The 72,089-nt window shown below is 35.6% G+C and overlaps 3 protein-coding genes across 3 annotated transcripts; 1 reads left to right on the top strand and 2 right to left on the bottom strand.

Annotated features, from left to right (window-relative positions):
• Nucleotides 1–20,860: 20,860 nt before the first annotated feature.
• Nucleotides 20,861–21,775, top strand: LOC124934965. The gene has a single exon (XM_047475445.1). The coding sequence runs from the start codon at nt 20,861–20,863 to the stop codon at nt 21,773–21,775; it is 915 nt and encodes a 304-aa protein (XP_047331401.1).
• A 3,928-nt stretch (nt 21,776–25,703) lies between these two features.
• Nucleotides 25,704–26,437, bottom strand: LOC124933873. The gene is made up of 3 exons (XM_047474315.1): nt 26,249–26,437; nt 25,941–26,182; nt 25,704–25,853 (listed from the first exon to the last, which is right to left on the bottom strand). The coding sequence occupies exons 1-3, from the start codon at nt 26,409–26,411 to the stop codon at nt 25,818–25,820; spliced, it is 441 nt and encodes a 146-aa protein (XP_047330271.1). The 5' UTR covers nt 26,412–26,437; the 3' UTR covers nt 25,704–25,817.
• A 5,321-nt stretch (nt 26,438–31,758) lies between these two features.
• Nucleotides 31,759–32,895, bottom strand: LOC124934964 (F-box protein At5g07610-like). Its single transcript, XM_047475444.1, has one exon. It carries the CDS (start codon nt 32,893–32,895, stop codon nt 31,759–31,761), a length of 1,137 nt encoding a protein of 378 aa, XP_047331400.1.
• Between the last annotated feature and the right edge of the window lie 39,194 nt (nt 32,896–72,089).

The following is a 72,089-nucleotide window of genomic DNA, read 5'->3' as shown; positions in this document are numbered from 1 at the left end:
TCCCATCAGTGGATTTCTCATCAAGAACATCAGCTTCCAACACAAGCCCATCATTATTCTTCTCCTCCACTAGCCCATCCTACAAAAAAAACAAAATGATTGAATTAGACCATATGCGAGAAATATACCATATGCTCAAAATATAAAATACATACCTCAATATCCTCAATCTTCTTCTCCTCAATTTCATATTTTTCTTTCTCCACAATCCCATCATTGTCTTTCTCCACAAGCAAATCAACATTATCATATTTCACCAATTACTTAATCAACACATTCACCTTCTCCAAATCTTCCTCACCCATGTCTTCCTCATTCACCTCTAAATCTTCCTCATTATCCTCCAAATCTTCCTCAACCCTGTCTTCCTAATTCACCTCCAAATCTTCCTCATCCTTGTCTACCTGGACATTCACCTTCTTTTTCTCCACAAGCACATCCACATCCACATATTCTTCATTAAATCTTCTCCTTCTTTGTTTCTCCCCTAGTGTGGATGATAATATGTCAAACTATTGTTGTAGTTGATTTAACATCTCTTTTATGAGATTTATTTCAGTTCTCATTTCAGTTTTTAGTTTATTTATCTCCTTTGTAAGTTCATCCAATCTACATCTATCCTGGGGAGTTGTTGCTGTTGGAGTCATGGGAGAGGATTCATCATCTTTTCTACTCATGGCTATCGACAGAATAAGAGCTGCTGGTGCTGGGGTAGGGTTGCGGGTTCTTCTACTCGTGGAAGATTTTGCTTTGGTAGGAGTAATTTATCTTTTCTTCCTCATATCAGGTTTAAGAGGAACTACATCTTCAATATCTCCAAATTTCCTCTTTTTGTAATAATTTTCAAAAAAGACATCATAAACATTACCTCCCATATCTTCAAAGTCTTCCCCAGCATATAAGATCTTCTCGTCTTCAGACAATTCCATCTTCTTGACAATCTTGCCTTGTAGGGCAGTGTGAAGATCAGAGGCAGAGCTCTTCCTACTGGATTTGTACTGTATTATTCTTGGGCAGACGGGCTCTTGCGCTTGAAGCATCGTATTCCTAGCAAGTTTGGGGACAAACGTTTGGATAAGCTCATAGGTCCACACTTGTAAGGCTAGTGTGAACCCATATACGATATAAGAAATATCGGCATTCTTGTCTTTGTTCTTCTTCCTCATGGCTTTTTTTTTATCCCTATATAGCAACCTATAGCGAGCAAAGTCCTTGTTCAAACCCTTTATAGTTGCTCTAAAGGACAACATTCCCCATGGAAATTTGAGGAAAGTGTCGATGTCCTCGACCATGTTGAGGAGTTTGATATTTATTATCCTCTTTGAGTCAAGGGCGAAAAGATATTGGCAAACCAGGTATATTAGCCCCAATTTCCATGCATCTTCCTTATTAGAGAATGACATGAATTTTGAATGAAGGTTAGCTGTTCTAACAAGTTGATTACATTTAAAATATTTAACAAACAAAGGTGGACATTCTTCAACTTCATTGAAAATGGTTTTCACCGCAGGGAATCTCCCAAAATTGAGGCATGTGACCAATGCAAATTCCTTCATCCTGAAGCACAGCTCCTCTCCATTCACGAGGAACTTCATCTCCATAGAATTTGAGCTTCCTAAGAACCGCAGTAATGTGGATCCTTTGAATAAGAATCGGAATTGGGTTTGCTCTACCCTTTCCATTAGATTCATTGAATCAAACTTGGTGGCAATGTTTGAGATATTAGTTTTCCATGATACCCTCCCAGCAAATTCAGGAATTATGGTGGACTCCATCTACAAAACAAGGAACAACATTGGAGTAAGCAACTCCAGAAAATTATAATTACCTAAACTAGAACATAATAACTCAAGTAAGAAACATCAAAGAATACACAAAAATTCTATATGTTTGCATTCATTGTTTCACTTTAATCAGGCATTTGTTACAATCTTTGTCACATTCATGATTTCATTTGCAAATCTCATTAGCAAATCGTCCGTCAAAGTACAATGCTCGTGAAAACAACATATAAGTGCAATGCTCGTGAAAGAATAAACAAGAAATGCATGCATGCAGAATAAGAATACTAATATAATACTCGTGAGTGAAGAACACTGAATAAACAATAACATCGTATACACACATAAACGAATAAAACATGCATGAACCATAAAAGCTAATGATACATCAATATCCATCAATATAAACGGCAGAATATATGATCGAATAGAACATTACAGATTAAACATAAACCCTAAACTTACCTGAATATATGATCGAAGAGACAGACAAATGACGAACGATGATCTTGAACGAGATTGAACGAGGTTGATCGATGATGTTGAACGAGGTTGGAATGGAAAGTCGAGAGACGAAGATGGAAGTCGAAGTGGAAAGTAAGAGAGTTGATCGATATACATGAATGGTTTTTTTTAAATTAGGGAAAAAATAAGTATATACGATGAAAGACGAGAAATTGCACTCACGCGTTTTCATCTAAAACGCGTGAGTTCATATACGCGTTTTAGATGAAACGCGTGAGTGGCATTTCTCGACTTTCCATTTATGGCAAAATGCCACTCACATGTTTCATCTAAAACGTGTATATGAATAAACGCGTGAGTGACATTTCCCGTAATTGAGCGATAAATCAGGCACGCGAGGAGCATTACAGATTTTTCGCAGGGTAAAAGGACCATTTTTGCAAATAATATAAAGCGGGATCGATTTATGTATTTAAGTCGTTTAGTAGGGCCATTTCATCACATTAAAATTCAATTCTATTATTTTTCATTATAGGTAAATCATTAATATATATATATATATATATATATTAATTAATCAATTAATTCGTTTCTTATTTAAATACTAACTTAAACAAATTATGTGTAAATCTCTAACTGCATTTCTATTTTTGTTTTCTTTCAATTATATAAATAATTAATTAAAATATCAAAATACTATCATATTCTATTCTTTAACATTTTAAAATTATTCTTATTTGGAAATATTTTCCATTTCTACTTTGTATAAGAATTATAAAAAACAACTCATTAATAAATTTATGATTATTGTTACTATATTACATTTCAAACTATATGGCAATTATTTCTCAAATAATAGTGGCTTTGGAATGTTATGTAGATCGAGATATATTAAAAAATATTTGCAGGTTTTTGTCAACCTGTTGGGAAATTTCAACACGTTCAGACAAAAGTGGAGTCAATTTGAGGAGGCAATTTATGATGCCTTTACCTTGGTTCATCTCAAATGCAAAAAATGAATTAGATTCTTAGTGATCAACCAATACAACTCAAATAATAGCTTTTTTGAAGAAGTTTTTTTTTTCCTCAAAAAAACACTTATTTGATTAAAAGTAGGAAAATTGGTTTTTATTTATTTTTACTAAATTACCCTTTATCTCTAGATTTTTATGTAATAATTAATTTATATTTAAAAAATAAGAGACAATTTTAATACATAAATAAATTGATTAGATTGATAATGTGATTATTTTGTTTTGAGATAAAAACTCAGTTTTATCCCAATAAACTATTTATCAAACCGGCCTAAGTGTGGTCATTGACAAATTTGAAAGATTATCACAAATATCCAATTTTTGTATGACCTAAAAAAAATCACTTTTTCATTTGTTAAGACTTAAGACCTAAAATAATAAGCTAGTGAATATTTGCAAATTTTGAAAAAAAAAAAAAATCATGCTTAACCATAATTGGTCATGTATTCAGAACAAGACTTGTTTTGTATCATTAATGTGGACATTTCTCTATCCACTATTAATGAAATTTAAAAATATTTCAAAAGAAAAATTACATTTTCAAATTTAAAATTTTTTAGAAATATGAGTCACACTTCTAATAGATTAAAGGTTCAATTCATATTTAGAACGTCTTTAAGTTGGATGGAGATTACATTAACTTTCTACATTAAAAATATATTAGCTTCTTATACATTAAAAACACATATGGGCCACTCATTTATAGTGTGACCCAAATAATTCATAAAATTATTTTAAAACGGAACTATAACTATACCAAACAAGCCTAATTGACAAGAAAGAAAATTAAAGTTCCATCCCTTCAAAGGGTGACAAAAATGTAGGGAGAGATGTGTAACAAAACCTACAAACCTTTCTGCACTAAAACAATATGTCACAAGAATACTCTTTGATTCACCTTATATTTAATATAATTGTAAATAAATTTGAGCAATAGATTAAATATGCCAATAAATTAATATTATCAAATATTTGTAAGCAATTAACTAAAAAGTTTAATCCAAACTCAATCAAACTAACTTTTGCATGTTTTATATGTCTTGGGATTGTTAAAGATTATTATTATTATTATTATTATTTTATAAAAAAGTAATTTATTTTGAGATTTTTTTTAAAAATTGTTTATATTTAAAATTTAATAAAAGTATTTTAATTGATAAAATAACTAATTGAATACTTAAAATATAATAATATAATTGAAAAAAATTGTTATAGCAAGATTATATATCATCATCAATCTAATAAATGTAATGAATATTATCTAAAACAAGATTATTGTTTAAACACAATCATTTACATAGTGCATCATTACATTACAAAATTAAATCAAGAACACAGAGATTGATGAATCATGACAATAAATAGCCACACAGCAATGGGTAGAAAAGCAAAAAGAATCAAAGACAGACATAACTTATAATCAAAAGGCACACTATGGTTGAAGAAGAAGAAGAAGATGATGATCATGGTGTAATAATGTTATTTATCCTCTTACAGCCATTATAGAATGTGTGGAATTGAGATTGATCTTATCAGAGTTAACTGTTTCTCCTTTCTTTACTGAAGAAGATGAAGGATAAGCAGAAGTAGAGGAATTCTTATAATTGAATGCTCTAATGGGGCTTGCTAATGGCCATCCCCAGCTCCTGTTCACCGGAGCTTTTCCATTCACATCGCCGGCCTCCGTCGACGATGAAACCATCAAGAACCCACTGAATATTCCGCCGCATTTCACTCTTTCCTTGATCATGGCCGACAGTCGTCTTCGTCTTACCTTCTCTCTGCGATTCAACACGCCGGAGAGTACAATCCCCAAAACCAGTTGAGATCGGGTCGAAGAAATCGCCGGAAAATCTCCGGCTACCACATCCGACTGATCTGGATCTCGATACATTCTTATCGTTAGAAGGCTTATTATACTCCGTTCTCTTATTATTTCTGTGCTTGGAATGGAAAAGAAATGACCAGAATCCCCTTCTGTTTTCGCTATCGGGGTCGTAATTAATGGAACGACAAGGGGTGGTCGTGGATTTACTGCGGTTGAAATCCAAATTGCCGGAGCCGGAAACAGAGGTATTATTGTTCTTGTTTTTTTTCCGTTGGGTTATTAGAAAAGGGATACGGGGGCGTCTAGAAGAGTGATCATTGTTGTGGGTAGGTGTTTGAATGGGATTATGATTATTGGATCTGAAAGAAGGGGAGGATGAGGAAGAAGAAGAAGGGAAAATGGCAATGGGGAAAGAGGAAGAGACTAATTTACCGAGCTTTTCTTGAAGGCAGAAGGAACAGATAGCACCTGGATAGACTAATTAATGTACATTGGATCTGACCATCTGCTGAATCGTCGTCAACAATAACAACAATCTTTTCTACTGCCATTATTGATAATTCAGAATCAAGAACAAAGTCTGTGTGTGTGAAAGAAAGAGAGGATATGGGAAGAAGAGAAAGAGAAGATGAAGAAGAAGCATGTTCAAGGCTGGCTGACAAGTGACAAACTTCATAATTAAATTAGGCTACCCATCTACACACAAAACAAAATACCTTACTATATTATATCTTATAATAATAATAGTTTTTTTAGTTATAAGAAGTTACCTATTATAATAATAATGCATATTAGTGATATGGGGAAATTGGACGGAAAGAGCCTCCGTGATATTTAAAATTAATTTGGTGAGCACTTAATTTTTTTTTTTTTAACGAAATTACCCTTTTCGCGTTTCGCGAAGTAAAACAGTGTGAAAAGTCCAGAATACCCTTACTATATAATATAACCCGGCCATTTTTTTTCATTTCTTTTATTCCCTTCTCTCTCTTCCCTTCCGCTCTTCTCCTCCTTCTCTCTAAACTCGGCGGCGGCGATACACACAATGAGCTCCACGACGAGCACGAGCACTGTACCACTTGGTAAGTTTATGTACTTGAAGTTTATTGTTGTTCTGCATTTTCGAATTACTGTGTTGTTTAGGGTTTCATCCGATGATACTTCCCATTTCGCGAAGTATTTCATGTTTCGCGAAGTACTTCCCGTTTTGCGGTGTACTTCCCGTTTCGCGATGTACTTCCCATTTCGCGAAGGTTTTCCATTTCACATTATTAGTATTAATTATCCCGTTTCTATTTTTTCTTGCAATCGAAGTTTTCGTTTTCTATAATGGAGAGTGGAAAGTTGATGCTAATGGAATATTGTATTTTGATGTCTCTTCAATCAAAACATTGGATTTACCCCCAAATTACTCGTTATGCTGAATTAATTGATAAACTCCATGAAAGACTTAACGTGCAGAAATTTACATATGATTTAGTGTTGCAAGTGAAGTATGATATTTCGAATATCACAAATCCTAGACCTGTTTTTATTGAAGAAGATGAGAATTTGAACATATATTTATCACGCTTGATTTTGGGTCGAACTGTATCACCATTGTGTGTCTCTGTAGTAGAGAAGTCACCATTTACTAAAGAAAAGATACCACTACTTACCTACCCAACTCAAGAAAGTATACTACCACAATTTACTAAAAAATTGTACCGAAGTTGTACCCTCAGATGTCTTTGTTGAAAGTAATGAAGCCGGAGATAACTCTTTGCCTCACATCCCACTTACTCAGGACTTGCATTCATCAATACCTACACCACATACTGCAAGAAGGGCATCAACGGGTACACCTACTAATGCAAGAATATCATCAATGGGTACATCATGTAGTGCAAGAAGATCATCATTTGGTACACCATCGACAGATATATCACCGACAGACACGACAGACATATCACCGACAGACCCCTCATTTGCGTTGGCATTAACTACTGAAACTGTATTGGAAGTCGGTGCCTTGTTTGAAAATAAAAAAAAAAGAACTAAAACTGATGCTATATAAATATGCGATGACTAATCATTTTGAATTCAAAGTGGAGAAGTCAAGAAAACATCTTTGGTATGTGAAATGTTTGGATGAGAAATGTAAGTGGAAATTGCATGCCGTGAAAGGTAAATTATTTGAGATGTTCGAGATCCGGAAATTCGACCAACAACACTCATGCTCAGTTCTGTCGAGGCTAGAGAAAAAAATGCAAACACTAGCATGGGTTATTAGGTAGTGCGTGAAGAGTAAGTACATGGACCATCACCATAACCACTTGCCTAAGAAAATAATTGAAGACATGCAGGCAACTTATGAGATAAATTGGACTTATAATAAGGCTTGGAGGGAAAGGGAAATGGCTTTAGTGGCGGTGCGAGGAACGGTAGAGGATTCATATGAAAAATTACCCTCATACCTTTACATGTTGGAGAAGAATAATCCGGGTATCATAACAGACATCCAGACAGACGAGCTCGGCCACTTCAAGTATATGTTCATGTCCTTAGGCCTCTCTATTAGGGATTTCAAAGCCTTTTGCCGTCCCGTATTGTGTGTTGATGCTAGTTTTCTTAAGCACAAGGTGGGAGGTCAACTATTGGTGGCTATTGCATTAGATGCGAATGAACAATTATATCATGTCGCATTCGGCGTTGTTGATTCAGAGAATAATAACTCTTGGACTTATTTTATGCAAAAACTAAGAGAAGCAATTGGATTAGTTGATGATCTCGTCTTCGTATTCGATAGACACCTAAGCATCGCCAATGCCTTGTGTGATGTTTTTCCAGAAGCATACCACGGTGCGTGCACATATCACATAAAGATGAATATTATGACGAAATTCAAAACTGATAATTGTCATATGGAGTTTTATATGGCCTCTCGTGCGTACACTATCCCCCAGTTTAATCGTTTTTTTACAAGATAAGGGTTAAAGATCATAGGATTGTTGCCTATTTGGAAGAAATTGGATTTCAAAGATGGAGTAGAGCATTTTTCCCCGGTAAGCGATACAATCAACTCACAAGCAATTATGCTGAGAGTTTTAATAGTTAGAGCAGGGAAGCCATAAAGTACCCCATTTCCTCAATGGTCGAGTATTTAAGATTGACAATACAACATTTGTTTAATGAGAGAAGAGAAAGAGCGTCCAACCACCAAGAAGTGTTATCTCCAACTTATGAAAAGTTATTACTTGAGGGATTCGAGAAGGCCAGATTCTATACAGTATCATCGCTTAACCGATTCGAGTTTTATGTGCATGACAATGAGTCTCATTTTAAAGTCAATTTGAAAGACATGAACTGCACTTGTAGGGTATTTGAAGTTTCTGGTCTTCCTTGTACGCATGCAATGGCTGCTGCCCGTCACCGCACTTTGGTTTGTTATGACTTTTGTTCAAGGTATTATTCAGCTCACATGTTCAATCTATTTAACCAATTGTTTAATCGTTTTATTTTCCATTCTGACAGGTATTACACAACTGAATCTTGGATGAATGCATATGCGGCGACATGTTACCCTGCTGGTGATGAAGACGATTGGGATATTCCCGAAATGATCAAGGAACGCGTATGTCTAAATCCACCTGTTAAGGTTAAGAAAGAGCGCCCACAAACAAAGCATAGGTCATCTCAAGGTGAGGTACGTAAGGTCCCGAGACGATGCAGTTCATGTGCTGGACTAGGACATAATAGGGCCACATGCAAAGCAGTCATGCCTACACCCATCTACTGCAAAAGCATCATCATCTAAGCATCATGACTCATCTTCTCAACAGCACGAGCCATCATCTTAATAGTATGAGCCTTTAGATTGATTGGGATAAGCTGTATTATATTTGGGATAAGTTGTATTATGTTTGGGATAAGTTGTATTGTGTTTGGGATAAGTTGTATTATGTTTGGGATAAGTTGTACTCTGTTTGGAATAAGTTGTATTATGTTTGGATAAGTTGTACTTTGTTTGTTTTATCTAGTTTATCTGTGTACTGATCAATACTTAGTGTTTTGTTAAGTACTTAGCGTTTCGTTAAGTACTTAGCGTTTCGTTAAGTTAACGTTAAAGTTAGTTAAAGTTACTTGGTATGATTTATGTACATTGAATTATATGTTCAATTATTTGGTATGTAAATATCAGACTACCAACCAACCAACCAGACTAAATTAAAACTACAAATATTTTAACATTAAATGGAACTTAAGTTCAAGTTCAAGTTCTATCCAAAAAGCAATACAAGATTACAATACATAAGCACCAGTCAAGTTCTATCCAAAAATCAATAACAAGATTACAATACAATCTAAGGTTCTATAATTTGATGAAATAACCAGACCGCTATCTTTTGTCTAAAAAACTCCATTTCATTGGAGGTCACATTCTCTACACCTAAACCAGCAGTCAAGTATTCCATGTACATAAGCATAAATACACCACAATCCCCACTCTCTGCTGCTCTAGGGACATCCCCTACTTTAGCGACTGCATTTTTGGCTGGGTGTGGCAACCTTTTATATGCCAGTTTCTGGAAATTGAAATTAGGAAACCTTTGTAGCTCAGCATCAGTGGCTCCCATTGCAAATAATCGTGGAATCATCTCACACAAAGGTCTTAGGTATGGATCGAGATTCCTATAAATACTCGAGTCGCAGTCATAAACGTCAATGTGATTATCTTGTAGACGAACGACGCACAATACCCAATGCTTGTTCCCAATGTTCAAAGGCACGTAAATTTCGTCGACTGATGGCCATTCTGGCATATGTCTATGGTCCACACCCAGGAAGTACTGATCAAATTCATCTACTATTGGATAATTTTCAGGATCTTTTTTAAACTCTGGGTGTTCTCGCCTCATCCTATCTTCTAATAAGTAATCCCCTATTGATACTTTAGAATGTTTATATGTCTTGGCATATTGCGCAATCCTTTTCGCAACAAGTGGCAGAATGCGTCGACTTCCTGCAAAATGGGGGGAAATGCAGTATATATCAAACACCTTAGAATAAGTTAATGAATTATTATGAATTGTAAGACTTACAGGATCTTTAAGCCATGTGCACTTTGTTAGAACTCTAACAAACAACTTCTTTGGTGCTTCGAAAGTATACACAGTCTTTTTCTGATCATTGGTGGCTTCATCTTTCAACCAATTCTCTAATTGAACCAACAGCTCATCATCAAATTTTTGAAGGGGATTGATAGTTAATGGATCATTTGTCTTTGACTGTTTTGACAAAGAAGGGTTGGTGTAGTCTTCATCTTTCTTCTGCTTCCTCACTCTTTTTTTTGGAACTACTCCTTTAGGTGGAGTGTTGTATAATTGGAAATCATCATCATAGTTCCCATCCTTCGCATCCTTGACCTTATCCTTCTCAACCTTCCCATCCTTCGCATCCTTTACCTTATCCTTCTCAACCTTCCCATCCTTCTCAACGTTGACCGTATCCTTCCCATCCTTCGAAACCTTGACATTGACTTTATCCTTCCCATCCTTGGCATCCTTCTCAACCTTCTCAACCTTGACCTTTACCTTATCCTTCTTTTTCTCAATCTCCCCACCATATACCTTCACATCATTCTCAATCTCCCCACCATCTACCTTCACATTTTTCTCATTCTCCCCACCATCCACCTTCACAGAATCCACACTCTCCTCCACCTTTACCACACTCTCCTCCACCTTCACAACATCCACACTCTCCTCCACCTTTACATCCACACTCTCCTCCACCTTCCCATCCTTCAACTCCATTTCCTACAAAAATAGAACAACATTGTGGTCAGCGTTTACTTCCCGAAACAACATTTGACTTCGTTAAGTATAAATTACCTCAATTTTATCCTTTGTATCCACACTCTCCTCCACCTTCCCATCCTTCATATCCATCTCATTCGTCTTCATCTCCTCCACCTTCCCTTCCTGCAAAAATAGAACAACATTGTGGTCAATTATGAACAACAATTGCTAAGTACTTAACGAAACGCTAAGTACTTAACGATTCGTTAAGTTTTATTATCTTACCTCAGTCTTGTCCTTCTTGTCCAATTTGCTCTTCTTCTTCTTCTCCTCCTCCATATTATCTAATTTGGCTATCAGCATGGCCATCCTTTGGTTAGATTTGGCTAATAACTGTTCGGACATACTAACAACCAACTTTTTAATATAAGCTTTTTGATGTGCTTGAGTTTTTTCGTAAGCTGTTTTCATCTCTTTGAGCTCCTCCTTCACCTCTTTGATGAGCTCCTCCTTCAGCGCTTTTACCTCCTCCTTCAGTTCTTCACATTTACATCCAACAGAAGATGTTGGAGGTAATCCAGGACTAGTCGCGGATGGGGGACTAGGAATGTTGGCAAGACTCGATTCATAAGCAAGCTTCCTCTTCAGGTTTACTACTTCTTTGAGATTAACTACAGCCTTTCTCTTCCGGGTGTTTGGTTTGGAAGTAGGTTCTTCCTGTTCATCGTCATGTTCACTTTCCTCTTCATCATAATCCTCTTTGACTAACTTCCCTTCTGTAAATCCCTCAAAAAATTCATCAGTTGACTCGTCTATTTGTTCAAAGTCCTCACCACTGTATAACCTCTTCTCCATGGAGGACTCTTCCATCTCAGTCAGGTCCGTGGTCTCAAGGGCAGACTTTATCTCGATTAAGGTGTTCTTCCTGTTGGAATGATAGACTAACAACTTTGGGCGTAGAGGATCATTAAGCTCATTCTTTCTGGCAAATTTAGGGACAAAGCCTTTGATGACCTCATATGTCCACACTTGAAATTCCAGTGCAAACCCATAAATGTTATAAGAAAAATGAGCATAAAGATCATCACTCAAGTTCTTCTTCTAATAATATTTGTGACTGAGATGTCTCATGTTCTTGTTCAAACCCTTGAGGGTGGCTCTAAAGGTCACCTTCCCCCAAGGAAATCGGAGGAAACTTTCCTCGTCTTCGACCATGTGGAGGATTTTTGAAAATATCACCCTCCTTGGGTCAAATGAAAATAGGTTCTGGCAAATTAGGCATACCAGCCCCATCTTCCATGCATATTCCTTATCTCTGCATTTCAAAAAAGCAGTCTCAAACTCTTGCATTACTACACTCGTCTTCCCTTTAAAATATTTTACCGACAGAGGTGGACAACCTCGGCATTGTTCTTCGTTCACCTCAGTAAACCTTTCGAAGTTTAGGCCCGTCACCAAGGCGTACTCTTTCAAACCAAATACAAGTTGATGCCCATTGATATTGAAAGTTATCTCTTTGGAGTTTGAGCTTACCCTCCTAAGTAACATGTGATGTACAATAGTTCCTGAAAACTACAATACTAGCGTTGAGAATATATATCTGAATTGGGTATTATACACCTTCTCCACAAGATCCATTTCCTCAAACTTCATAACAATCATCTTCATGCAGAGGGCGCTTTTCCAAGAAATCCGACCAGTAAACTCAAGAACTGTGGTTTCTGCCATCTACAAAAGAACAACGACAAAAATGTAAGAACAATTACATAAATCATCGCAAACCATAAGTACTTAACGAAACGCTTAGTACTTAGCGAATCGTTAAGTACTTAGCCTTTCGTTAAGTACTTCGCGAAACCCTAATATGGGATATGCCCATTGAGAAACCATGATCATTAAACTTGGAAAAAAACCTAAACCTAAAGCAATAAGCAATAACCAGAAACAAGCGAAAACCTTAAACCTAAACAAATCAACAGAAACAACCAAAACCCTAAAACTTATCATGAAAATATGAAAACCCATAACCAAAAAAAGACATACAACAACCAAAAAAATAATTAAACCTGAGATTATTGAAGAGACGGTTAGAGAGAGAGGACACGAGGGGATAGAAGACGGGCAGATCGGCCTTGGCAAGGAGGAGTTCAGTGAAGAGACGGTGTTAGGATCTAAGTCAGGGCTGGAGGACCAGGGTCTGGCCGGTTTATACCTTTCACTCAACGTTGGTGTTTTATCCGGTTAAAGATTAACTTCGGGTTTGAATACTGCACAGGCTATCACAAACCCTTGAACCGAGTTCAAGTGCGGAAGTGGTTTGTTTCAGACTGAAGCAACACGCACACGGGATGAATAAATCCGAATTTGGATAAAGTCGGTTTAGAGTTTAGTGGGTCAGTTTGAGATTCAGTAAATCGGTTTAAGTAATGTTTAATCGGTTAGGACGGTATGATTCGGTTAGTGTGAATCGGTTAGAATGTAAAGCCGACAGAAAGTAAAGAACAAGATAGGTTTTTATGGATGTTCGGAGATAAAACTCCTACGTCACCCCTTCTTCTCGAAACCACGAGAAGGATATTCACTAAGGAATACACAAACACAATATCCGATCGAGACTTATTTGCTGCTCGATAAACACTCGTACAATTCTCACCGAAATTGTAATCTTACTTCAAATGCACACTTAAGCTCTTTTTTTAGAGAGATAAACGTAACTTATAACTTGGGTTGTTGTAACTACTAGAACTGGTAACTGCATTTACTCCTCTTCAGCTCCTTCTTTTATAGGTGAAATGTGCCAACGGTCACATTTCTTCTCCTTGAATCTGATTGGTTGAGCAGAGGTTCAGTGATTCAAACTTGGCGGTTTAGGCTTCCAATGCGTAGGTCAAACCGGCTAGCTTTGTCTTTTACTTAATGTAGCAACTATCGGTTGGACAGTTGCCTGCACCTGGAAGGTTGCGCCTCTAACTTATCTTAGAGTGGAAAGATCTATTCAGGCGGATCTTCTGCAACCTGCAGAGTATCCTCAGACTTGTTTGGATATGACAATGTTATAGCCTGTTCCTTTGGTATCATCTTTCGCAGATACTCAAAGTATCTGTTTGCACCGATTTGTAGATTGTACTTAGTTTGATGTTCTTGGCTTTTTTTCTAAGTAACTTCTTCATCGGTTTTCCGGTTGGGTGCATTTCGGTTTTGGATGTCTGCCGGTTGTTTAGATTAACCGGATGACTTCAGATTTTTCATGGCTTCATGTTAACTGGATGACTTCCGGTTTTGGATATATCTTTTTCCTTGTCTTCTAACCGGTCTTGTTTTCCTGACCGGTTGGATTACTTGACCGGTTGGATTGCTTGACCGGTCCTGGTTCTTAACAGTTCTTGCACAGGAAGTTTATTTTTGTTAAGTTCTATTTAACCGGTCTAATTTTATCTAACAATTTCTCCCTTTTTGATTATTTTATTTAAAATATTCAAAACCATGTAAGAATTAAATTGTAGGCCGGTTGTTTTAAAAGTTTATTTGGTCGGTGTTTTTGGAAAATGACTTAGAAGAATTTTTCGAAAAATTTTGGAAAATTTTGAGGAAAATTTTGAAGAAAATTTTTATCATATAAAATTATCTCTTTTTGATTATTTTATTTAAAAGATTCAAAACCATGTAAGAACTAAATTGTAGGCCGGTTTCCAAAAATACTTGATATATATAAAAGTATACTGAAATTAACATAAGCAATATATAAATAAAAACTTATATCCCCTCTTCCTAGGCATGAGTTTTTCCCGTAGGTATTCAACTATTATTCCCTTTCCCGGATTGCAGGGATCGGTGCCAACTCTGGAGGAGTATCCTTGATCGTCCGAGGTCCTGGTGAATGGTGAGACCGGTGAAGGAACCGATCTGAGTGGAATCGCTTTGAGGCCCCGCGTTCTTTTGAGTGGTGGTACGGCCTCTTCCTCGAGTTCTTCATCCTCTTGTGAAGCCGGGTTGATTGGAAGAGCAGTAGCCGGTTCAGCAATGTCGTCCAACAGCTTTTTAGCCGCTGCCCTCTTTGAGGTCTTTCTCTTTCTGGTGACCGGTCCGGTTGATGGAGCAGCCGCCTTCGAGTTCTTATGTGCATCGGCGATATCTTCCATTATCAGTTGTTGGTTGAGTAGCCGAGCCGCATCCTCATTTTGTTGAACCGCTTGAGCCGGTGCAACATCTTTTATATTTTGAACATGTTGGGCCAGGTCTGCATCCGCCTGTTCCCTTTCCTTTTGGAGTCGTACCCGCTCGTCTTCGGCCTCTTGAATTTTCTGAGCCGCGATCTCGTTCGCTTTTACAAGCGCTTCGTCGGCTGCTAATTTAGCCACTATCATCTCCGCCAACTGTTCAGAGACCGCTTTTAGCTCGGCTTCGATTTTGGCATTGCCTCTCTTCAAGCGTTGCCATTCTTTCAAGTATGGACCCGGCCTGGACACCGGATTGAGACAGACCCTCTTCAACAGTTGTCAGCCTTTGATATGTTGTTATTAGCTGTAGATCTATTAAGCCGACCTGTTGGTTAGTTTGAGCAAGACCGGTCTCCAACTTTGCAGTTCTTTCAGTCGTGGAGCCGAACAGAAGATCGGTCATGCCATAGTTTTCTTCAACGGTCGTAAGTCATTTAACCGCGGAGTCCAGCTTTTCATCGGTAGACTCAATTAACCGGATGGATTTCGTTGCGGTTTCCTTTATTTTCTTTTGCCACGGCATGATGGCGTCATTGACAAATTCCTCGATTATGTCCTTGACCTTATCCTCGGCACCGATGCGTTGTCAGTTTGCGGAGATCCGTGTCGATCAGTGAGCGGAGTACCCGTTTCGATTTCAATGTTGTTGATCGTGGGTGCCAGTGGAGTAGATATATTTTCGGCCTCATTTGTATTCGGACCGCCGTTGGAATCTTCACTGCCATCACCTTCGTGATGAGATCTGGAAAAGAGTGATGCTTCTTGGTGAGCGGGTTCCGATTCTAACCGTGCCAACTCATCGGTCAGTTCCCGTTCCTTATCCATTAGCATTTCCAGCACTAAGACTTCGAATTGGGATTACTCCGTCCCAAGGATATGCTTTTCACGAAGATAATGAATGTGGTCGGTGAGTTCTAACAACCGGGCATGCGGTTCGACCATCTTACCCCTTCGAAGAGCGATCACCACGCTCTTAGCTTTTGTAAGGTTGAGCACCGCCGTTTCCATCTCAATCAGCTTCTCATACCTCGGGTTGGCGGTATGCGCCGGTAACATGTTGGCATAAAGGATTTCCTGCCGATTCAGAGCCCATTGAAAATATAAATCGCTCGCAGCGTGAGCCTGATCGTAAAGTTGGTCCATTATTTGAGTGACGAGTTTCTCTCCCAGTTGCCGAGCGTTTTCGTCCGCGGTTTTCAGGTCTTTCCGGTTGCCTGCCCGAACCGGTTTCAACATCATCATTTCTAGCGGATTGTTCTCCGACCATCTTCCCCTTCCCTTTGCCAAACCGATCCTCCTCGGTGTTGTGGGAGTGAGTCCGGCTAGAACTAGACGCTGAGTTCTTCAGATTATGAGTGTCGGCCTGAATATTAGTCGACTCGGTCGTGTGCGGAACCGTTTTGCTTCCGGACTATTCACCCGCCGGAGCCTTTTTCTTTCTAGGCTGCGGTATCCTTCAGGGGTTTGATTGTTTGCTGGCGGAGACCTTTGTCTTGCCCGGTTTGTCCTCCGGTTTCAAAAAGTGATGGGATTTTATGATCTTGTTGGGGGGAGTAAGAACGCCCGTGCCGGTTTCGACGTTGAAGTGGCGCATTAGCTTGCCAAGTGGAACGGCGTATCCCCACGACCGTTTTGAAGATGGATCTACCATCTCACATAAGTTAGAGAAAATTATCTTTGCCCAGTTGATTTTAATGTCGTTGACCAAACCGGCTATCATCTCAATCTTTGAGCGTGTGAGGCTATCGTAGTTGCCTCCTCTTCCTTGAACCGACTTTGTGAGAATCTCGCAAAGTGGCCTATATTCTAGTTTGAGGGAGGTTTTCTTACCGGATACTACTATCGGTTCTTCGGTATCCGAGACATCGCAGCAAACCGCATGGAATGCATCCTCCTCTATAAGAACCGAGAAATTGCTCCCCTCTGTCGGTAAGCGGAGAACTTCAGCAACCGAATCTTTTGTGAGTTTAAACGGTTTTCCGCCGATTGTTGCGGTTATAACTCCCTCACTGTGTACCGCGATTTAGAAAAATTTCATGACCGCGTCTTGATACAGAATGAACGGTCTGCTCAGAAAGTGTTCAAGACCAGATTCAGAGATGAGATTTAACACCTGTTTAGCTTCTTTCGATCTGTTTGCTCGAACTTCTTCGAAGTCGACCTGGAAGATGTGAGTAAAAAGCACAGATTCGCGACCCATTTTTACTTGGAGAGACTGAGAGATTGAGATCTTGAGAGCTTAGAAAAGTTTTGAGTGCTAGAGAGAAAAAGCAATTTCGCGGAAGAAAGAGATAAAATGACTGAGGAAGGTATTTATAGTCGCGGGTTGGAATGCAAACCGCCGCGAACCGTCACATCAAGAACGGGCGGAAAATTTCCCTCCAAAATGACTTTGGGCGGCAAATTTGGGCGGGAAAGCATTGAGCGGGAAGCATTTAATGCGATTATTTTTGTAACCGATTATTAGTGCGGCGGTTATTTAACCGATGATTTAGGGAAGCGGTTAGCGATTTTAACCGGTTGAGCATTTAAACAGATATTTTAACTTTGCGATTTTTGAACCGATTTTCAACTTAGTAATTTAAATGATCATTTGATTGAATTTTTCATATATTATTTATATAATGGATATTTATGAAAAATATATAATGGATATTTAGTATTTACAATATAAATAATATAATTATTGTTAGTTATATAAAAGGGTTAAAGAGGAAAAAAAATAATATATTATTAGATTATGTAAAATACGGAGAAAGAAAAAAAAATATTATTATATAATATATAATATATATATATATATATATATATATAATATTGAGAGAAATAAATAATATATATTATATAACATTGAGAGAGAAAGAGTTAATGTATTATAAAAAAATAAATATAATATTATAAGATAAAATAGATATTTTATAATATACATATATTATTGTTAGTTATAATATATGTGTATATTATTTTATAATTATGAAAATTATATATGAAAAATTCATAAATGAAAAGATCCAATAAATATATAATGAAAAGATCCAATACATATATATGAAGACGTTTTCACATATATTTTTCATAATTATAAAATAATATACACATATATTATTGTTAGTTATAATATATGTATATTATTTTATAATTATGAAATATATATATTGTATTATATTCTATATAATATATAATATATAATATATATAATATTGAGAAAAATAAAATATATATATTATTATATAACATTGAGAAAGAAAGAGTTAATGTATTATAAAAAAATAAATATAATATTATAAGAAAAAATAGATATTTTATTATATATAATATATAATTAATAATATTATATATTAAAAATTTAAAATTTGAGGCCTTATAAATTAGAATTATGCAATTGCATTAATTATATTACAGTGCACCAAATATAGTTTATTAAAATATTAGAAAATATATATGAAAAATTCATAAATGAAAAGATCCAATAAATCAAAGAATATATTATTCTCCAAAACACAACTCATTATAATTAGAATTATTTTTGCACTAATTTAATATTATTAATGATAACTGTTAACATTCTTAATAATCTACTAATTAGTCTTTATACTTTAACGTTGATATCTTTATTTTTATTTTAAATCTATATAATACACTACTCATCTTATCAGTTTAAAATTTGATTATGGCTCCGTCTTTTTTAAACGATCGATTTAAGCAGTTTATACTACTGCGCATAACCGACAAACCAAAGTTTATGATCAATTTGACAATGAATAAATCACAATGAATTCGGTTCGGTTTTATGGGTTATTTATACCTTTAGTTTTATGTGGGTTTTTTTTATTGATATTTTACCGATTTTTAAAAAAAAATTACTCTTTGTCACACTACTATCATTCTAACTAGAGGTGTAAACGAGTCGAGTCGAGTACCATACTACTCGAACTCCACTTGAATTTCATTTTAAATATTCGAACTCGATCGAGTACCAAAATGTATACTCGAACTCGACTGGATTATAATTCGAGCTACTCGAATTTCTATCTATCAAATCATTCATTTCATCCATTAAAAAATTAAAATGCTTTTCATTTCCTTTTATAAATTTAAATTTTAAATAAATTAAAAACATTATAACAATTTAATAAATTTAAAACTCAAATAACTTCTTTTCATACAATAATTTGTTTTAACAAAATTAAAAAAAGAACATCATATAACTAATATGCATTATTATTATAACTAGCATTTTTCCCGTGCATTTGCACGAGTATTAATATAAAAATCGTGAAAAAAAATTACAGATAAAATTTTTTATTTTATTTTTAATCGTTTTAAGTTTATGGGTGGGTCAAACCACAATCCGACCCAAGTATCCCGCGTTTATCAAATTTGGTGTTGAATTTAAAATATAAAGTCTTTGTAGCCTAGTTGGTTTAAGAGTTGTACTTGTTTTGTTAGGTTGCAAGTTCGAAACATACCTCTAGCATTTTTAATTTTATTTTTAACCGTTTTAAATTTAAAAACGGGTCAACCCACAATCCGACCCAAGTATCCAAATTAACCACAGCTCTCGACTCGCCAATCCGGACACTTTAAAAATTAAGCATCATTATATATATAGATTAGTTAGTTAAAAAGTTGAACTTATATTAATATTAAAACGTCCCGCGTTTATCAAATTTGGTGTTGAATTTAAAATATAAAGTCTTTGTAGCCTAGTTGGTTTAAGAGTTGTACTTGTTTTGTTAGGTTGTAAGTTCGAAACATACCTCTAGCATTTTTAATTTTATTTTTAACCGTTTTAAATTTAAAAACGGGTCAACCCACAATCCGACCCAAGTATCCAAATTAACCACAGCTCTCGACCCAATCCGGACACTTTAAAAATTAAGCATCATTATATATATATAGATTAGTTAGTTAAAAAGTTGAACTTATATTAATATTAAAACGTCCCGCGTTTATCAAATTTGGTGTTGAATTTAAAATATAAAGTATTTGTAGCCTAGTTGGTTTAAGAGTTGTACTTGTTTTGTTAGGTTGCAAGTTCGAAACATACCTCTAGCATTTTTAATTTTATTTTTAACCGTTTTAAATTTAAAAACCGGTCAACCCACAATCCGACCCAAGTATCCAAATTAACCACAGTTCTCGACCCGCCAATCCGGACACTTTAAAAATTAAGCATCATTATATATATATAGATTAGTTAGTTAAAAAGTTGAACTTATATTAATATTAAAACGTCCCGCGTTTATCAAATTTGGTGTTGAATTTAAAGTATAAAGTCTTTGTAGCCTAGTTGGTTTAAGAGTTGTACTTGTTTTGTTAGGTTGCAAGTTCGAAACATACCTTTAGCATTTTTAATTTTATTTTTAACCGTTTTAAATTTAAAAACGGGTCAACCCACAATCCGACCCAAGTATCCAAATTAATCACCGCTCTCGACCCACAATCCGACCCAATTATCCAAATTAATCACCGCTCTCGACCCGCCAATCCGGACACTTTAAAAATTAAGCATCATTATATATTTATAGATAGGTAACTTCTTATAACTAAAAAAAACTATTATTGTTATAAGATATAATATATTAAGGTATTTTGTTTTGTGTGTAGATGGGTAGCCTAATTTAATTATGAAGTTTGTCACTTGTCAGCCAGCCTTGAACATGCTTCTTCTTCATCTTCTCTTTCTCTTCTTCCCATATCCTCTCTTTCTTTCACACACACAGACTTTGTTCTTGATTCTGAATTATCAATAATGGCAGTAGAAAAGATTGTTGTTATTGTTGACGACGATTCAGCAGATGGTCAGATCCAATGTACAAACCATCCTTACAAGAACATCAATCCAGGTGCTATCTGTTCCTTCTGCCTTCAAGAAAAGCTCGGTAAATTAGTCTCTTCCTCTTTCCCCATTGCCATTTTCCCTTCTTCTTCTTCCTCATCCTCCCCTTCTTTCAGATCCAATAATCATAATCCCATTCAAACACCTACCCACAACAATGATCACTCTTCTAGACGCCCTCGTATCCCTTTTCTGATAACCCAACGGAGAAAAAACAAGAACAATAATACCTCTGTTTCCGGCTCCGGCGGTTTGGATTTCAAGCGCAGTAAATCCACGACCACCCCTTGTCGTTCCATTAATTACGACCCCGATAGCGAAAACAGAAGGGGATTCTGGTCATTTCTTTACCATTCAAAGCACAGAAATAATAAGAGAACGGAGTATAATAAGCCTTGTAACGATAAGAATGTATCGAGATCCAGATCAGTCGGATGTGGTAGCCGGAGATTTTCCGGCGATTTCTTCGACCGGATCTCAACTGGTTTTGGAGATTGTACTCTCCGGCGTGTTGAATCGCAGAGAGAAGGTAAGACGAAGACGACTGTCGGCCATGATTGCATGATCAAGGAAAGAGTGAAATGCGGCGGAATATTCAGTGGGTTCTTGATGGTTTCATCGTCGACGGAGGCCGGCGATGTGAATGGAAAAGCTCCGGTGAACAGGAGCTGGGGATGGCCATTAGCAAGCCCCATTAGAGCATTCAATTATAAGAATTCCTCTGCTTCTGCTTATCCTTCATCTTCTTCATCAAAGAGAGGAGGAACAGTTAACTCTAATAAGATCAATCTTAATTCCACACATTCTATAATGGCTGTAAGAGGATAAATAACATTATTACACCATGATCATCATCTTCTTCTTCAACCTATTGATTATAAGTTATGTCTGTCTTTGATTCTTTTTGCTTTTTTACCCATTGCTGTGTGGCTATTTATTGTCATGATTCATCAATCTCTGTGTTCTTGATTTAATTTTGTTATGTAATGATGCATTATGTAAATGATTGTGTTTAAACAATAATAATGTTTTAGACAAATATTCATTACATTTATTAGATTGATGATGATGATATATATAATCGTGTTATAACACTTTTTTTCAATTATATTATTATATTTTAACTATTCAATTAGTTATTTTATCAATTAAAATATTTTTATTAAATTTTAAATATAAACAATTTAAAAAAAAAAATCAAAATAACTTACTTTTTTTTTTATAAAAACAATAATAATAATAAAGATCTTTAACAATCAATCCCAAGATAAAACATGCAAAAGTTTGTTTGATTGAGTTTGGATAAAACTTTTTAGTTAATTGCTTACAAATATTTGATAATATTAATTTATTGGCATATTTAATCTATTGCTCAAATTTATTTACAATTATATTAAATATAAGGTGAATCAAAGAGTATTCTTGTGACATATTGTTTTAGTGCAGAAAGGTTTGTAGGTTTTGTTACACATCTCTCCCTACATTTTTGTCCCCCTTTGAAGGGATGGAACTTTATTTTTCTTTCTTGTCAATTAGGCTTGTTTGGTATAGTTATAGTGCCGTTTTAAAATAATTTTATGAATTATTTGGGTCACAAAGACGTTTTAAATATGAATTGAACTATAATCTATTATAAGTGTGACTCATATTTCTAAAAAGTATTAAATTTAAAAATGTAATTTTTCTTTTGAAATATATTTAAATTTCAATAGTGGAATGAGAAATGTCCTCATTAATGATACAAATCAATTCTCGTTCTGAATACATGACCAAATACGGTCAAGCATTGATGTAACAAATGAAAAAATGATTTTTTTTTCAGGTGATACAAAAATCGAACATTTGTGATAATCTTTCAAATTTGTCAATGACCAGACTTAGTGCTGGTTTGATAAATAACTTATTAGAATAAAACCGAGTTTTTATCTTAAAACATAATAATCACATTATCAATTTAATTAATTTATTTATCTATTAAAATTATCTCTTATTTTTTAAATATAAATTAATTATTACATAAAAATCTAGAGATAAAGAGTAATTTAGTAAAAAGTAAATAAAAACCAATTTTTCCAATTTTTCTTACTTTTAATCAAATAAGTGTTTTTTTAAGGAAAAAAAAACTTCCTCAAAAAAAGCTATTATTTGAGTTGTATTGGTTGATCACTAAGAATCTAAGCTATTATTTGAGTTGTATTGGTTGATCACTAAGAATCTAATTCATTTTTTTCATTTGAGATGAACCAAGGTAAAGGCATCATAAATTGCCTCCTCAAATTGACTCCTCTTTTGTCTGAACGTGTTGAAATTTCCCAAAAGGTTGACAAAAACCTGCAAATATTTTTTAATATATCTCGATCTACATAACATACCAAAGCCACTATTATTTGAGAAATAATTGCCATATAGTTTGAAATGTAATATAGAAACAATATTCATAAATTTATTAATGAGTTGTTTTTTATAATTCTTATACAAAGTAGAAATGGTAAATATTTTCAAATAAGAATAATTTTAAAATGTTAAAGAATAGAATATGATAGTATTTTGATATTTTAATTAATTATTTATATAATTGAATGAAAACAAAAATACGAATGCAGTTAGAGATTTACACATAATTTGTTTAAGTTAGTATTTAAATAAGAAACGAATTAATTAATATATATATATATTTATATTTTAATAATTTACATATAATTAATAGAATTGAATTTTAATTTGATGAAATGGCCCTACTAAAGGGCCTACATACATAAATGGACCTCGCTTCATATTGTTTGCAAAAAGGGCTCTTTTGTCCTGCGAAAAGTACGTAATATCCCTCGCGCTCGTGATTTACTGTTCAATTACGGGAAATGTCACTCACGCGTTTTCATCTAAAATGTGTACGCGTTTTAGATGAAAACGCGTTAGTGATATTTCTCGTCTTTCATCGTATATATATATATATATATATATATATATATATATATATATATATTTTTTTTTTTGCCCTAATTTAAAAAAAATATTCACGAATATTGATAGACTCTCTCACTTTCCACTCTGACTTCCAACGTCGTCTCTCGACTTTCCATTCCAACCTCGTTCAACATCATTGTTCGTCGTCCGTCCGTCTCTTCGATCATATACACTAGTAAAAAATTAATTATTAGGGAGGGCAGAATATCTCGAAGAAAAGGTCCATGCCTTCGGTGAAAGAACTCACCGAGGGCAATAAATGCCCTCGACGCGTCTCGGTGAAACAGCTGTCGGAGAAAATAAAAGCACGTTTGCGAGGGTAGTAAAAGTCCTCGGAGATAAAATATAACCGAGGGTAGTGAAAGTCCCCGAAAATAATAAAAGAGTATTTGTGAGGGCAGTTCTAATACCCTTGGAAATAATAAAAAAGCATTTGTGAGGGCAGTTCTAATGCCCTCGAAAAAAATAAAAGAGCATTTGTGAGGGCAGTTCTATTGCTCTCGTAAATTTCTTTAATTTATTAACAAAAATATTTAAAATGCTCTCGGCTATACCTTTTTTTTAAAATAAAACGTTTTAAAACCGAATTTTACCTATTTTATACCAAACAATTTCAGACTTGCTACATAAACAAATTAGAAATACTAAATTTGATATACTAAAATCCCAATAATCCAAAAATACAATTATCCAATAAACTTCAATCTTCAATTCATTCAACATTATAATATCTAATAAACCAAAATACCAATTAACCCATAGTCAAAGTATTTAAAGATATAAAAAACATCATATACCCGATTGATCCGGTGCTGGACGTGGAGGATATCTCGCCATAAACGCCGCCAACTGGTTCTGAAATTTTTCCCTTTGTCTTTGTGACTCAAGAACTTGTCTTTCAATTTCAAGTTGCATTAATTTCTTCCTTTTGTCTTTGTGACTCAAGAGCTTGTCTTTCAATTTCAATTTGCATTTGTCTTTGCACCTCTTGAGCTTCTTTTTGTGCCTCTTGTGCTTCTATTTGTGCCCCACGTGCTTCTCTTTATGACTCAAGAATTAAAGCCTCCAGTTGTTATCTTTTCAAAGCCTCCTCTTGTAATTCAGTACGCAACTTCTCCACCTCTTGCTCACTCCGCTTAGATTTTCTTCCACCACCTAAATCTCCTCTAAACTGGGTGGGCCTTACACCGGTACCCATTCCAATGACTCTCTCATGCCCTTGTCGTCCAAAAACATTCTCGGTCAACTCATAATCGAACATTTCATGATTTCTTTCGAGCGTCTAACGCATCGCATCCTAAAAAAAGAAACAATAGTTGATTAATTATAAATCAATAAATAAGTCAAATATGAAGTATACATTTACAATTTTCTCTTGTATATGGGGATCCACCACACGAGTTGGGTTGTCACTTGTTCCTTTTTTACTGCGTGTCTCGTAAAAAGTTCAATGTGTGATGGCGCAACAGTCGTACTCCTCTCCTATTAAGATTAAATGTTAGTATTGTTAATTATCAAAATACTATAACATATTATAATGACTATTGAATAAATATATTTAACATTTTTGCTTCCACCTAAGAGAATGACACACTCCCCGCATGATGTGTCATTCGAAGATTCTTTCGATTTTGGTTATTTCGCTCACTTCTTACCTATTTTTGAAAACATCAATTAATACTTAAGTAATTAAGTTATAAACAATGATGTATAAAGTTTAGAATTTAAAGATACACCCGGAAATCGTCTCGGAGAAAGTGATGATCCAAAATGTAATTCCAATCATCTTTCGTATATTCATTGTGTTTGTGTGCTTTGATGGATGCTACATCCCCATTATGAGCTTTAACGTGATTCCGGTTGATATCACATCGATACCTATCCCAAACCACCTTAACATGTTCCATTATATGTTTCCGATAATACTCAATATGTTCCGACACTGCCTCAAAACGATTTTGTAAAAACACGATATTAATTATTATTATGTATTAGAGAATCAAAGTTAATACAAGATATTAACACTTACCGTTACCGACTTCCAAAGATGCTCTATGTCGGTGAAGCTCAAGTCTAACCAATGTAAGAGATGATGTGATATCATAGTCGGATCCCGAACTACGATCCCAATATGTCTAGACCATGTAGTGTCGTTGTCGCAACACACTCTCCCATTTGGTGAGAATTCTATTGTTATTTTCTCACCCGAACTCAAGTTCGAGAGGGTCGTGTTTCTATTTTTGCCCCGACCCTTTCTCTTTGATGTAGAACCTACAAAAAAAAATTATATAACATTAGTAAATGGATTTTTATGTATTCAAATATTATAACTTATACCTTCAGGCTGGGAGGATGATGTCGTCATCATCTCAACCACCGGTAACGTCGGATCTACATGGTCAGGTGTGTCATCTGGCTCATTAGAACCACCCGCCTCGAGGAGATTGGTGCTCCTCTGAAGATCGGATCTCCTCTGGAGATCATCGAGATGCTTAGACATGCCCCCTTTATGTTTCTGCTTTGGTGCAATCTCTGTTAAAAAAAGATGTTACATAATTTTAACTAATTAAATTCAAATAAAATACAATGAAACCTTAATTAGATGTTCGAATAACGTGGGTTTATTGTTGTCAAAATTTTCCAACCAGGCCTTGATGCCATATCTGGAACGTAGAACACTTGTTTCGCTTGACTTATCAATCTTCCATCTCAAGGTGCCACATACCTTACAACGTTGCAGATCATTATCCTGCTTACGGTAAAGCATACAATTATTATTACAGACGTCGGTCTTTTTATGTGTAAGACCGATATCTATAATAATGTTTTTACACTCATAATAAGAATTAGGTAAATGAGAATTTACTGGTAAAATCTCATTTTTGAGCAAATTTAGTAATAAGTCGAATGATGTATTTGTCCATTGACCAACATTCTTAATATGAAGCAACTTCAATAATGTGGAAGCCTTTGAAATTCGAGAACCTTCATACAAAGGCTGCTTTGAATCATCCAACAATTTGTAGAATGTTTCATCGTCGTAAACCAGATCTTTAGAACTAGAATGTTGAATGTTGGGATACAAATCATTGAGAATATCTTCCATATACTGGTCATCAACATCATTATCAATATCATCAACTATATTATCTTGTTCTATGATATTCTCGTTAACATCGTCTTCGTTATTTGATTCGTCATCAACGTCATCAACATCATCACCGCCATCATCAACAATATTATTTGAGGAGCTCATCCTTTCACCGTGAAAACACCAAAAATCGTAGTTCATTCTTATACCGTGTATAATTAAATGTTTCTTGACAATATTAACACTCTCATAGTTTCGATTTGCACATTTCACGCAAGGAAAGAAATATTTTCCCTTCTAGTAGAGTATTGAGCAAAGTTTAGGAATTGTTCAATGCCTTTCATATATTGTGGATGATCTCGACGTAGGACCATCCAACTTTAGTCCAGAATTTCCATTTTCCAATGTCCAAGATGAAAGAGCCAACTAACTTACAAATTGTTCATCTTAATGTCAATAAATAGGCAAAACTATAATAAGACTCTAATTTCAATTGTATTATAAGATGTTCTTATGAAATTTTTGGACCAGACTAAGGTAAAATTGACTATTATCACTTGTATTGGAACATTTAAGAGTGAGTGAAATTATACTGTGATTAAATTGCTCATAAATAATACCAAAAGTCAGGAGTTTTTAGTAACTTTCATTAGTTATTCCGAGTATAATTATATTTCCGTTAAATTGCTTGATAAAACATAAATCAAACTAATCCAATCAAGATTAACCAATTGCAGCATGAATACTCTATATATATATATACTCCACAACCGAAATTCAATACTCCATATATATATATATATATATATATATATATATATATACTCCCAATTTAGGAATCTGATGAAAAAACTTACAACAAACATACAACAGACGAATTCAATAATATTGAAGAAACTGATATATATGTATACTCCCAATTTAGGAATCTAATGAATAAACTTACAACAAACATACAATAGACGAATTCAATAATATTGAAGAAACTGATATATATGTATATTTCCAATTTAGGAATCTGACGAAATTCAATAATGAAGAAACTGATATATATGTTTAAAATGTCTCTAACTAGTAGACATACAACAACGAACAATTATTAGCATATTCTTTAAATGTAGGAAATTTAATAGTGATTTCACAATAGAATAAGGATTACACAATAGAAGACATATTCTTCACGAAAATCATAGACGGGAAGAGAGATAGAGTCTTACCAGGCGTCAATAAGAGGCGGCCCTACAGATAAGATTAGGGATTTCCTCCTTTTCAGACAGCGACAGAGTCGGAACGGCGACGGAATTAGGACAGCGACGGATTCAGTATGCAGATCTGTGGAGCGGTGGAGCTAAGGAGCGGAGACGGAGCAGAGGCGGCTCGGAGGCGGCTCGGCGGAGAAAGAAGCAAGGGTTCGTGGAAGAGAAAGAAAGAAAGAGAAGAAGAAAGAAAAAGAAAAAGAAAAGAAGTTGATCTTTAATGTCACCGAGGGTGTGTAATGAGCCCTTGTTAATAAACTTTTCACCAAAAGCGTACTTCAGAAGCCCTCGGAAATAATTATTATTTGTGAGGGATACAGGAAGCCCTCGGAAATAATTATATATCAACGAGGGAGCATTAATGCTCTCGGTTAAAATTTTATTTCTGAAGGCATTTGATTTCTCTCGGTGTTCTTCCTCGGTAAATACCCATTTTCTACTAGTATATTCAAGTGAGTTTAAGGTTTAGGGTTTAGGTTTAATCTATAATGTTCTCTTCGATCATATATTATGTCGTTTATATTGATTGATATTGATGTATCCTTATGTTAGATAAAATTAGACCGGTTCATATAAACCTAACTTAAATAAATCTTCCATGTAGGAACAAGGAACCGGACCGGACAAACAAAAGAACCGGCTAAGAAAACTAGCCGGTCAAGCTACTAAACCGACCAAGAATACTTGGAACATGACCGCACAAAGAAAGGATCGGCCACAGCTTAAAACCGGAAACATCAAACAGCCGACCAGCCACAAGGCAAAGGAATAATCGGAAGAAGTACGGTTACATCACTCATACCGGAAGCCATCCGGTTAAGTCAAATGACCGACCAGTACAAGAAGACAATTCGGGTATCTGTTGAGAATGATACCAAAGGAACAGACTGAACACTTCTATATCCATACAAGTCTGAGGAAAGTCTGCAGGCTGCAGAAGACAGTCCTACAGGATCTTAATTTCCACTTCGGGATAAGTCAGAAAGAAGATCTTCTAAGTACAGACAACTGTCCAACAAACAGTGCCTACATTGAGTAAAAGACAAACCTAGCAGGTTTGTCCTACATACCAGAAGAACAGACTGCTAAGTCTGAGGTTGACCATCAGGTCTGAGGAAACAACCGCAGGTCTGAATCTCTGAATCACTGAACCTCTGCACCCCTGCCCAACCAATCAGATTCAAGGCAGTGAAATATGACCGTTGGCATATTTCACCTATAAAAGAGGCAGTTGAAGAAAAGTAAAACATACAAGTGACAAGCAACAAGGTATACAGAGACAAGTAATATACAGTGCGTTCTATCTTTAGAGAAAGCCTAAGTGCTAGTGTGTAATTTACAATTCCGGTATAAATTATAAGAGTGTTATCGAGCAGGAAATAAGTCTCGATCGGATTGTATTTGTATTCCTTAGTGAATATCCTTCTCGCGGTTTCGAGAGGAAGGGGTGACGTAGGAGCTTTATCTCCGAACATCCATAAAATCACCTTTGTCATTTACTTTCTGCCGGCTCCATCTTCTAACCGATCCGTACCGCTATAACCGACTTAACTCTATTCAAGCCGATTCACCAGGTTACCAAAACCGACCCACCATTCTCTTTAACCTTCATCATCCGAAACCGGCCCTGTCTATTATACAAGTGTGCTGCTTCAATCTGAAAGCAAACCTCTTCCGCACTTGAACCTAGTTCAAGAGTTTGTGACAGGTTGTGTAGTATTGAAACCCCGGTGTTAATCTTTAACCAGATTAACCACCACCCTTCGAGTGAGAACCGCTAACCGGTCCAACCCCGGTCCTCCAACGGCTACCTAGATCCTAACACCTTAGCTTTTAGGTTCATGTATCTTTTATTCGTTTATGTGTGTATATGATGGTGTTGTTTATCCAATATTCTTCAGTCACGAGTATTATATTAGTATTCTTATTCTGTATGCATGCATTTCTTGTTTATTCTTTCACGAGCATTGTACTTATATGTTGCTTTCACGAGCATTGTACTTTGTCGGAAGATTTGTTAATGAGGTTTATAAATGAAATCATGAATGTGACAAAGATTATAACAAATGCCTGATTAAAGTGAAACAATGAATGCAAACATATAGAATTTTCCTGTATTCTTTGATGTTGCTTACTTGAGTTGTTATCTTCTAGTTTAGGTAATTATAATTTTCTAGAGTTGCTTACTCCAATGTTGTTTCTTGTTTTGTAGATGGAGTCCACCATAATTCTTGAGTTTGTTGGGAAGGTCTCATGGAAAACCAATATCTCAAACATTGTCACCAAGTTTGATTCAATGAATCTTATGGAAAGGGTAGAGCAAACCCAATTTCGATTCTTATTCAAAGGATTCACGTTACTGCGGTTCTCAGGAACGATAATACACCAAATGCTCCTCAGGTAAAGCAGCTCAAATTCTATGGAGATGAAGTTTCACGTGAATGGAGAGGAGCTGTGCTTCGGAATGAAGGAGTTTGCATTGGTCACAAGCCTCAATTTTGGGAGATTCCTTCCGGTGGAAATCATTTTCAATGAAGTTGAAGAATGTCCACATTTGGTTGTTAAATATTTTAAAAGTAATCAACTTGTTAGAACAGCTAACCTACATTCAAAATTCATGTCCTGCTCTAATAAGAAAGATGCATGGAAATTGGGGCTGGTATACCTGGTTTGCCAATATGTCTCGCCCTTGACTCAAAGAGGTTAATAAATATCAAACTCCTCAACATGGTCGAGGACATTGACACTTTCCTCAAATTTACATGGGGAAAGTTGTCCTTTAGAGCAACCATAAAGGGTTTGAACAAGGACCTTGCTCGCTACAGGTTGCTATATCTGGATAAGAAGAAAGCCACGGGGAAGAAGAACAAAGACAAGAATGTCGATATTTCTTATACCGTATATGGGTTTGCACTAGCCTTACAAGTGTGGACCTATGAGGTTATCCAAACGTTTGTCCCCAAACTTGCAAGGAATACGACGCTTCAAGCGCAAAAGCCTGTCTGCCCAAGGATAATACAGTACAAATCCAGCAAGAAGAGCACCGCCTCTAATCTTCACACTGCCCTTCAACGCAAGATTGTCAAGAAGATGGAATTGTGTGAAGACGAGAAGAGTATTAAGTTTCAAATGATAGAAGTTTATTATGCTAGAGAATACTTTATTTCTACCTATTTTATTGACTAGTTGGTCTATCTTTTTGAAAAGTAATTTTATAAATCTATGTTTTGTCCTTTGCAAATACTGACACAAAAACATTATTTTAAAAAATATGGGGCGATTTAACTTTAAAAGTTGACTCATAGTATTTGATTTTGTGCTTAAGTATCAAATCATTGAAAACTGTGTTTGAGAATACTTCATTTTTTTTATATTATTTTACTTAGTTGAAAATAATAATATTATATTAAAAATAGACATTTTTCTTGGACAGTAGTAAATAAAACCTAGAATTCTGACACTCAACAAAAATGAGGAAACAAGGAAGAGGAGAGAGTGATTCAGAGCGGCGAAACGCTGGAGTGACACTCAACATACTGAAACACATCTGGAGTTAAACTAAATGGTCTAGATTCGCCATTAAATAAAGGCGGTTGAACACCAGAAATCTGATTAATCTTTATATCATCCTCCTCCTCCTTGAGATTGGAGCTTACGATCTGAAACTCTAAATCCAAAACGAGATAGGGTTTGTCGTCGTCGTTGGTCCAAACCAAGCTCAATACACGAAACTTGGATTCGATTGGAGATAGGTTACCGGTATACTTGATGAGCCAACCGGATAAATCCTCCTTCATTTCATATACTCTAAAGGCTTTGGTGTAATAGTACATTCGACACCATTCAACTGCGTAAAGATGTCCTCCTGATTCGCCAAAACAGAACTCAAGACGCCGCTCCCTGTTTGGCGGCGGAAGGGTTCTCGCCTGCTCCTTTTGGATATCGAAGATGAGACAATCACCCTCCCGATGGCGGAACCAGATGATTGCATCGTTCCAGTAAATCCCAGCAGGATAAAAAGTCAGATGATTATAATTATTAGATGGAAAGGGTGACTTACAAAGATGTAGAGCCTTCCAGTATTTGGTCTCAGATGGGTAAATCTCCACCTGAAAATCAAAATCGCTCTTCCAAAGACAAACCAACTTGTAGTGAATAGATTTAGATGGGTCGAATATCAAACCAAGTCCAACCAGCCCGAAGTGAGTGAGGTTTGGTTCTCTGACGGTCAGGAATTGCATAGTGGTGGGATTTAAGACGTGATATTTATGGCAATTACTGACACAAAAGAGAAGCCCGTTGGATGATGAAGTCATTAAATGGATTGTATAGTGTTTACGGAAGAATAACAGATCTGGATAATCATCATCATTCACATGATTGTTGTTGTTGTTGATGATGCTGTTCAGGGGAATGAAATTTATTCGGTTAAAATTTCTTAATTTATGAATCAGCAAGCCCTGGCGCCGTCGTCGTCTGCGGAGGAGAATTAAGGATGGAGATGATGAGATGAGAGACAGCCAGTACTTGGAAACCGACTTGAATCGGACAAGTGATTTCGAAGGCAAATGGACAAATATTTCGGTCAAGAGGTCTTCATTAACAAACATCATCATTGCTTTACCAGACATGGCCATGGCCACCACCTTAATTCAATTCTCACAAGAAGAAGAATGAGTCTATATCTCTCTTCCTTTTCAATCAATCTGGGGTCTTTTCCTAATTAAGGTATTAATATATAATTAATATCATCATATCATATCTTTTAGATTCTCTAATATTATTTAATAAAATAAAATTGGATACATAATTTTAAAGGTCGACGAAAAACCTCCTAGTACCAGATTAATGAAAGAGAATCAGATATTGTTCTAAACTGTAATTTTGTTTTTGTTTGGAAGTGTATAATTTTTCTATAAGAAAATAAGCATAAAAGGAAATTTAACATTTTGTTAGGTAATATATAAAAAAAAGATTGTGATAATATTTTAGAGTCTAAATATAATATAGAACAATTATCTTAATTATTCCTTATTTGCGGGCTAAGTACTTAATATCTCATTTTATCTCCTCTTCTAACTTAACGACAAAAAGAGGTAGATACTAACCCTAAGTTCATGGGTTCGAGCCCGTGACAAGTTCTGCGCTGTTTAAATGGTTAAATGTGTTTGCAGACTACATACTTAATTTGATTCAATTTCTAGGATATTGTTTAAAACTCTTTTCCTAATTAAGATATTAATAATTAACTAGTAAAATACCCTATATACGGGAAAAAATATAAATGAAGTTTTTATATGATGTTTAATTCAATATGTTTATATATTTTGAAAGAAAATATTTATATAAAATTAATAATAAAATAATATATATTTATAATAAAAGAAAATATATACATATATGAACTTAGAATATTTAAATTTTTTATAAACCAACTTATATGAAATAAGTATTCTTATATAAATATAAACATGAACTTACACTATTTTAATTTCTTTATTAATTTTATAAGTTTTGTTCTTTTTAATGTTAAAGAATAAAATTTTTTAATGTAAATTTAGTGGTGTTCTGCAAAATGTGTTCATAACAATCATTAAGAGATACTAAATCGTTGGAATAAGCTAAATTTAACCTCTTCAACAAAAACGGTGTCACCCTCCTTTACACCAAGTTTAGACAAAGACTTCTATACCCACCTGCTTCTAAGATGTGCTGAAATCTTCTTTTTAAATCTATGTAATTGTAATGAAAAATGATCAATTATGTTTACATGTTGTGTAGATGAAAGTTAAAATTTTAATTCCATTTAGGTCATCTGGTCCATTAGAGTCATTCCATGTCATCTCCATCTGCAAAATGTGTTTTCATAACTCAATCATTAAGAAGATACAAAATCTTTGGAAGAAGAAAAACCTAAAGTTAACCTCTCCAACAAAAACGGTGTCACCTCCTTTACACCAAAATTTAGACAGAGGCTTATATACTCCACATACTTTCAATACGTGCTGAAATCTGATACACTCTTCACAATTAACTACATTATAACTGTCACTTTATTCTCGTCACTATATTTAACCCTAATACCTTTCTCTCTTGTATCAAAATCTTCTTTCTGAATCTATGCAACTGTAATGAAAAGTGGTCAGTTATACAATTATCAATTCAAGTTTAGTAATGAAAAGAGAATCCAACATAAAAAAATAAAGGGTTTATGTTTTGTATCATCATCACAACCAAAAATATGTTTATAGGTTCATTCATAAACACTTTTGCATTATACTTCTGAAAAAACGTTAATAAATTTATGGATACAAAAATATGTATTTGGCTGAGATACAATGAAAATAGAAACCTCCCACTCTAAAAGAGAGTAATATTTGAAAACAAATTTGTATCTAAACATTAATATGATACTTCAAATATTCTAGAGACATTAAGATTTCTTTTAAAAAAAGGTAAGACCTTGATTTATATTGTTTTTTTTGAGCCAATATGAGTTTATAAGCTGCATATATCACTTCTAAGGTACCATTTCCCGTGACAACACTCATACAAAAACATTTAATACTACATCCTTCAAAATTTCCTTGAATGATACCCATTTTTCATGTGCTTCTAGATGATCCATTTTGTTATAAACTACCAAACATGTTTCTGAATCTATGTAACTTAAATGAAAAGTTGTCGGTTATATAATTATCAATTCATGTTTAGTAATGAAAAGAGAATCTAACATAAAAAATAAGTTTATGCTTTGTATCATCATCACAAACAAAAATATGTTTATAGGTTCATTCATAAACACGTGTGTAATATACTTCTGAAAAACTGCTAATAAATTTATAGATACAGAAAGATGTCTCTAGTTGAGATACAATGAAAATTGAGACATCCCACTCTAAAAGAGAGCAATATTTGGAAACAATTTTGTATCTAAACATTAATATAAGATTTTAAATATTCTAGAGATATTAAGATTTCTTTTAAATAAAGGGTAAGAACTTTATTTATATTGTCTTCTCTTTGAGCCAGTATGAGTTCATAAGCTGCAGGTATTGTGGGTACTCTTTTCAGTGGCAGCACTAATATAAAAAACATATAATGTCACGTCCTTTAATATTTTCCTTGAATGATGTCCATTTCTCATATGCTTCTGGAAGATCAATTTATTTATAATCTACCCAACATGTTTTTTCAGAAAGCTCTGGAATAAACAATTATATTTCAAGCCGAACTGAATCATATTCGTATTCTGGAGCCATCAATAACTTGTACCTGGTTTTCATAATGGTTATAAATAAGTAGTAGCACAGTATGATGACATTAATGAATATATAGTTTCATTTTACCAAAACAAAACATCTTTCTGTGTGACTAAGAAATTCATGGATTAAACCAAAACCTAGGTGAGCTTCCTCGAGTAAACCAGGCAAATCTGTGACAACCATTGTTATGTCATAATCGAATTATACAATGCCTAGAGTTGTAAGTAAAGTGATGAATTTTTATATAATCTCATAATTAACCCTAGATTCAATTATAAAAAAAAAAGTTTAAAATTGGCTCAAACTTTAAGCAATTAGGAAGAATATAATTTATTTAGACAACTTTTAGAATCAAAAGTTGAGAAAATGGTGGAAGGTGCACTCTCATCTGAAAATTATATAAAATTTTATTTATTAAAAGAGATGAGAAAGTAAGAACCTCTCTTTGTCATTTCGTCGAACACTTGGTATCCTACAACTATCACATCACTCCTCCGATTCTTCTCATCTCTCCTCTTCCTTGTCGTCTTCATCGCCACCGTCTTCTCATCGGGGGAAGAAGACGATGCACTCACCATCTACGATGTCCTGCAACAGAACAATTTTCTAGTAGGTCGTCTACCAAAAAGTGTAACAGAATACAAGATCAATCGAAACTCAGAAAAATCAATGTGTACCTTAAGGATACCTGTAGTTACAGCGTGGAATGTTAGTAGAAGACGACGCGATGAACACCACATCCTCCTGTGCATCAATCTCATCTTCTCGCACAACTGGCTTCTGCATTACTTCTTTATCTAAAAAATTCTGGATTGAATTAAACATTAAAAATAATTGGAGCCCCGCGAAATCTATCAAATAATATAAAGAGAAAATAAAATATAAATTAATTATTAAAGTTATAAAAAAAATATTAATTAGGAAGAAAAAATTAATATATATAAAAACGGAAAAAAGAGAAATTAATAATTATGAAATGAGAGTTAAATTAATAATTATTATAAGAAAAAATTTGAGAATTATAATTATTATTAGGTATATTATATATATATATATATATATATATATATATATATATATATATATATATATATATATATATATAAGATAAGAGAGAAATAGGAAAAAAATTTATATATATAAATTTTAGGTGAGAGAAATGTTATTTGTTTTTAAAATATCTAATTTTTAGATAAATTAAAATATATATAATTTTTTCTTTTATTAAAAAAAATATAAAATTTATTTGTGTGAAAATATAAAAAAAATTATATTTATATAAAAATTATTGATAAATGAGAATTATTATTATTATTATGTATATTATGTATATTATAAATATTTTTACATAAAAATAAAAATAAATAGATATTTAATATTAAATATAAAATTATTAATAAGGTAATATATATTTTATATAATTTGTGTGAAAAATAATATATTTATATGAGAGAGAAAATAAAATAAGAAAGAGAAATTAATAATTATAATAAGAGAAATAAATTATTATATATATATATATATATATAAATAAATGATGAGGGAGAAAATAATAAATATATATATACAAAAAAGAGATAAAATATACAAATTAATTATGAGAGATAAATTATATATATACATAATAAATATGAGGAGAAAATAAATATATATATATATATTTTAACTATTTTTTTAAAAATTAATTTAATAAATATGGAGACTAATAATTTAAAAAAAGACTTTTCTTTATTTAGGAAGGAAACTTAATATATAAATGAGAAAGTGATAAAATAAAAAATAAATTAATTATTAGCTATACAAAATAAAAATAAATAGATATTAAATATAAAATTATTAATAAAGTAATATATATTTTATGTAATTTGTGTGAAAAATAATATATTTATATGAGAGAGAAAATAAAAAAAATTAAAATAAGAAAGATAAATTAATAATTATGTTAAGAGAAATAAATTAGTATATATATATATATAATAAATTAGTATATATATATATATATATATATATATATATATATATATATATATATATATATATATATATATATATATATATATATATATATATATATATATATATATATATATATAAAAAGAGAGAAAATAAAAAAATATTAATTAGGAAGAAAAAATTAATATAAATTAATAATTATGAAATAAGAGTTAAATTAGTAATTATTATAAGAGAGAATTTGAAAATTATTAGTAGTAGGTATATACTTGCAGAATAATATAGGAAAAATATAAATATATTTTTTTATAAAATATTTAATTTAATAAAAGAGAATATATTTATATAAAAAGAAAAAATATAATATAAAAATATAATTAATTATTAATAATTATTTGATAATATAAGTAATTTTTATGAAAATAAATAAATAGGTAAACTAATCAAATGTCAGAAAAAAATATAATAATTATTAATTTATCTCTCATTTTGTAATTATTAATTTCTTTTTTTATTAAATTTTTTTTCACAAGACAATATGAAAAATATATATATATAAAAGAGAAGAGAAAAAAGAAAAAAAAATTAATTAATAGAGATACAAACTTAATACTAAGTGTGTCTCTCCTAAATTTATATATATTATTTTTTTCTTCCTAATTAATATATATATATATATATATATATATATATATATATATATATATATTTGATAACTCTAATAATTAATTTATATTTTATTTTCTATTTCATCATATATATATATATATATATATATATATATATATATATATATATATATATATATATATATATATATATATATATATATATATATATATATATATATATATATATATATATATATTATTTTATATATATATTATTTTATCATTAATTTTATAATAATACAAAAAAAATTATATTGTCTTACAAATTATTTAAAAAATGAAATAAAAATTTATTTAAAAAATAAAATTTTAAAAACCAATATTAAAAATTACCCCCAATTTATAAGAATTTCTCTCTTCTATCATAATTACCTATACATAATTACTAATTTATTCCTCTTACTCTTACTATAATTATTAGTTTAACTTTCCTAATTAAATTTTATTTTATTTTATTAATTTTACTTTCTTAATTATATTTTTTATTATTATATCTCTTATATATATTATTTTTATTCATTAATTTTATATAAACTTATATTTAATATTAAATATTTATTTATTTTTTTATATAAATATTTATGATATAATAATAATAATATATATAATGACGTTTAATAGAATTGATTAAACTTACACTAAAATTACAAATTTCTCCATCTTAAATATTAAATATTCATTCCTCTTTCATATTAATAATATATCTTTCTTAATTAGTTTTCTTTTTTATTTTCTTTCTCATCCTATATATAATATATATATTTTATAACTCTAATAATTAATTAATTTTTATTTTATTTTCCATCATTTATATATATATATATATAAATATATATATATATATATATATATATATATATATATATATATATATATATATATATATTTATTATCTTTTTCATTCTCTATATATATATTTCATATATTTTTACACATAATTTTTATATTTTTTAATAAAATAAAAAATTATAAATATTTTAATTTATTTAAAAATTAATATTAATCTGTTCTCTTTCTTAAAATCTTCTCTTAATATCTATATATAAAATCCATCAGTTCTAATCCGAAATTGGCAACGGTCATAGGTTAGATTTAACACAAAAGGCCAATGAGACCATCATCCAGTTATCATTGCATCCCTTTAACCTAACCTCAAAAGATAAATAGTTTAGGGTTGTATATGCTGTTTATTTTTTTGAAAAAGAAAAAGAATAGAAAGCTTACCACATGTCGAGGATAGAGTGAAATTGTCTTTAAAATTCATCAGTTCCAGTTCGAAATCCTCAACGTTGAAGCAGTCATTCATTGCATGATAGTGTCTAGCACGTCCAAAATTCTAAGTAAAAAAATGAATAAGTTAGAAACGGAAAAGTAAAAAAGAACCGACTTGAATCGGACAAGTGATTTGGAAGTCAAACGGACAAATAATTCGTTCAAGAGGTCTTCATTAACAAACATCTTCATTGCTTTACCAACATGGCCATGGCCACCACCTTAATTCAATTCTCACAAGAAGAATGGAGTCTTTCTCTTCCTTTTCAATCAATCATTTTGGGGGTTGGCAAAAATCTTACGTTTCTTTTCCTAATTATGGTATTCATAATTAATATCATCATATCATATCTTTTAGATTCTCTAATATTAATTAATAAAATAACATTGGATACATAATTTTAAAGTGCTAGATTAATGAATTGTTTGAAAGTGTATAATTTGATATAAATAAGGAAATTTGATATTTTGTTAGGGTAAATAGTAATATAATATTTTGATAAAATTAACCCTCTTGATTAAAATAAAAAATAATTAAAGAATGAGATAATCAGAAAAAAAAGTTATTATCAAAATAAGTAACTCCAAAATATTTAACAAATGTTTTTGTAACTGATTAACTAATCATTTAATATATATTAAAATGTAAATAATTAAATTTATAAAAAAAATAAGAATTTAAATATATATATATTTTAAATAAAAATAATTAAATTAAATTTATTTAATTTGGGTAATTTAGGTAACTCTAAGTCTCTAACTCAACCCAAATTAACTTACCCAAATTAATATTTTGGGTTTGAGTTAGAGTTGAGGTTTGAGTTTGGATCAACTAGAGGTGGGTCGGTACGGTATACCTTAATGTTTTATCCATACCTTATACCTTACCTAAAATTTCGGTATTCAAAAAATGCATACATTTACCTTACCTTGATTTCGATATACCTTAATTTCGGTATACAAAAAATTTATACATTTACCTTATCTTGATTTCGGTATACCTTAATTTCGGTACGGTATCGATATTATACCTTTGATACATAAAAAACATATTAACTTAAAAAAATCAATCTCATCGATAAGGTAGAGAGACATATATAAAATAATATTTTAGTATAATTATATTTTGATATTATTCCAAAAAAAAATCTATTTATAATTAAATTAATATTAATTATTTCCTTATACATATTATATATATATTTTTAAGTTATAAATATTGTTTCGGTATTTCGGTATATCTCGATATACCAAAATTTTAAAAATTGCATACCTTTACCGTACCAATAATTTCGGTATCGGTATCGTACCTTACCTTTTTTTTATATATCTTAAAAATCAATATTTTCGATATATTACGGTACGATATTTTCGATATAGTTTTAATATCGGTATTTTTTTCTATCCTGTAACGGAACTTAAGTAAACTCTCAAAATACAAAATCATCATCCCTCCTTATAAAGGAATTATCCGCAATCTATTTTTATAATCAATCTCATGATCGAATTTCAAAATTTATATGAAAGAGAAGAAATTATAATAATTAATGACAGTTTCTAAAGAAGATAATAATATTTAGGGGTATTTGAAATAGGAATATGAATGAGAAAAATAGATAATTGTGTGAATGAAAATGAATATAATTGGTAAAACTGTAAACGGAACTTAAGTAAACTCTCAAAATACAAAATCATCATCCCTCCTTATAAAGGAATTACCCGCAATCTATTTTTATAATCAATCTCATGATCGGATTTCAAAATTTATATGAAAGAGAAGAAATTATAATAATTAACACTACAACAAAACATACTTTCAGCGACCCTTATATGCCAACCCATATTAAGCGTGGGTAAAAATTAAAAGAAAAAAAACTTTTGCCAACCTTTATATCTATACCACCACCTTTATTTTTTTTATATAACAACTTTGTAACTTTGTTAAAACCTTATAATTTAAATATTCTAAATTTTAATAATTTTTATGTTTTATTTTTTAACTTTGTAAATATTTTATTTTAATTTTTTAATTTTTTAAAAATAAATTTGACTTAAAATTTTGTTAATATTAAAATTTAATTAATATTTTTTATATAACATAATTTTTAAACTTTTTATAGTATTATTAATATATGTCTTTTATTTAATTATTATTTAAATTTAATTAAATTAAAAGTTAAATATGAGAGAGTTGTGTTAATATGACATTTATCCCACATCGGAGAAAAAGAAGAAGTTTTTGGTATATAAAATATGAGAGTGTTCATTAGTTTCTGAAGTGTTTTTAAGGTTATAATGTGCTGGAATATGGGTTCACCCTAAGGGTTTAGGGTTATGTTCATCATGTACTTGAGAGATGAAGGGTAAATGTGATAATAGTAGAGATAAAAAAAATAACATCTAAAATGAAAATAGAAAAAAACAAATTTAAAAAAAATAGTTTAAAAATAAAACAGACTTTTAGCGACGCTTTTTAATTTTGCCAACGCTTAAATAAGCGTCGTTAAAACTTTCGCCTTTCGGCAACGCTTGTACCGACGCTTAAATAAGCGTGGTAAAAACTTGCGCCCACCCTGCTTCTGGCGACGCAAGAATAAGTGTCGGTAATGTTTTTGGCGACGCTTTTAAAGGTTGGCAGAAGTCTTTTTAAGCGTCGCCGAAAGTCATTTTTGTTGTAGTGTAATGACAGTTTCTAAAGAAGATAATAATATTTAGGGATGTTTGAAATGAGAATATGAATAGAAAAATAGATAATTGTGTGAATGAGAATAAATATAATTGGTAAAAGTGTAAAGTTTGGTTAGATATATTAATCATTTTTTTTATATTTATATATATATATATATATATATATAATATAATGATGTTTAATTTTAAAGTATTCAGATTGCTGGGTCGAGAACTGTGGTTAATTTGGATATATATGCGAGAGTAAATTGATATTTGAGTCAGATTGTGAATTTACCTGCTCATAAATTTAAAACGATTAAAATAAAATTAAAAATACTATAGGTATGTTTCAAACTTGCAACCTAAGAAAAACAAGTACAACCCTTTAAATAACTAATCTAATAAAACTTTATATTTTAAATATAACACCAAATTTGACGAACACAAAATATTTTTAATCATATAAGTTCAAAATTTTAACTAACTAATATATATATATATATATATATATGTATAATATATAATGATGCTTAATTCCCTAGTATTCGAATTGCCGAGTCGAGAGTTGTGGTTAATTTGAATATATATGTGAGAGTAAATTGATACTTAGGTCGGATTGAGAGTTGACTCGCCCATAAATTTAAAACGGTTAAAAATAAAATTAAAAATGTTATAAATATATTTCGAATTTGCAACATAACAAAAAAAAGTAGAACCTTATAACCAACTAAACTAATAAAAGTTTATATTTTAAATTCAACACCTAAAGATTCATCCACGAATTGTGATTTAGAGCCTAAGTTTATGCCGAAAGTGTAATTGAATGTTGAGAATGTCGGCTTGAGTAAGACAAACACTTGGTTCGCATGCATTATATCTTTATTTTTAAATATTTTCAAACTATATATACTTGATGAATTTAAAAATAAAAGTTAAATTTGGATTAATTTAATTTTACAAATTTAAAGATTGAAATAATATTGTTTTTATTTAAAATATTTATTTATAAATAATATTTTGTTAATATTTTTACCCTCTCATTAATAATATTTAAATTTGTTAAAGGGAAATTATTAATAATATCTTGTAGTCAAACTAGTTTTAATATCTCAATTTTATTTTTACTATATTTTATTTAATTAAAAATATAAAATATTATTATTTATATATCATAATTATTTAATATATTTAAGTGTGTCTAGATTGTTCAAAAGTTGCTGGTAACTGTTCTTGAAAAATTTGAGGCTACCATTTACTCATTGGAGAATACGGACCTGTCAAAAGTTACTATTACTAAAATATTGAGTGTCTTACCGACACAAAAATAGAGAAGATAGAGAAGATTGATTAGGAATGAGGGTATGTAAAAGGAGCATTTCCAGCAAAAGTACAATCAAGTCAAAGTGAAAAGGGAAGAAGAACTAAAAAAACAAGAAGGAAAATGTATGTTCAAATTCTTCAAGTACAAAGAGTGGTTATAAACCTGATTTCCCTCCTTTTAAGTACCGTGAGAAAAAAAATTCATGCAACTTATTGATGCTAAAGAAGATCAAATGTGTAGTGTGAGAAGTGTCATGTGATGGAGCATCACCAGAAGATTTACAAAAGCAGTCTGCATTAGAAGGATGTGACTCAAATGAACCTTCAACAAAGAAATGTGGCTCAAGTTGTAGATCAAGATGAGCAACTATTTGTGACAACTTGTTTTGCAACAAATAATTATAAATTGATACTTAGGTCGGATTGAGAGTTGACCCGTCCATAAACTTAAAACAATTAAAAATAAAATTAAAAATATTATAAGTATATTTTGAATTTGCAACATAACAAAAAAAAGTACAACCCTATAACCAACTAGACTAATAAAAGTTTATATTTTAAATTCAACATGTTAGGATCTAGGTCGGGGCTGACGAACTGGGGTCTGACCGGTTAGTACTCAACGGTTGGTGTTTAATCCGGTTAAAGATTAACACCGGGTTTCAATACTACACAAACTGTTACAAACCCTTGAACCTAGTTCAAGTGCGGAAGTGGTTTGTTTCAGGTTGAAGCAACACACACCGGATGAATAAAGATAGGTTTGGATAAAGTCGGTTTGGAGTTTAGTAACTCGGTTAAAATGATGTAAATCGGTCAGAGAAGTGCAAGTCGGTTAGTATGATTCGGTTAAAACGTAGAGCCGACAGAAAGTAAAGAACAAAACAGGTTTTTATGGATGTTCGGAGATAAAACTCTTACGTCACCCCTTCTTCTCGAAACTGCGAGAAGGATATTCACTAAGGAATACATAAACACAATATCCGATCGAGACTTATTTGCTGATCGATAAACACTCGTACAATTCTCACCGAAATTGTAATCTCACTTCAAATGCACACTTTAAACTTTGAATCTTGTAGAGAGATGAACTTGTAATTAATAACTCTTAGAACTTGTAGCTGGTGGAATTGGTAACTACATTTACTCCTCTTCAGCTCCTTCTTTTATAGGTGAAATGTGCAAACGGTCACATTTCTTCTCCTTGAATCTGATTGGTTGAGTAGAGGTTCAGTGTTTCAGACCAGGCGGTTTAGACTTCCAATGCGTAGGTCAAACCGGCTAGGTTTGTCTTTTACTTAATGTAGCAACTGTCGGTTGGACAGTTGCCTGCACCTGGAAGGTTGCGCCTCTGACTTATCCCAGAGTGGAAATATCTTTTCAGTCGGTCTTCTGCAGCCTGCAGAGTATCCTCAGACTTGTATGGATATGGCAATGTTACAGTCTATTCCTTTGGTATCATCTTCCGCAGATACTCAAGGTATCTGTTTACACCGATTTGTAGGCTGTACTTAGTTTTATGTTCTTGGCTTCTTTCTCTAAGTAGCTTCTTCATCGGTTTTCCGGTTGGATGCATTTCGGTTTAGGATGTCTACCAGTTGTTCATAGCTTCAGGTTAACCGAATATCTTTCCGGTTTTGGATACGTCCTCTACTTCTTCTTCTAACCGGTCTTGTCTTCTTGATCGGTTGGATTCTTGACCGGTCAGATTTTTGACCGATCCTGGTTCTTAACCGTTCTTGCACAAGAAGTTTGTTTTGTTAAGTTCTTATTTTAACCGGTCTAATTTATCTAACAATTTCTCCCTTTTTGATTATTTTATATAAAATATTCAAAACCATGTAAGAAGTAAATTATAGGCCGGTTGTTTTAAAAGTTTATTTGGCCGGATTTTTGGAAAATGACTTAGAGAAAATTTTTGAAAAATTTGAGAAAATTTTTGTTTTTGATGAAAAATTTTATTTTATCAATTTCTCCCTTTTTGATTATTTTATTTAAAATATTCAAAACAATGTAAGAAGTAAAATGTAGGCCGGTTTCCAAAAATACTTTATATATATAAGAGTGGGAAATATAATATAATAAACATAAGCAATAGATAATTAAAAGCTTCTATTCCCTCTTCTTAGGCATGAATCTTTCCCGTAGGTAGTCAGCTATCATTCCCTTTCCCGGATTACAGGGATCGGCGCCAACTCTGGAGGAGGATCCTTAACCGCCCAAGGTTCCGGTGAATGGTGAGACCGGTGGAGGAACCGATCTGAGTGGAATCGCTTCGAGACCCCGCGTTCTTTTGAGCGGCGATATATCCTCTTCCTCGACTTCTTCAACCTCTAGAGAAACTGGGTTGGGTGTAGCAGTAACCGGTTCAGCAATGTCGGCCAATAACTTTTGAGCCGCTGCCCTTTTGGAGGAGGCCTTTCTCTTTCTGGTGACCGGTCCGGTTGATGGAGCAGCCGCCTTCGATTTCTTATTTGCATCGGCGATATCTTCGAATATCAGATGTTGTTCGACTAACCGAGCCGCATCCTCATTTGCTTGAACCGCTTGTGCCGGTGCAACATCTTCTATTGTTTGAACATGTTGGGCCAGGTCTGCATCCGCCTATTCCCTTTCCTTTTGAAGCCGTATTCGCTCGTCTTCGGCCTCTTGAATCTTCTGAGCCGCGATCTCATTCGCTTTTTCAAGCACTTCGTCGGCTACTAGCTTGACCGCTATCATCTTCGCCAACTGTTCAGAGACTGCCTTTAGCTCGGCTTCGGTCTGGGCATGCTTTTCTTCAAGCGTTACCATTCTTTCAAGTATTGAGCCGGCCTGGACACCGGATTAAGACAGACCCTCTTCAAAAGTTGCCAGCCTTTGATCTGTTGTCATTAGCTTTTGATCCATTAAACCGACCCGCTGGTCGGTGTGAGCAAGACCAGTCTCCAGATTTGTCGTTCTTTGTATCGTGGAGCTGAACAGTTGATCGGTCAGGCCGTAGTTATCTTCAACGGCCGTAAGCCGTTGAACCGCGGAGTTCAGCCTTTCACCGGTAGACTCAATTAACCGGATGGATTTTGTCGCGTTTTCCTTTATTTTCTTTTGCCACGACATGATGGCATCATTGACAAATTCCTCAATTAAGTCCTTGACCTTATCCTCGGTTATAGCAGGCACCGATTCTTTGTCGGTTTGCGGAGATTCGTGCCAATCGGTGAGCGGAGTACCCGTTTCAAATTCAAAGTTGTTGACCGTGGGTTCTGGTGGAGGAGGGACATTCTCGGCCTCATTCGGATTTGGACCGCCGTTGGATTCGTTACCGTCATCACCTTCAGGGTGAGATCTGGAGAAGTATGAAGCTTCTTGATGAGCGGGTTCCGATTCTAACCGTGTCATCTCATCGGTCAGGTCCCGTTCCTTAGCCATTAGCATTTCCAGCACTAAGGCTTCGAACTGGGATTCCTCCTCCTCAGGGATATTCTTTTCACGAAGGTGACGGATGTGGCCGGTGAGTTCTAACAACCGGGCGTGTGGTTCCACCATCTTACTTCTTCGAAGAGCGGTGACCACGCTCTTAGTCTTCGTGAGGTTGAGCACCAACCTTTCTATCTCCACCAGTTTTTTATATCTCTGGTTAGCGGGATGCGCCGGTAACATGTCGGCATAAAGGACTTCCTGCCGTTTCAGAGCCCATTGATAGTATACATCGCTCGCAGCATGAGCCTGATCGTAAAGTTGTTCTAATATTTGAGAGACAAGTTCTTCTCCCATTTGACGCACGTTTTCGTCCGCGGTTTCAAATATCACCGGTCGCTTGGCTGAACCAGTTTCAACATCATCATTTCTGGTCGGTTGTTCTTCGACCACCTTCTCATTCCCTTTGTCTAACCGATTCTCCTTGTTGTTGTTGGACTGGGTCCGGCTAGAGCTTGACGCGGAATTCTCCAGATTCGGAGTGTCGGCTTGAATATTAGCCGATCCGGACGTGTGCGGGACCGCCTTGCTTCCGGATTGTTCACCCGCCGAAGCCTTTTTCTTTCTAGGCCGCGATTTCCTAGGACGAGGGTTTGATTGTTTACTGGCGGATACCTTTGACCTACCCGATTTGTCCTCCGATTTCAGAAAAGTGGGTGTATTTTATTATCTTGCTGGAAGGAATAAACACATCCGGGCCGGTTTCGGCATTGAGTTGGCGCATCAGCTTGCCGAGTGGAATGACGTATCCCCACGATCGTTTTGAAGATGGATCCACAATCTCACACAGATTAGAGAAAATAACCTTGGCCCAGTTGATCTTAATGCCTCTAACCAAACCGGCTATCATCTCAATTTTCGAGCGAGTGAGGCTATTGTAGTTACCTCCTCTTCCTTGAACCGACTTTGAGAGAATCTCGCAAAGTGGCCTGTATTCTAGCTTGAGGTCGTTCTTCTTGCCGGGCACTGCTATCGCTTCTTTAGTATCCGAAACATTACAACAAACCGTAAGGAATGTATCCTCGTCTGTAAGCACTGAGAAGTCGCTCCCTTCCGTCGGTAAGCGGAGAACTTCAGCAACCGATTCTATTGTGAGTCAAAACCGTTTTCCTCCAATCGTTGCGTATATAACTCCCTCACTGTGTATGGCGATTTGGAAAAATTCCATGACCGCATCTTGATACAGGATGAACGGTCCGTTCAGAAAATGTTCAAGACCGGATACAGAGATGAGATTTAACACCTGTTTAGCTTCTGTCGATCCGTTTGCTCGAATTTCTTCGAAGTCGACTTGGAAGATGTGAGTAAAAAGCACAGAATCGCGACCAATTTTACTTGGAGAGACCCAAAGATTGAGAGATTGAGAGCTTATGAAAGAGTTGAGTGCTAGAGAGAGAAAGCATATTCGCGGAAGAAGGAAATAAAATGACGGATGAAGGTATTTATAGCCGCGGAATGGAATGCAAACCATCGCGAACCGTCACATCAAGAATGGACGGCAATATTCCCTCCAAAATGACTTTGGGCGGCAAACTTTTGGCGGCAAGCTTTGGGCGGGAATTCTTTGAGCGGGAAGTTATTTAAGGCTGTTATTTTTGTAACTGATTATTAGTGAGGCGGTTATTTAACCGGTGATTTAGAAAAGCGATAGGCGATTTTAACCGATTGAGAATTTAAACCGATACTTAAACTTAGTAATTTTAAACCGACTTTTGAACTTCATAATTTAAAAGGACATTCGATTGAAGAAGAAAGACATGATAGATACCGATACAAAGATCGGTTTGGAGTACACATAAAAAAGAGAAAATTACATAGTGATCATTTTAGAGAGTTTGTCATCTACCACCTCCTCGTTGAGGACATTCGAGAGATTCACTAGTGTACCCGGTCCAAGATTTGGAACGCAGGCTCGAATGACCCAGCTCAACTGAGGAGCATAGCCGAACCCTCTCTTTGTTTCAACCATGTTTTTCAAGTTGTTGAAGATGAACGACGCCCAGTTGATGGGGGTGTTACTGACGATGTAGGTCATCATGTCGAAAGTCCGTTTGGAATAGTTTTGGTTCGGAGATTGGCAGATGATCGACCGATTGACGATCTCATGCAGGAGTTGGATGTGGGGAGCGAGGTTGGTTTTCAGGCCGTGATTCTCCACCGGTGTTTCAGATCCGGAGAACATTTCAGCGTAATCAACAGCTGCGCTTCCCACCCGGGATGGGAAATCTGAAAACCCTTCAGTGGGAAGAATAAACATTCCGGCGAGTCCGCTCTTAGGGAGAACGATGACATTGTTTTTCACGGTGGATACAACCGAACCGTTGAACATAGACGCATTGTTGAAGAATTCCAGTATTTCTGGAAAATATAGAGGTCCATATTCTTTGAGAAAAGCTCGAAGTTCGGTTTCGTCGAGTGATTCAAAGAGTATCTCCCTTACTTCAACATCTTCCATGTCTAGGACAGAATCGAAGTCGACGCATAGATAGTTCCTGAGAGTGGGATGAGACATTTTTCAACTCTTGCTAAGAGAGATAGAGAGTTTACAATATTTTGTTTTGAGGTGTGTTGGTGTGAAAGGGAGAGGTTTCTTAAATAGATATGAAATTGGAGGGAAAATAGGAGCATTTAATGCTAATATTCCGTTTTGTCTCATTAATGTTGGGAATATTTATGTTTTCAAAACGCCTTGGGAAGTGGCGTTTTGACCGGTTACGGAGACCGAGGATGAGAATCTAGTTGGGAAGTAACTAAGTTTGTGTAATTTTCCATGCAGATGGAATTCAAAAAGTACTAAATTTTCATTAAGGAAATACAGATTACATTGAACAAAAGGAAATATAAGTTAAACCGAAAGAAATCATAATCGAGTAGGTTGAAAATACAACCGGTGCGTACAACAAAATGACCGGTTGTCCGAAGGAGTGACTAATTGCCGGAGGAGGTGAGGTGTCGGTTCTTCTTCTTCCAAGCTTTCTCGAACCGCTCATAGAATGAATCGGCTGAATCCCTGGTCAGGACCTGGGATTGGTTCATCCCTTCGCCTGGACAGAGCGGAACCCCGAGTTCCATGAGTAGAAAGCTGATCTGAGGAATGAAGCCGGTATGATGAGTGGTGATCATCCAAATCAAGATGTCAAACAGCAGCCTAGACCAATTGACCAAAGTATCAGCTGTGATAGCGGTCATGATGTTGAAGACGGTGGCGCAATAGGTGTTTGTGACATCCTTTCCCAGGATGGCCCTACCAATGATGTCATTGAGAAGCTGGTATTCAGCCCTCAATGATGACCGAGCTCCGTGGTCATCGACTAGAAGGTTCGAGCGAGAGAAGTTCAGCGAGATTTCGGCTTTTAGTTCGGCCAAAACGTTTAGATTGGTAAGACATTCCTTCGGAAGGTCGAAGCACCGAGCAAAATCACGCTCTGAGAAATCAAACACCGTTCCTTTAACCCTTGATTGAATAAGGGTATCAAAGTATGAAGTACCACGGAAGACCCTAGAGTTATGGAAGAATTCGAGTACGGTCTCAGGAAAGATGACATGTTTGTCATCTAGGAAGGGCTTCAGACCGATACTTTATATAGATTTAATCATTTTGAATATCTCATAATGTTGTGTCCCTTGTGTTGAGTCAAAATCAACTTTGAGAATGTTTTGGAACTGAGACATTTTTGTCTTAGTGAGATGATAAGTTGATATTATGGATATTTGTCTGATGTTCATCTGACTTATATATTAGTTGAAGGGTGATAGTATTATCCAGTGGGTAGCAGCTGATTTAGTTTATTAACCATAGGATAAAGTATTTTGCATGAATTAGGTATATGCACAACCTAAGGGTGTGAGTCATACGCCTGGACGGTGAGAAATATCATATCTTCACGTCTTTTGAGGCATGACTGTTTTGTTTTGAAAATGTATCTTTTCAGAACAGATTACGTCTAAACACAGACAGTTGTTCCATTTTTGTTCGGAAGCCAAATAATCCAGAATATATTATGTTCAAACCGGTTAGTTTTCAGTCATTGGTCCCGATGTAGTTAATTAACACATGCACTAAGTAACTGGTCGGTTTACTGTAACTGATAGACAAAGCGGTTCTTCAATGATTATGATGGTGAATTCGGTTTTCGACTTTTTAGGAAGAACTGCCGGTTTTGTTTGTCCGAACCGATTTTCCCTTTAGAGATTAAAATTTTAAGAAATGAGTTGATTAATATCGGTTAAGCCGAGTATGTTTCTGAAGTAAGATATCGAATCAGAGGCTTTGTGAAGATATCGGTTACTTGTTGTTCTGTTGATACGTATTCCAGCCGGATATGCTTCTGCATGACATGTTCCCGGATGAAGTGGTGCCTTATGTCGATGTGCTTGGTTCTAGAGTGTAGAACCAGATTGTATGTGATTGCTATGGAACTTGTGTTGTCACAGAAAATCGGAGATTCTTCGGCGATGATACCGAAGTCCTTTAGTTGTTGTTGAATCCATAGGAGTTGTAAACAACAACTTCCGGCTACCAGATATTCAGCCTCTGCAGTTGATGTAGCAACCGAAGTTTGCTTCTTGCTGTGCCATGACACAAGTCGATCACCTAAGAATTGACATGTTCCGCATGTACTTTTTCTGTCAACTTTACAACCTGCATAGTCTTCGTCAGAGTAACTTGTGAGGTTAAAAGATGAGTCCTTTGGATACCATAGACCGACTTCAGGGGTTCCCTTTAGATATTTTAGGATTCGCTTAGCGGCTGTATAGTGAGATTGTTTGGGATTAGCCTGAAATTTTCCACACACTCCGACCGCAAATAGTATGTTCGGTCTACTTGTTGTCAGGTATAGAAGTGAACCGATGATTCCACGATAGGCGGTCAGGTCTACTCCCTGACCGTCATCATCTTTGTCCAGCTTGATTGATGAGCTCATTGAGGTGGCGACAGAGGAGCATGTGTCCATCCCAAATTTCTTTAGAAGTTCCTTTGTATATTTGGGCTGACTGATGAACGTTCCTCCTTCGAGTTGTTTAACCTGAAGACCTAGGAAGAAGCTTAATTCTCCCATCATACTCATTTCAAATCTGTTAGTCATCAAGGTTGAGAATTTATCACATAGCTTAGGATCGGTTGATCCAAAAATGATATCATCCACATATATTTGAACAAGTAGAATGTGTCCCTTTTTCTCAAATTTAAATAGGGTTTTATCTACTGAGCCTATGGTGAAATCATGATGTAACAGAAATGCGGTTAGTGTGTCATACCAAGCTCTAGGATCTTGTTTTAAACCGTACTGTGCTTTGTTTAGGCGGTATACATGATTAGGTAAGTCAACATTTTTGAAACCGGGTGGTTGCTCAACGTATACTTCTTCACGTAGGTCACCATTTAAAAATGCACTTTTAACATTCATTTGGAAAACTTTAAATTTTTTGAATGCAGCAAAGGCTAGAAAAATCCTAATGGCTTCAATCCTAGCTACATGAGCAAATGATTCTTCAAAATCAATGCCTTCTTCCTGTTTGTATCCTTGTGCCACTAATCTAGATTTGTTCCTCGTAACCGAACCGTCTTCATTGAGTTTATTTCTGAATACCCATCTTGTTCCTATGACCGGTTGATCTTTCGGTCTAAGGACTAGGTACCAGACTTTATTACTCTCAAACTGGTTTAACTCTTCTTGCATTACCAAGATCCATTCCAGATCAGGCAATGCTTCATCCACCCTTTTCGGCTCAATCTGGGATATGAAAGCGGAATTAAAATATTCCTCCAGTTTTTGTCGCCTAGTTTGGATGGATTTTGAAGGGTTACCCATAATAAGCTCAGGAGGATGATTTGTGTTCCTTTTGAGGTTCAGTTCAAGAGTGTCTACCAAATCACCGTTTGTTTGATCAAGGCTAGACGTATCGGTAGACTGAGCAATGATATCAGACCGACCAATTTCCTTAGTTTGAACCGATGTGTCAACTTCCTACTATGTGGCAGCTTGATCCGACTGGGTTTCAACAACACCCATTTGGTCATGGACAAACCGTCTGAAAACCGGAACCGCATCTTCACTATCAGAATGGATATTATTATTTTGCAGTCTGTTGTGTAATCAAGAAATGATGCAGTGTTACTTTCAAACGATTCATCGAATACAACATGAAGAGATTCTTCCACGGTTGAAGTTCTAGTATTATATACTTTATATGCTTTACTAACTGCTGAATAACCTAGCATTATCCAAATATCGGATTTTGCATCAAAGGCAGATATGTAATTTTTACCATTAATGTGAATGTAACATTTACAACCGAAAATTTTAAAATACCGAATGTTAGGAATCCTATCAAAATACACTTCATATGGTGTTTTGTTGTGAAATTTGTTAATCAAAGACCAATTTTGTGTATAACATGCAGTATTGATAGCTTCATCCCAAAATTTCTAAGCAACCCCCGAATCGGCTATCATAGACCTTGCGGCTTCCTTGAGAGTTCGGTTTCTTCTCTTAGCTAGGCCGTTTTGTTGAGGAGTTCTAGCACTAGACAACTCGTGTCTAATGTCGGATTCATCAAGAAATGCATTTAGAGTACTATTTGTAAATTCGGTTCCTCTATCACTCTTAATGCTATTTATGCGTGTTGATTTTTCATTTGTAAACGCTTAAGCAATGTAATTAAATTTGATGCAGTTTCACGTTTAGATTCTGATAGAAAAATTAAGTAAGTTAATTTTCAAACCGGGCATACATTACAATTTTTGAATATTTATTCTAAATAATCAAAAAGGGAGAAATTGATAGAAAAATTAAGTAAAGTTAATTTTTGGAACCGGTCAGAAAACTAAACAACCATTAACTTCTATGTGCAGGAACAGATCGAATTGCCTAAACCGGCTAAAGCCTCACAAACCGGCTGAAGAACACTTCAAAGAAATCCAGTTCCAAATGATCAAGTCAAGATCAAGTGGAACAGGTATCAACATTCTCAAGAGACCGTCTAGTAAAGACAAGTCTACATTCTAGTCGGACTATACTGTGTAAGAATCAACCAGAAACTAAAATTTACAGAGATGACGTAATATGACGAAATAGACGTGTCTCGAAGAGATAAAAGAAGATAAGATCCGATCAGAAGCATGCGAAAAAAACAATGATGATTTACTGATCCGACTTCGACAGCCGGAGGGTGAATGTCTGACACGTGTTCGAATCTACAAACCGGCTACGTCATTTTTTCCTGAGAAGTGTCTGCATACTTTCCAAGTGTTGAGGAAGGTGAAACGTGCAAGCAACCTCTCTACACTGGCGTGACTCTTGATTAACCAATCCCACGGTGAGAGAAGAAAGTGACCGTTGGAACGCTCTTCACTATAAAAGGAAGACGAAGCGACCTCATTAAGCACAAGTTACGAAAATCTTAGAGAGATAAAGAAATCTCATGCACGATCCAAAACCGTTGTGTCATTTACCGAAAGCTATTGTTGTGTTGTGTTATTGTATTACATCAAGAGTGAGTTGGTGTAACCGGCGAGTAGTGAGTTAAGGCTCGACCGGCTGTGTAACCGTTGTAACTTTGAAAGTTAGTGGAGATCCTTCTCATAACCTGAGAAGAAGGGGTGACGTAGGAGGGTTTGCTCCGAACATCCATAAAAAATCTTGTCTCGGGTTATTTTCTTTATTTCCTGCTTACTCACTTAACCTAACCACAAACCAAGACAATCTTACTCCTTAAATCAAAAACCGGTTCATACACTCCATCTAACCGAATCCTTGTTAATCTCATCAAAACTAAGTCGCATACGTTGCTTCAGACTGAAACAGACATTTCCGCCTTGAACCCGGTTCAAGAGTCTGTGACAGTTTGCGAAGTGCTGAGAACGGTTATAGTCTCTAACCGGACTATCACCAAAGTGTGTTGTGTTGTTGTAAGCGGCCTCCCTTCCTAAAACCGGAAACACCCCGGTCCTCCAAAGGCGTTCCCGATCCTAACAAGTTGTATCAGAGCGAGGTTCTTAGCACTCAAGCAACCGAAGAAGATGGGAAACATGACCCACAACGACAAGCCACCAATGCTAAACAGTGAAGCGTTTAGTAGTTGGAAGAAACAAATGTATCTACATCTGATCACGCTAGATGATGAGATGAGCAGAGTTCTGAAAAAGGGCCAATCAAGATCAACAAGGAGTTAGACGAATGGACAACTGAAGATCGAAGACGAAGTAACCTGCACAACCATTGCATGAGGCACATCTATAAGGCTATAGACGACAATACCTTGAACAAGTTATCAGCCTGTAATAATGCAAAGGAAGCCTGGGAAACGATCATTCAGATCCATGAAGGAAACGTAAGAACAAAGGAGAACAAAATCTTGGTGGCTACACAGAAATATGAAAACATCAGGATGAAACCGGGGGAAAATATGAAGGAATTCAGTAACCAGTTCACCAGCATGGTCAACGAGCTTCAAACACTCGGAAAGAAATACGACAACCGGGAAGTAATTATTAAAGCCTTAAGATCACTACCGAGCACATGGGATATCAAAACCATGGTGATGAGGGAATCAAGCTACCTCGGGCAAATGAAGTTGCATGACGTGTTTGAGGATCTAAAAGCCTACGAGTTCGAGATTAAGTCTCGGATCGAAGATGAAGCATCCACGTCAACCGCAACCAGAGCTTTGGTTACATCGGTGGAACCGGCGGTCCAAGTATCAACCGTTCCGGCTCCAGTCAAAAACGCTGATCAGATTAGTGAAGATGTGATGGCGATGCTAGCTCAGAAATTTGGGAGATTCATGAAGAAGAACCAGCCACCATCTAACAACAACTTTAGTTATAATTATGTAGATAAATCAAATAAAATATGTTATAATTGTGACGGTTTTGGACATTTCAGGTCAGAATGTAGGAAACCAAGGAGAGACGACAGAAAACCGGAAGACAACTATCAAGGCAACAACTACCAAGGCAACTGGTATTAGGGTAACAACTACCAAGGGAACAACTATCGGAGAAATGACAACCAATGGAATGATTACCGGAGAAACAATGACCAGCAAACCGATGAAGGGAAGGAAATTCAGAAAGCAGTCATTGCATCCGACGGAGGAAGCGAATGGGCGTACTCCGACAACGAAGATAATGAAGAAAGGGTAACATGCTTCATGGCAAACGACGAAGAGGCATTTGATTTCTCTTCTGATGAGTTCTCTAAGGAAGATTTGATTTCTGCACTCAACGAAATGGTCGCTGAGTTCAGAAACATATCTTCATACATACCGACTCCGGTAGAACACAAAATTGTAGAGTCAAGTGGTATCGCTGATAAGTCATGCGAAACCACAATGTATGAACCGGATGAACTATCCTTAGATAATGAGGAGATAGTTCAACCGGTAACTGAAATCAATGAACGAACATTGTATGTTACGGCTACGTGGGAGAGATCTCGTCAAGCCGTAAAATAGATATGTAATTATAAAAGACACCCTAAATGTAGATTTGGTATCGATTATGAACAAAACAAATCAAATGAATCAAACCAACCTAACGAGATGAAACTCACAAAAGACAATCTTCCATTCATAAGATTTGTCAAGAGTTCATCAACTGAAAATGAGGAAGAACGTGATCAAAAACTGGAAGAAGAACTAAAATATGTAAGTCCGACTGAATCAGAAAACTGGCTTCATCCTGAGAGAAGGAAAGCCAACCGGAAAGAAAATAAACAATATAAAACAAGCAAATCTCGGTCTCAAAGACATTCATCACCACAACATAAGGCATTCTTGAGCAAGGGTCAAGAAGTTAAGCCAAACATTATAGGAACAGATACCGGGAAAGTGATCCGACTTATTCAAGTCTAGATCCCAAAGGGACTAATCAACCATGGACCCAACTAAATGTGGGTACCAAAACGGTGTAAATACTTTTATTTTGCAGATTAGGAGAAGCAACCGGCTAAAGAACTCGGAATGGTATCTGGACAGCGGATGCTCAAGACACATGACCGACAACGATGAATTACTAACTGACATCAAGTATGAAACCGGAGCAGTCATAACATTCGATGACAACTCGAAAGGTAAAACCGTGGGCAAGGGTAAGATTGTCCATGGTAACCTATCCATAAATAACGTACTACTGGTAGAATAATTGCATTTTAACCTTTTAAGTATAAGTCAAATGTGCGATGTAGGTTATAAAGTTGAATTTCATAAGAATGCATGTTTAGTTAAGAATCAGCAAAATGATATCCTTTTAACCGGTAACCGAATGAGAAATATTTACAAAGTTGATTGGAAAACCGATCTTGAAAAACCTGTATGCATGATAGCTGAAAATGATCCAAACCGACTTTGGCATAAACGGCTAAACCATTTGAAATTTCAAAACAATTAACTTTATATGCTCCAAAGAACTAGTCTACGGTTTTCCAAATGTTAAATTCTCAAAAGATAAAGTATGCGTTGCATGTCAATTGGGTAAACAGATAAAATCATCTTTCAAAAGTAAAGGAAATTATCAATCTGAACGGTGTTTAGAACTTTTACATATGGATCTGTTTGGTCCGGTTAGAGTAACCAGTCTAGGAGGCATGCATTACACTATGGTAGTCATTGATGATTATTCTAAGTTTACTTGGGTAACATTTCTAGCCTCTAAAAATCAAGCAACTCCAAACCTGATCAAACTGATTTTGAGAATACAAAATGAGAAATCTATTCGAGTAAACAAAATCAGAAGTGATAGAGGAACTGAGTTTATAAATAGCAGATTAACTACTTTTCTTGATGACTCCGATATTAGACACGAGTTGTCTAGTGCCAAAACTCCTCAACAAAACGGCCTGTATGAGAGAAGAAACCGAACTCTCAAGGAAGCCGCAAGGTCAATGATAGCTGATTCGGGTATTGCTCAAAAGTTTTGGGCTGAAGCTATCAATACCGCATGCTACACACAAAACCGGTCTTTAGTAACTAAACGTTTTTCCAAAACTCCTTTTGAAATATACTATGATCGAATTCCAAACATACGGTATTTTCGAATTTTTGGGAGCAAATATTTTGTTCACAACAACGGCAAAAATTATTTGACCGCTTTTGATGCTAAATCCGATGAGGGAATAATGTTGGGATATTCAACTGTAAGTAAAGCTTATAGGATATATAATACTAGGACTTTAACAGTTGAAGAAACAGCCCACATTGTTTTTGATGAATCGGTTGAACGAAACACTGCATTACCCTTCGACCTTCACAACAGAATGGAAAACTTCAATATCTATTCTGATGATGAAGATGAGGTTCCGGTTTTTAGACGATTTGTCAATGACCAAGCGGTTGATGCTGAACCTCAGCCTGTTCAAGCTGCGCTACCGTAGAAAGTTGACTCTTCAGTTTCGACTGAAGAAATCGGTCGGTCTGACTTTGTTCAACCTACCGATCAGTCTAACCTTGACCAACCAACCGAAAGCTTGATAGACACGTCTCGGATAAACCTCAGAAGGAATAAAAATCATCCTCTTGAACTAGTAATAGGTAACATATCCTCACCCGTCCGAACTAGGCAACAGAAGTTGGAACACTATGAAAACTCTGCTTTCATATCACAAATTGAGCCGAAAAAGGTGGATGAAGCATTGTCAGATCCCGATTGGATCCTAGCAATTCAAGAGGAATTAAACGAGTTTGAGAGAAATAAAGTCTGGTACCTAGTCCCTAGACCGAAAAATAAACCGGTTATAGGAACACGATGGGTATTCAGAAATAAACTCAATGAAGACAGTTTAGTTACGAGGAACAAGGCCAGGTTAGTGGCTCAAGGCTACAAACAGGAAGAAGGCGTTGATTTTGAAGAATCATTTGCCCCTGTAGACAGACTTGAGGCAATTAGGATATTTTTAGCTTTTGCAGCTTTCAAAAATTTCAAAGTTTTTCAAATAGATGTTAAAAGCGCTTTTCTAAACGGTAAGGTAAATGTAGAGACATATGTTAATCAACCTCCAGGTTTCAAAAATCCAGAACACGAAAATCATGTTTACCGGCTAAACAAAGCCCTTTACGGTTTGAAATAGGCTCCAAGAGCCTGGTACGATACGTTAACACAATTCTTATTTGATCACAAATTTACAATAGGCTCAGTTGACAAAACAATTTTCAAATTTGAGAAAAAGGAACACATATTACTTGTTCAAATATATGTCGATGATATTATCTTCGGATCAACCGATCAAAAACTATGTGATAAATTCTCAAAAATGATGACTGACAAATTTCAAATGAGTATGATGGGAGAATTGAGTTTCTTCCTAGGACTTCAGGTTAAGCAGATTGAAGCCGGAACATTTATAAGCCAACCAAAGTACACAGCCAAACTATTAAAGAAGTTTGGAATGGATACATGCGCCGAGGCGGCTACACCAATGAGTTCTTCGGTAAAGTTAGACAAAGATGAGGATGGTCAAGCCGTTGACATCACATCATATCGGGGAATGATTGGATCATTGCTTTACCTAACAACCAGCCGACCGGACATCCTGTTTGCGGTTGGAGTATGCGGGAGATTCCAAGCCAATCCAAAACAATCACATTACACTACGGCCAAAAGAATATTAAAATATCTAAATGGAACTCAAGAAGTGGGACTTTGGTATCCAAAAGACTCCAGTTTCAACCTCATAAGCTACTTAGACGCGGATTACGCAGGATGCAAGATCGATAGAAAGAGTACAAGTGGAACCTGCCAGTTCCTGGTTGACCGGCTAGTTACCTGGAGCAGCAAGAAACAGACTTCAGTTGCAACATCAACCGCATAGGCAGAGTATATAGCAGCCGGAAGCTGCTGTGCACAACTCCTCTGGATCCAACAGCAACTAAGGGACTTTGGCGTAGTGGCTGAGGAATCACCAATATTCTGTGACAACACCAGCGCGATAGCGATTACATACAATCCGGTATTGCACTCAAGAACGAAACATATTGATATAAGACACCATTTCATCCGGGAGCATGTTCAGGAGAAACACATCCGGTTGGAATATGTCTCAACTGAGAAACAAGTGGCAGACATCTTCACCAAACCGCTACAGGAAGCTAAGTTTTCTCATTTTAGAAATATTCTAGGAATTACTAATGTTAAGCAACTTATACCATGATCATACATACTGCTTGCATACATAAATCGGGATATGTGTTCAGGGAGAAGCTCTCGCTTCTCAAACCGTATTCAAATAGGCCATTGAAAATTCAAGGATGCTAATCGGCAAGAAGTCTTCGGTTATGCCTGATCACTTCATGATGTCAAACCACGTGTATATTTACTACACGGTTGAAATAACCTGGTAGAAGTGGATATACTTAATCCAAAGTTGAACAAATGTTGATATGATTCAACATTCCTTCACAATCGGAATAAAATATCCAACTAAAACCAGTCATAGAAAACCGATTAGTACAAATGCACTCTAGTTTCGATGGATTGAACTTTTTCGGTTAACTTGGGATAGCTAACCGCGTTTTCATGCATACCTTGAGAAATGAAGCCTGTAATAAATAAAATAGTCTACCGCAATCAAGATGACGACATGTGTCCATCATCAAGAGAGAGGGAGACTCACATCTTGTCAATAGATTTTTGTCATCATGAATATCCTAGTAATAATTACCTTTGCATTGGAAATAAACATTATACACTTCAACAAGTTAAAGCCTATTAACTAATTGATGACATCACTAAGCATGCTTAACCTATTGATCTAGCCGAACCCCTGACTATATAAACCACCATCAAATCCTCACAACTCTTCACAAAATCTACTATTCACAAAAACTATCTTGAGATCAAACTATCTCAAGAACATGAACTCCGACCCACTAGTAAAGAAAATTCTCTTGGCTGATTTCAACTCGATCTATCAATACGAAGATCACGATGTCAAAGAAATGTTCTTAGCCGTTGAAAGAAGCGGGCTAAGAGGATTTCTGGAAAACAGATTCATCCTCGACTACATAGTAGTCGATGAATTCTTCCAGAATGCAAAGGAAGTGCACCGAGACATAATCGTTGCACGAGTTTACGGTCAGTCCTTTCTATTCAGCGAGACGGATTTCGCTGAATACTCTGGTTTTCCCATTAAAGGGGTAACCCATCTAACCTACTCCCCGGTGACCATTGAAGAAATGTGTCATCGGGTCTCCAACTCTGACATCCCGGTTAGACCCCGGGGTTCTAAAAGCCAACTCTCTCACAAGTACCAACTTCTATGTGAGATTCTGGGAAAGTCTGTTCTGGGCAGAGAGAAGAGCTACTACTACACCCAGAGGAATGTGCTCATAAAGGAGAGAGTCCAAGAGCTGATCGACCTGTGGGAAGCAGCTAAGGCCAAGAGGAATCAAGCGGCCGGGTCATCAAACGTTTAATTATTTCTCATCTCTTTTTATCCTTTCCCAAACCGGTAATTTTGCTGTACTACCGGTTCAGTACTTTACATTAATGAAGACCATTTCTTTCTTTTTCAATCAAAAATCAAAGAAATCCTAAAGTAAATAACCAACATTAAATGCGCCGTATCAAACCAAATCAAATCACTTTTGGAAACAGAAATATTCGCTTTCAAGAAGCATGCCTGATTCGATTAGACTAGACATACCCTTATCATCTTTAAAATTGACAAGGCATTTATGACCAGACATAAACGGTCTGATTTTTCAAAATATTCTCATTTAATGCACCCAACCGCTCACGCTATAAAAGGGGGATTAATCTTTCTTTTTCAAACACACTTCCAATACTCTTCTCTTTCTAAGCTTGAAAGTCCAAAGAACTCTGTTCGATTCTCGATTCTCACTCTTCTCCAAAATGAATGCTGAACTAAGAAACACAATCATAGTCAACTTCCAAGAAATAAGAGATGGTCGGTTTCACGAAAGCATCTTCCAACCGATCGTAGAATCGGGGCTTCAAGAATTTCTTGAAGGATCAAACACCATCCTTGAAGAGGAGGTATACGAGTTCTTCAACAACGGGCACATTCTTAATGATGGTAGCATAAGGACCATCATTGACGGAAAATTTCTTCGGCTTACTGAAGAACACTTTGCTCTTTTCTTCAACCTTCCAACCGAAGGATTCTCAGACTTCCCAACGCCATTCTTTCCGGCTAAGGAAGACTACGCCTATATCTTCTCCTCCTCCATCGAACCGGTCGCCGACCACGGAGAGAAGGATAAACTCGCTCCTCAATACCAAGTCTTTCATGACTTGGTTCAGCGGTCTATCATGGGCCGAATGACCAACCAAAATTATAACCGGGAGGCTTTCAACATCATGATAGCCATTATCCGCAAATCGCCCATCAACTGGGCTTCCTACATTTTTAACAACTTGAAGAAGCTCATCACCGCTCCAAGAGGAAGGATCGGTTTCGCTCCACAAATCACTCGATTTCTGGAGGATCACCGCCGCAACCTCGGGCCCGGTGTTCCTGTCGGACCGACCAACACTCTGACTCTATCCATGCTAAATAGATGGATATCGAGGATTGAAGAACGGACACCCGACAACACCGTGACCAAATGTCTTGTCAGAATGATCGAGGGGGATTGGATTGAGCTAGTTTAAATTGTCTGTTTTCTTTCCGATTTTTGGTCATTTTGTTGTACGACCGGAAAACCACTTCAATACTCTATGTTTCGGATTTATTTATAAAATTTTCTTATTTTTAAAGTCTCCGGTTATTCACAATATCTTTCTTTCCGGTTTTGACTTGAATAAACATAAGACTCCATGTTAAACGAAACATCCGGTTAACAAGTTTCCGGTAAATCAAAATAAAGTTCTCAAACAAAACTAAAAAAGTTTGAAAAACTTACCGCCCACGGTTTTACCGCGCATAAAATTACCGCCCATTGTATTCTCCGCATTTACCGCCGAAAATTACTGTAGTAACTTTTGGAGGGAAAGTTGGCGCCAAAAACATAATCAAGTGACGGTTCATCTTTTAACCGTTCAAAACCGCCTCCTATATAAGTTCAAAACAGTTCATTTTCTACACAAGATTTCTCTCTCTAAAATCTCAGAATCTTAAAAATCTCCCTGTCTTCCGATCATCGTTGTTCTTCATCTTCTTCATTCACAAAATCGTCATGGATCTACTTAAAGCACCCTTTTAATACATGTTGCAGGTCGATTTCAGCGACATCGACAAACACGCCGCGGAGGAGAACAAGGCCGTGCTGCAATCACTAAGGGATGCGGGATTAGAAACGTATTTGACTGGTCCGTTCATCGTGCACCCGACGGAAGTTATGGAGTTTCTGGCGACGGCGACTCTAACGAAGAGGATGGTCTCCGCCACCGTGAACGGCAAAACGGTTAACATCACGGAGGAGCTCTTTTCTGAAGCACTCAGTTTGCCAAATACCGGACTGGACTACAAAACAAGCCTATAGATGCAGAATCGAACGCGGTCCGGTTGGTCTTATCGGTTGATGACCAGGACCTGGTAACCCACTCCAGCCAGAAGAACAAACTCAAGCCGGAGTTCAGATGGCTGTTCAACATAATCTCTCGTTCACTTCAGGGTAGAGGAGGTAACTTCGATAACCTGACTAAGCTAAAGTTAAAAATGATGATGGCAATTGTCCGCGATGACAAGATAGACTGGGGAACCGTTCTGTTCGAACAGTTCTGCGAAATGATAGTGAAGAAGGATGGCCGGGTTCAGGCCTTTGCAATGCAAATAGTGAAGATTCTTCAGTTCCTTAATGTGGAACTTGGAGAAGGTCTCCCGCTTCCATCCGCCAATGTTCTTAACTCTGAGCAGATGAGCAAGAATACTGCCAAAGCGGTTAAGACGAAGTCCTCCAAAACAAAGTCATCAAAAGGAACAAGCTCATCCGCACCGGTTGGAGAAAGTTCGAAACAAGGAGATCCCAAGGGGAATGCGGTTCAAGTCGAGGCTTCTCAGAAGAAAAAGGGGAGAAAGAAGCAGTCAGCGAAGAAGAGCTCCAACAAACCGGCAGACTCCAAGAAAACTCTTTCCTCGGATCATTCACCAAAGAGAACCGCAGATGTCTTTCAGCCCATTCCCATCAACACAGTTCATCCCATCCAAGTCGACTCTCCATCACCAAGGCAAACCGAACCCTCGGGGAGCAAGAAAACAAGTCAGCATCGGAGGAAGCAGAAGGGGTGAGTATTCATTCTGAAAACTCCAAGTCCCCGAACAAGAACCTCGATGAGATAATGGCCGACATAGGTTTAAAGACCTCAGAGGTCATTGTGGACGTAGTCCAAAATGTTGTTAATGAAACCGAAGACGACGTGACAAGTCTTCTGAAGCCAGCTGATCAGGTCGAGGAACCAGGTCAAAATGAAACCCATCAGGTCGAAGAAACGGCCACAACTGAGAACATCATTCCTCCGGCTCAGGAGGGAAATATTGAAGAAAAAGAACCATCCGGCTCGGTGGGGAACAGATCGGTTCCAACCGAAACAACGCTCCAATCGGCCCAAGACGGGCCAGCCGCTTCCACAATCCCACCTGAAGGTCAAACTCAGGTTAACAAAGGGAAATAAGTTCTACTTGAGGATTCTGCGGCAAAGGGAAAAAGTACTTTGGAAACTGGGCCACAACCTAAGATTGTGACCGAAGCCGAGATCCCCATTTCAGTAGAAGAAGAGGAGGAGATGTATCAGAAGTTCCTCCTGGATATGAACAAGGAAGCTGAAGAAATGGTCTCATCATACCACTTGTGGGTCAAGCTTCGTTGTGAAACAAAGTTATCAGATATGATCCCCGACATCAGCGGTAACAAGCACTAGGAGAAACTTCTGGAATTAGAAGAAGAGGCTCTCAAGCTAGCAGGTACCGACGTTATTCAAGCCGCATTCTCCAAGACGTTTGCGATACATGAACACGCTCGGCTACATGTAGTGGAAGATGCTTTGAGGGAGGTAGAAGGGGCAACATGAACTCCGATAGAATCGAGAATGTTTGAGCGGTTTCACACGGTGCGTGATAATCTCATTCAAAGTGCTGACCGGCTCGAAGCAGAATGGAGGAACGAGTGCAAACATGTCTTAACTCATCCCGATCTCTTTCAAAGCAAACCCTTCTTTGTTACCGGAGAGTCCTCCAAAACAGCAGAAAACTGGAGCAGCAATCCTCCTCAAACTGATAAGGCTCCAGAACTTGAGCAAGTAAAGGAAGTAGTGGTTGGTACACTCATCTCTTGTCTTCACAAATACAACATTGCTACCGATGAGAAGATTGCAACCGTTGAAACCAATTTGACAGAAACTATTCCGGGAACCATTCAATCCGAAATTGCCAACACCACTCAAACATCGATCAAATCGATGATAGATGAAACCGTGCAAACTTCAATCAAGTCAATGATCGCCGAATCCGTCCAAACCGCAACCGCTCCTTTGATAGACATGATGCAGGCTATGGCCGCTCAGATTGAAGAACTGTCCAAACTTCAAGTCAACAAAACTCAATCGCAAATCAGTTCTGATGCCGAAACTGCAAAGAAACTTCAAGACAAAGAAAAGGAGAATGAACGGTTAAGGAAGGAAATTGAGGACAAAGATCATGAGTTGGTCAAACAATGCAATGAGGAAGAACATGCAGCTTTACAAGAACCCACACCGGCTCAACCCTCGCACTCTATGAAGACAAGGAATAAGAACAAACGAAAAGCGGTTGCAGAAGTAATGAAGTTGGCAGAACGAAGCGGTCTAAGATAGATTCAACCAGTCGGACTAAACGAAGAACCTCTTGACGAAGAAGAAGAAGAGGACCTCAAACAACTCAACCGGCGAAAAAAGAAAGCAGTCGAAACTTCAACTGCAACTCCAAGTACCAGACCGATCGTTGCTCAAACGCCTCGCCCACCAAGACCAGTAAGCGGTGGTTTCGGATTCGACAAACGAACTCCCGACATCTCAAGTGTATGGACCGGATGACAATTTGACGGTGAACGACGAGAAAGGGAATGGAAGGCAAGGGAAGAAGAAGAAAGGAAGCGGAAGGAAAAAGAAAATGAAAAGGGGGGATCATCCAATCCTTAGTTTATTTTCTTTCTTATGAACAATTTATCTATGTTTGGTTTTATTTCAGAACTCAGTCACTTTTTATCATACTTTAAAGTACTTATTTCACTAAACATTTCAAACCGGCCATACATTACAAGTTTTGAATATTTATTCTAAATAATCAAAAAGGGAGAAATTGATAAAAAAAATTAAGTAAGTTAATTTTCAAACCGACCATACATTACAATTTTTGAATATTTATTCTAAATAATCAAAAAGGGAGAAATTGATAGAAAAATTAAGTAAGTTAATTTTCAAACCGTCCATACATTACAATTTTTGAATATTTATTCTAAATAATCAAAAAGGAAGAAATTGATAGAAAAATTAAGTAAAGTTAATTTTTGGAACCAGTCAGAAAACTAAACAACCATTAACTTCTATGTGCAGGAACAGATCGAATTGCCTAAACCGGCTAGAGCCTCACAAACCGGCTGAAAAACACTTCAAAGAAATCTAGTTCCAAATGATCAAGTCAAGATCAAGTGGAACTGGTTTCAACATTATCAAGAGACCGGCTAGCAAAGACAAGTCTACATTCCAGCCGGAATATACTATGTAAGAATCAACCGGAAACTAAAATCTACAGAGATGACGTAATATGACGAAATAGACGTGTCTCGAAGAGATAAAATAAGATAAGATCCGATTAGAAGCATGCGAGAAAAACAATGATGATTTACTGATCCGACTTCGACAACCGGAGGGTGCATGCCTGACACGTGTTCGAATCTGCAAACCGGCTACGTCATTTTTTCCTTAGAAGTGTTTACATGCTTGCCAAGTGTTGAGGAAGGTGAAACATGCAAGCAACCTCCTTGCACCAGCGTGACTCTGGATTAACCAATCCCACGGTGAGAGAAGAAAGTGACCGTTGGAACGCTCTTCACTATAAAAGGAAGATGAAGCGACCTCATTAAGCACAAGTTACGAAAATCTTAGAGAGATAAAGAAATCTCTCGCGTGATCCAAAACCGTTGTGTCATTTACTGAAAGCTACTGTTGTGTTGTGTTATCGTATTACATCAAGAGTGAGTTGGTGTAACCGGCGAGTAGTGAGTTAAGGCTCGACCGGCTGTGTAACCGTTGTAACTTTGAAAGTTAGTGGAGATCCTTCTCATAACCTGAGAAGAAAGAGTGACATAGGAGGGTTTGCTCCGAACATCCATAAAAAATCTTGTCTCAGATTATTTTCTTTATTTCCTGCTTACTCACTTAACCTAACCACAAACCCAAACAATCTTACTCCTTAAATCAAAAACCGGTTCATACACTCCATCTAACCGAATCCTTGTTAATCTCATCAAAACTAAGTCGCATACGTTGCTTCAGACTGAAACAGACATTTCCGCCCTTGAACCCGGTTCAAGAGTCTGTGACAGTTTGCGAAGTGCTGAGAACGGTTATAGTATCTAACCAGACTATCACCAAAGTGTGTTGTGTTGTTGTAAGCGGCCTCCCTTCCTAAAACCGGAAACACCCCGGTCCTCCAAGGACGTCCCCGATCCTAACAGATTCCAAAAATGTGACCCATGTATATATAGAATAATCATCAACAACCACCATAGTGTAAAGCATACCACCTAGGCTGGTAACCCCAATCGGTCCAAATAAATCCATGTGAAGAAGATCTAAACATCGGTTAGACTGAATGTGTCCTTTACTCTTAAAGATTGACTTAGTCTGTTTTCCTATTTGACATGCTGAACACACCTTATCCTTATTAAATACTATATCAGGAATTCCTTCAACTAGCTTTTTCCCACGGATATAGTTTATACTTTTGAGGTTTAAATGGTTTAGCCTTTTATGCCATAGCCAGGTTTGATCGGTTTTAGCTACCATGCAAACAGGATGCTCTACTTCATTTTTCCAGTCTACCTTGTATATTTTTCCTAACCTATTTCCGGTTAGTAGTGTGTTACCTTGAGAGTTTTTAACTATGCATGCATGCCTAAAAAAATCTATAGTATATTCAGCATCACACATCTGACTAATACTTAGCAGGTTAAAATGTAGATTTTTAACTAAAAGTACATTGTCAATTATTAAATTACCATGGAAAATCTCACCCTTACCCACAGTTCTACCTCTTGAGTTGTCACCGAAGACAATCATTGCACCGGTTTTTATTTTGATGTCGGTTAGAAGGTTGTTGTTTCCAGTCATATGTCTGGAGCAACCGCTGTCCAAGTACCATTCAGAGTTTCCTAACCGAATCTTCATATCCTGCAAAATATACATATTTACATATATTTGGTACCCACATTTACTTGGGTCCACAATTGATTAGTCCCTTGGGTAGACTTTGATAAGTCAGACAACTTTCCCGGTTATGGTTCTAACTAATTTTCCTGTACTCAGTCTGACTTCTGTTTGTTTTCCTAAGAGTGCCTTGTTTTGTGATGGCCTTTGGTTTATTCTAAGTGGTCGTGGATCGGCTTGCTTACCTTTTGGCCGATTGACTTTCCTTCTCTCAGGATGAAGCCATTTTTCGGAGTCATTCGGACTTACATAGATTATTTCTTCTTCCGGTTTTGAATCACTTTGTTCTTCATTGTCGATGGAAGAGCTCTTGACAAATCTTACGAAGGGGAGATTGTCTTTTGTGAGCTGCATTTTGTCCGAATGGTTCCGGTTGGCGGATTGTTGTTTTTGTACCCAAGACCGAATTTGCATTTGGGATGTCTCTTATACTTAGACACCTGGTTCACCATTTCACTAGATCTTTTCCATGTGGCTATTCGATATCGGGTCCGTGCGTCTTCCTCTTCGGTCAACTATTTAACTGACTCCTTGAGCTGTTCAGTCTTAGAGGATAGTTCAGGTGCTCCCTCGGTTTCTACGATTTCATTAGGTTGAGTACTATTGGTTCTAGGTTCGGACAGGGTTGGTGCTATGGGTTCGGTTCCAAAGTTAAGTCGGGTTGGTATTAAGGTTAATAGATTCTTGTACTCTACTACCATGTCATTGAGTGCATTAAATAACTCATCTTTAGTAAATTCTTCACAAGGAGAGTCAAATACTTATTCCTCGTTTACCATGAGACAGGTGATTTCATCATCGCTGTCACTGTGAGCCCAAAAACTTCGTCCATCATCGGCTATCAGTGCTTTCTGAACTTCTCTTCCTTCACCGGTTTTTGGATAATTGTTTTTGTGGTTCTGATCATCCGGTTTCCGGTCATCCCGTCTTGGTTTTCTGCATTTCCACCTGAAATGTCCCAAACAATTGCAATTATAACATCTAACATTAGATTTATCACCGTAATTATAGTTGTTGTTTGTCGGTTGGCTCTTCTTCATGAATCTGCCAAACTTCCGTGTAAGCATTGCCATAGCATCCTCAGTGAACTATTCGGCGGTTCTAATCGGTGCAGGAGCAACCGGCTCTATAGATGTGACTAATGCCTTAGTAGAGGTTGAGGCTGAAACTTCATCTTCAATCCTAGATCTCATTTCAAACTCATATGCCTTCAGATCTTCGAATACATCGTATAGCTTCATTTTGCTTAGGCAATTTGATTCCCTCATCACCATCGTCTTTATGTCCCATGCACTCGAAAGAGATCTTAAAGCTTTGATGATAGTTTCCTTGTTATCATAGTTCTTTCCAAGAGTTGAAAGCTCGTTTACCACATTTGTAAATCGGTCACTATACTCCCTCATGGTTTCTCCTGGCTTCATCTTGATGTTTTCAAACTTCTGGGTAGTCACCATTATCTTGTTTTCCCTAGTTCTTTCATTCCCTTCATGAAGTTGAATCACAGTTTCCCATACTTCCTTTGAGGTTTTGCAATCTTTGACCTTATAGAGGGTGTTTCTGTCCAAACCTTTGAAAATATGTTTTCTGGCGTGATTATCCAGATTGTTTCTCCTCTTATCCTCAACTATCCAATCATTTCTATCTTTATCAATTATTACTGGTCCTTCAGTTATGATAAGCGGAATTTCATCATCCATTGTGATTAGGTGCAGGTGCATGCATACCTTCTAGTTGGCGAAATCATCACCTTCTAGCATCAGGGGCTTATCGAAATTCATGCTTGCTTGCTTCGGGTTGCTTGAGTATTGAAACTAACTGCTTTGATATCAATTGTTAGGATCTAGGTCAGGGCTGACGAACCGGGGTCTGACCGGTTAGTACTCAACGGTTGGTGTTTAATCCGATTAGAGATTAACACCGGGTTTCAATACTACACAAACTGTCACAAACCCTTGAACCTAGTTCAAGTGCGGAAGTGATTTGTTTTAGGTTGAAGCAACACACACCAGATGAATAAAGATAGGTTTGGATAAAGTCGGTTTGGAGTTTAGTAACTCGGTTAAAATGATGTAAATCGGTTAGAGCAGTCCAAGTCGGTTAGTATGATTCGGTTAAAACGTAGAGCCGACATAAAGTAAAGAACAAGACAGGTTTTTATGGATGTTCGGAGATAAAACTCCTACGTCACCCCTTCTTATCGAAACCGCGAGAAGGATATTCACTAAGGAATACACAAACACAATATCCGATCGAGACTTATTTGCTGCTCGATAAACACTCGTACAATTCTCACCGAAATTGTAATATCACTTCAAATGCACACTTTAAACTTTGAATCTTGTAGAGAGATGAACTTGTAATTAATAACTCTTAGAACTTGTAGCTGGTGGAACTGGTAACTGCATTTACTCCTCTTCAGCTCCTTCTTTTATAGGTGAAATGTGCCAACAGTCACATTTCTTCTCCTTGAATCTGATTGGTTGAGCAGAGGTTCAGTGTTTCAGACCTGGCGGTTTAGACTTCCAATGCGTAGGTCAAACCGGCTAGGTTTGTCTTTTACTTAATGTAGCAACTATTGGTTGGACAGTTGCCTGCACCTGGAAGGTTGCGCCTCTGACTTATCCCAGAGTGGAAAGATCTTTTCAGTCGGTCTTCTGCAGCCTGCAGAGTATCTTCAGACTTGTATGGATATGGCAATGTTACAGTCTGTTCCTTTGGTACCATCTTCTGCAGATACTCAAGGTATCTGTTTACACCAATTTCTAGGCTGGACTTAGTTTGATGTTCTTGGCTTCTTTCTCTAAGTAGCTTCTTCATCGGTTTTCCAGTTAGATGCATTTCGGTTTAGGATGTCTACCGGTTGTTCATGGCTTCAGGTTAACCGGATATCTTTCCGGTTTTGGATACGTCCTCTACTTCTTTTTCAAACCGGTCTTGTCTTCTTGATCGGTTGGATTCTTGACCGGTCAGATTTTTGACCAATCCTGGTTCTTAACCATTCCTGCACAGGAAGTTTGTTTTGTTAAGTTCTTATTTTAACCGGTCTAATTTATCTAACACAACACCTAAAGGTTCATCCACGAATAGTGATTTGGAGTCTAAGTTTATGCCGAAAGTGTAATTGAATGTTGAGAATGTCGACTTGAGTAAGACAAATACTTGGTTCGCATGCATTATATCTTTATTTTTAAATATTTTCAAACTATATATACTTGATGAATTTAAAAATAAAAGTTAAATTTGGATTAATTTAATTTTACAAATTTAAAGATTGAAATAATATTGTTTTTATTTAAAATATTTATTTATAAATAATATTTTGTTTATATTTTTACCCTCTCATTAATAATATTAAAATTTGTTAGAGGGAAATTATTAATAACTAGGTTTTCTCGGTGTTTCCAATTTTGTTTGTTCATTGGGGCCTTTCTACTCTAAATGGGCTTTTCTTTAATTTCTTCTTTTTTGGGCTTTAAAATTTTTGCTCTATTGTAAACTTAAAATAATTGGTAAGAAGTACTATTAAATTTGTTAATATATACATAATTAAATTATATTCTATAGCATTATTTCATCTAAATAACACTCAACAAAATGTTTTTAAAAATAAAATTTTCCCAAACCTAACTTTAGCTCCAGAGTTGGGAATTTCCGAAAAGGATCAATAGGGTTGTAAAATTCTTGAGCTTGATTTTGACTGAGTTTGAGCATGCTCATTTAATATTCGAGTCGATGTTAAGTTTATATAATACTAGTTGGATGACTTGTCAAGTCTTTTTTAGCCAAACAATATATATTATTTTTATTTATTTTTAATGATTTTAATGTCAAACTTAGAAACATCGGTATGAATTATTATGTTG

This window comes from Impatiens glandulifera, chromosome 4 (genome assembly GCF_907164915.1).
Source record: "Impatiens glandulifera chromosome 4, dImpGla2.1, whole genome shotgun sequence".
Classification (NCBI taxonomy): domain Eukaryota; kingdom Viridiplantae; phylum Streptophyta; class Magnoliopsida; order Ericales; family Balsaminaceae; genus Impatiens; species Impatiens glandulifera.
This window is presented reverse-complemented; position numbering and strand designations above follow the sequence as displayed.

Coding starts and splice junctions, on each gene's coding strand:
- LOC124933873 (XM_047474315.1), bottom strand. CDS start 26,411: ATGTCTAAGCATCTCGATGATCTCCAGAGGAGATCCGATCTTCAGAGG. Junction 26,183..26,248: donor ATCATCCTCCCAGCCTGAAG/GTATAAGTTATA, acceptor TTTTTTTTGTAG/GTTCTACATCAAAGAGAAAG. Junction 25,854..25,940: donor ATCTTTGGAAGTCGGTAACG/GTAAGTGTTAAT, acceptor GTTTTGAGGCAG/TGTCGGAACATATTGAGTAT.
- LOC124934964 (XM_047475444.1), bottom strand. CDS start 32,895: ATGGCCATGTCTGGTAAAGCAATGATGATGTTTGTTAATGAAGACCTC.
- LOC124934965 (XM_047475445.1), top strand. CDS start 20,861: ATGGCAGTAGAAAAGATTGTTGTTATTGTTGACGACGATTCAGCAGAT.